Source organism: Metopolophium dirhodum, chromosome 1 (assembly GCF_019925205.1).
Source record: "Metopolophium dirhodum isolate CAU chromosome 1, ASM1992520v1, whole genome shotgun sequence".
NCBI lineage: Eukaryota > Metazoa > Arthropoda > Insecta > Hemiptera > Aphididae > Metopolophium > Metopolophium dirhodum.
Genome location: NC_083560.1, coordinates 113,799,578 through 113,853,186, shown reverse-complemented (window position 1 = coordinate 113,853,186; position 53,609 = coordinate 113,799,578). Strand labels below are relative to the sequence as shown.

General features: G+C 28.8%; 2 protein-coding genes and 1 pseudogene across 3 annotated transcripts in view; 2 read left to right on the top strand and 1 right to left on the bottom strand.

The window, feature by feature from the left end:
- The window catches only part of LOC132937088 (uncharacterized), an 18,017-nt gene extending 3,473 nt beyond the window's left edge, over positions 1–14,544 (bottom strand). Inside the window, exons 1-6 of the mRNA XM_061003916.1 lie at positions 14,276–14,544; positions 14,066–14,200; positions 10,314–10,413; positions 7,109–8,470; positions 4,645–5,531; positions 1–114 (exon numbers count right to left, since the gene is read on the bottom strand). The exon at positions 1–114 is cut by the window's left edge and continues 3,473 nt beyond it. Of these exons, the coding sequence (XP_060859899.1) occupies positions 98–114; positions 4,645–5,531; positions 7,109–8,470; positions 10,314–10,393 (2,346 nt within the window). The 5' untranslated portion in view covers positions 10,394–10,413; positions 14,066–14,200; positions 14,276–14,544 and the 3' untranslated portion in view covers positions 1–97. The remainder of the gene's footprint in view (positions 115–4,644; positions 5,532–7,108; positions 8,471–10,313; positions 10,414–14,065; positions 14,201–14,275) is intronic.
- Positions 14,545–26,080: 11,536 nt separating this feature from the next.
- LOC132951712 (F-BAR domain only protein 2-like) lies at positions 26,081–30,700 on the top strand (annotated as a pseudogene).
- Positions 30,701–40,458: 9,758 nt separating this feature from the next.
- Positions 40,459–52,890, top strand: LOC132936644 (arylsulfatase B-like). 2 transcript variants are annotated; one of them, XM_061003399.1, is made up of 9 exons: positions 40,459–40,935; positions 45,977–46,136; positions 47,997–48,067; positions 48,157–48,309; positions 48,414–48,684; positions 49,179–49,345; positions 49,668–49,803; positions 51,195–51,350; positions 51,762–52,887. In XM_061003399.1, the coding sequence occupies exons 1-9, from the start codon at positions 40,807–40,809 to the stop codon at positions 52,244–52,246; spliced, it is 1,728 nt and encodes a 575-aa protein (XP_060859382.1). In that variant the 5' UTR covers positions 40,459–40,806; the 3' UTR covers positions 52,247–52,887. The 2 variants fall into 2 exon arrangements, with proteins under 2 accessions (XP_060859382.1, XP_060859383.1); XM_061003400.1 differs by lacking the exons at positions 45,977–46,136; positions 47,997–48,067 and having other exon boundaries at positions 51,762–52,890.
- The last annotated feature ends 719 nt before the right edge of the window (positions 52,891–53,609 follow it).

The window sequence follows — 53,609 nt, the reverse complement described above, 5'->3', positions numbered from 1 at the left end:
AATAATATTTAAAGTAATAAAATATATAGTAATAAACCTGATAGATTTTTTCAGTAAGAATCAGAATTATTTCTGGGTAATCTGCAATTGTTACTTACTAGGCATTATTGAATCCTGAAATGTTTGAAATATTTCATTATTTCAATGCATGGTAAACTACTATAACACTATTATAATTGGTTATTCATAATTAATTTATAACAATAAGTCACATTATATAAATAATATAAAATATATTTGTGATAGGCGACAGCAAGTGATATAAAGCTAGCTTAATTTAATAATTTATTTTGAAATTTCTCTTCCCCACCCCAACAAGTAAAAATGTGTAATCGGATAGAAATGTAGTCTGTCTACATGTACTCAGAGTCGGACTCACACAATATGAACAATGATATGCTAGTCAGTGAAATATGATACTTTAAATTTTAATATAATATAGGTACACCTACATTGGTGGACTTAAGGCATGGCAAACAGGCCTTTCTCCTCATATTAGCCTAGTGCTTACAGGTAAATAGGATGAATATAAGTTCATGCATAATACATAGCATGTAAAATAACCCATACGGCCATACGAAAGTTCCATGATGAAACAAAATACACCCATATTTAAATCACTGCAGGAAAAAATACTGCCACAATACATCCTTCTTTTTTATTTTTAGTTATAATTCAACTTACTGCTTAGATTATAGGCTGACTCAGGTATAGGTCAGAATTGTTTTTATAAACAACGATATTATGTCATCAAATTCAAATTTAAAACATCCATTACAGTGACCCCTCTAAAAGACTAGATACCTACTATACAGCAGAGTGGTACCCAATTGCCAGTGGTACCCAATTGCCCACCATTGTTTATGTATTTAGGTAAATAAATAATGTTTTAATACTCAACTTTGAGCCTCGAGGGTGATTTCTGATAGAAAATTGGATCTAGTTGGTACTTTTGAGAGGTAAAAATAGAAAATGTCCAGGACTTTTCAGATGGGTAAGGAAAAATTAAAATTTTTACACAAAGTTTTTTTGGTGTATCTCAAAATCAAATGAAATTTTCACCAACTGATTCATTAGCAATTTCTGTACCTGATTTCAAAATATTTTAATTCTTTTTGAGCTACTTTTAGACATTTGAAGATATCGATGCGGATAAAAATGTTTTCGCTCGATCAAAGAGTTTGAAAATGTAATACAAAGGTTCCTCATATGTTATGTTATTATAGCAATTTAAAAATATTTATGATACATAGGCACAATTTTTATAATAAGTATTTGAAATTCATTTTGAAAAAATCAAGAAAATTTGCAAAATTATTTTGTAGTTAAAAACTTATAAAATATTAAATTTGTATAGGAATAGCTTGACAATTTAATACAAAGTTTCTCATTAAGTCATAACTAGTCCATACAGTAACCAAATCATTCAATATAAAAAAGGTGGACCAGTAGCTAGCACTCTGCTGTAAAGTTATTGTCAAGCATGTTATTGTAATGGATGTATTATATTTTTGAATTCAATGATCCAATTTATTCAATCATTGTATCAGCCTCGCATACATAATAAATAATCAAATTTAATAATTTAAAAACATGTATAAAAATCAATGATATCTTATGGCTGTAAATAGCATAACTTTTTGGAGAACTTTTTCTTTTTGATAGAAGTAGAAAAACTTATTAGGAACCTTCTATTAAAGTTTTTAATGTTAGCTATGAAAAAAAAAAAATTTTTATTCATTTCTTACTGAAAAATTATTTACTAAATAAGAAATATCAATAGCTCAAAAAATAGTTTGAACATTTTACCATATATTGAAAATGCTAATATAAATATTTAGTGAAAAATTCAAGAGTCTACTGTTATTTGTTTTGGAAATACAACAAAAATCAATTAATGAGGATTCGATAATTTACCGGTGAAAATCCAATATCATACAAATATTTTTAAGTTCAAATGCTCATAAAAAATTAATGTTACTTTCCAGTAAACTTTTTATTTTGTTTAATGTAGACAAATTTGTGAGGAATCTTCTATAAAAATGGCTAATGTTAGCTATGGAGAGAAAAACTTTTATAAATTTCTATCTGAAAAATAATTTGAACATTTTTGTTTTGCGTAATGATTACAATTATTTTTTTGTTTTTCCTTACACTTTCTAAAACTATTGAAAATTTTTTATTTTGACCTCTTAAAATTACCGACTAGATTGACAATGCTGATGTTGAAGATAAGAGCATTTTTACTACCTAAAATATTGATGATGGATAGAAGAAAAACACACATCATTGTAAATACAATACATTCATTTGCTTAGCTCAGAATCTAATATATAAACACAGTTATTAATTTTATGGTTATTATAAGTTTAAATTTGGACAAAATTAGGCAAGCCTGGGCATAAACAAGTTAAAAAGTTAAAGTTACGTTAATTTAACTTTTTAACTTAACGTTTTAAAATTTAATTTTCATTAACTTAATTTTTAACTCAACTGATTTTCATTGATATAAACTTAATAAATAACGAGTTACTTTTAATCAAATCCAAGTTACGTTAATTTATAAATAATTAAATAATAAATATAATACAATTATTATTGATGATGCATATTGCATGAACATTTACTTTTTATTATTTTAAACCATATTACTGGCTGTTTATATATTAAAAAAAAAAACTTAACTTAAGTTAAGTTGTAAGTTTCTATATAACATTTAACTTAACTAAGTTAAAAAAGAAATTAGGATAACTGTTAACTGTTAACTTTATAAATGTTTACTTTCAACTTAACTTAACTGGATTAAAAATTATCATTAACTTGACCAGGCTTGAAATTAGGTATTTAAACAATTTTAATTGTTTTGTTGTAATTTAAAAATATTATTTAAGGGTGTTTGAAAATTTGCATATTTTATACACACAAACAAATTTTCTAATGCAATGTTTTCAGCAAAAATTAATTTAACCTACTGTATTACTAATAAAAGAATAAACTACTTTAATAGCAAGAATATCATAAAATATAGGCACTTCGAAGGGTGCCGGTTGCCTGTTGACTGTTATGTGTACGAAAATGTGTGTTCAAAAGTTCATGTCATCATAAAATTGTATCTTCGAAAAGCCATGTGTTCGATAAGTAATGTGTTTGAGAGATTATTTGTTAGAATTTAAAAAGATAACTGCCAAACTAATTGGATCTAGAATGTGGTCCGATATATCTCACACCGAAAACAGGTTTTTCATATTGTATGAGCTATTGATAAGCAATCGATAACTACAGCAATATGCATTTTGTGATTATACTATACATGTTAACATTTTGTCTAAATTACGTTAAAGACTTATAGTCGACAGGAACATAGGCAGTACAGTATGACATACCCAGTTGATTATTGTTGCTGAGAAGTACGTGCTTTTAAAAATGAACATAGAAATTTTAAATAGTATTCATGGTGGTGTAGTTTTAAGTATTAATAATTATTTATACATTAAAAATAAAGACTGCATTACAAAAACAGACGATAAACACATTTTTATTGGACTTGTGTATAACAATGTGGTGCAAAAATTTGGACTTTTTTGTGAAAACAATGTACATTATATTGACAACTATTTATTCTGAAAATCACCATTCTCACGGAGCTAATACAATAAGTGTAGGAGCAAGAAAAATAAAAAAAATACCCGAGAAAATCAAGATAAACCAATATTATTTATATAACATGCTGCAATCGCAGGAACGTCACAAACAATTAATTCTCATGTCAGTAAAGACGCGGCTCGACAAATTATTAAACGTCAAAGACGTAATGATGATAATTATTGAAACATAACTATTCAAACAAATTACCTTTCGAACACATGGCTTTTCGAAGATACAATTTTTCGATGATATGAACTTTCGAACACACATTTTTGAACAAATGATTTTCAGACAGTTGACCCCCACCCATACTTATTAATATAGGCTGTTAGAATTGTATAAATCACTTTTTACAATTAAGGAAAATTAACTAACTTAACCTAAACTTACTCAGACTCATCTCGCAATGAGAAAGAGTTTTAAAGAACATTTGATAACATTTACTTACATCTGAACAAATTACCGGTAACGGATACTAGAGTACACCACACCACCAAACCCCAATAAAATTACTACATTTTTTTGAAGCCTATGTACAAATGCACAGTATTATGTAAATATCTATAGTCAGTATCGGCCATTATCAGTTATTTTGTTATCGGTGAGCCACCGGTAAGTCTGAGCAAGTTGGTCATAAATAGGTAAATAATATTATGTTGAATATATTTTCAATTCGATAAGTGTGAAATTTTAGAAAATCTAATGAGAAATTTTTACCTTATAAAATATTGGGATTTTAGGGTTTTAGAAAATAGCAACTTAAATATAGTGAATTATTCCAATATTTACCAGGAAATAACATTTTTTCAATTTGATTTTTCTTTGTTTATAATTCTCAAGAAAATAATTTTTAATTTTTATAATATTTCAAAAATTCCTAAAAATACGTGAAGTATCTAAATTTGTTTTGTATTTTAATTTGCAATTTTCTTAAATATGTATTGAAACAAAACATGTAATTATATTAATAAGGATAATCAAATATAAGTATCTACACACCGTTATTGTGGCTGCTCGAGCTCTTGGAAATATTTTTAACAGATAGTTCGTTTGGCATTGTGATCATTTGATTTCCATTTAATCCATGTTGTACGTTGACCGTTTTCATAATAGAGTTTCCATTTTTATGTATGCAATTATTCGTTGAAACTTTAGTACAACAATTTCTAACTTGACAAACTTCTTCATGTTTAATAATTGATGTTGTAGATATACTTGTAAGAAGTGGAGAGTTCTTATTAACTCTATTTTGTTCTGAGATACTTGTATAGAATATCTGTGGGATGGATGAATTTTCATTTTTAATTGAGAAGGGTATTTTCAACAAGTCATTAGGTTTTGATGATACTGCAGTTGTGGTATTTTTAGTTTTATGAACTTTAACTTGGTTAGGTGCATGTATTTTTTTTAAAGATTTTTTCGAAGATTCAACACAATTAATATTTAATTTTGAGGATCTTGTAATTCTTGTATTAATAATACTAGGAGTATACATACATTCGCTTTTGATTGATCTTAGTTTTTTGCGTGAGTCTTCAGTTGTTTTAGTTGCAGCAGCTAAAGTATTTCTCGTTTTACGTAATTTCACACGGTCAGCTATTGATAATGAATGTATGTTTGTTAAATGCGTATTAGAATAATCCTCATAAAGCGTATTCAATTCTTTGGATTCAGATTTTTTTTTACGATTAGATTTCTTTTGACATTGAATAGGAATGGGTTTTTTGAACCAGTCTTTAGTTTCTTCAGGAACATTAAAAGTTGAAGTATTTTCAACACCACAGACTTTTGACTTGCAATCAAGTACGGCCGTATTTGGTTCTTCAATTCTTAAAGATCTTGTATGAACAATATGTGGAGTATTTTCACTTTGCATTGACGTGGATCTAAAGAAAAATAAAGTATTTAAGTTACAACCTTTTATTTATATAATTCAACGCCCAAGTGGGCAATGCAGGTATAAGGTATATATATATATATATCATGGAGATACAGTGAAATATAAATTTGTAACATATTTAATAAATTCATTAAAGGTCAAAAGAACAAAAAATAGTTGAAGCTGAGTAATTATTGTAATTCATGAGACACATCATTCGGTGAAGTGGGTGATTTTGCAAATAAAATGTGGAGTGTGTAGAAATTAAGAATAGAGAATGATCTCTGGTACAGTGAGTTGGGACACAAAATTTGATATTTGATATCATATCAGGTGCATCCAAGGTGCCGTCTAGAAGAAAGGTAAGGAAGCAACGATCGACTTTGGTACCACATGAGGACTATAATGGGATATTGATCTTGGATTAGGCTGTAGTCATGTTGAGAGTAATCTATCTTTAGCAAACGTGATAGGTAGGAAAGAAACTTATTTTGGACGCGCTCACGATGCGTAGTTGATCTTGGTCCATTTGTATGTTATAAAAATAATTCATAAAATTCTAAGATATATATTGTTGCAACCAGGTATTAAATTACTCGAATGGGATTTTTTTTCTGAATAACTGCCATAAAAGCATAAAATTTGTTTCATATATCACAGAACATAAATATAAAACTTTTATTTTGAAATAATGAAGGTATCATATGAAACAAAAAAAAAAAATAAAATAAAATAAAAATATGTATTTAAAGTTATAATTTATTCCGATATTATTTCAGAAAAAATTTGGTTTTATTTATTATTGTGATTTCTTAATTTGTTCATATAAACATTTTAAGCAGTCTTAGGCTAAACATAGATCTCAAACAATTGAAATCAGTATTTTATTTATGTTTTGTATTCCAGGAGTCTATTAATTATATTTTTTTGCAAATAAATTGAAAAATTAATATAATTTCAAAACAAAAAAAATTTTGTGAGGGTAGTATATAATGTACACAGCTTTTGTATGGATAAAGCAATTCTCATTATTGTATCCCAACTGTATTCATTCCAACATCTGTTTTTAAAATAATACATTACTTTGTTAATCTTAATACCTTCATATCTGGTTGTATAAACAATACTTAACAAATATTTAATAAATCAAGTGTGCTATTTATTTCTTAAAAAATATTTAGTGTGCTGTGATTGGTTCATTAAATTTTAGTTAACCATTAAATTAATCAAATTTGTATGCAACCGGCAATCTGTATTTTTAATAGGTAGATGGTGAGGCAACGTGACTACTAGCAATTACAATGTTACACGATATTACTGATCCGGGCAGCTGTGATTACCTGCAGGCTTATAGTTAGTAATTTTGTGTAACATTGTAATCGCTAGCAGTCACGTCGCGTCGCCATCTACCTGGGATAAATATCTTGTGCCACTGAAAACCGGCCAGTGAGTAATCTGTAGTATTTATAAGCAATGATAGTACATTTGGTTTAAAATGTGTTTTTTGTTTATAGTTCATCAACAAATTATATTATTGGGACACCCACTTGCAAAAAACTTATTTTACGTTAACTCACTGATTACCTAGTGTTTTCAATTGTAGTAAATCCACTGGTACTCGGTTTGGCCATTTCATGACTGCCATTGATATTTTTTTGATTAGATTTGTTCACCAAGGCGATTAAATTTTCAATTTTAGTATCACTTAATGAAAAAGAATTTTGACGTACTTTATTTGATGCCTCTTCTAATAACCCTTCTAATTTATCGACATCTGTCGCATTTATAATAGCATCAGTTACTGAACTGAAATAAGTAATTTTAAGAACTGACGGTATAAACAATAACTTCCAACACTCAATTATGTTGGGATCTGTATGAGAGCCTTCTCCGATTAATTTTGATATTTTATAATAGCACGAACAAAATGTATCAGATTCCAAAGTTGTTTGGATTTTATTGTGATCAACATTTTGATTTTTTATAACTTTCCATTGTAATTTTTTAAGTTTTGTCAATAAAACATTACTTTTCTGAAATATGTTACTACCTAACATCTTAAGCCCAATGAATAAGCTTAAAATAATCATTAAAAAACCATGTTCAAAATCAGAATCGTCAAAAATAGATGTTAAATCAATAATATTTGTTTGTAGCATTTTGTCAAGTTTTTCAAAATAATTTATGTACAGAACTGCCAGCTTATGAACATTCTGAGCCATAACATGTTTGTCTTTCCTACTTAATATCAAGTTAACTCGTGATATACAATGCATATTTGTTAACATATTCATAAATAGTAGATTGTTATTAATAGCCAAAGTATCTTGTACATTTTTATTGAAGTATTTTTTATGTAATTGTTCAAAACATAGCATTGTAACTTCCTTGGTCCCCAGCGGTGGAAAAACAAAAGGTGAATTACTTTGTGAAACATTTGATTTTTCCGTACCGAAATAGTTATTTTCAGTAAAATTGGCATTTATTGTATTAACGTTACGTATTTTGATTTTACCAATTAATAAGGTGTTATGTGTTACCGATTCCTTAATTTCTTTGATTTTATCTTTCTTGTCATGGTTTATTTTTATGCATTTTTCTTTATTTGAAGGTTTGACCTTATTTATTGTGTTCAATTTATCCGGTAGTTTTTTGAGATGAGAACTTTCTGGCTGTAATTTTGAATATTTAAGTTTCGATTTAAATGTACCCCCATTTTTTGACAGTATCAACTTTGGAATTTCCAACTCAGTTTCTTCAGTTTTTAATTTTTTACGGCTAGGTTCTCCATTTGTGAACTCCTCTGTTTCTTCAGTTTTTAATTTTTTACGGTTAGGTTCTCCATTTGTGAACTCCTCTGTTTCTTCAGTTTTTAATTTCATACGTTTAGGTACTCCATTTGTAAGGCCAACATTGTTCTGTTTATTTTCCATCCATATGGGAATCCTAAAATATGAATAACATTAGTATACATTAATATATTACAAGTTTATTATAAATGATATATTTAAGCAATTATTATTATAATTACATAATGTGCTATAGGTAATAATCTAAATATTATGATAATATGAACCTATCGAATATGATTCAAATTTCAATTATAACCATAAACAAAACTTTAAATTGTGTACTAAAAATTGAGCTTAAGTATTATAATAGTATTAACTGTTATAATTGTATAAATCTATGTATATAAAAATTAATTGCTGTTCGTTAGTCTCGCTAAAACTCGAGAACGGCCGGACCGATTTGAATGAATATTTTTGTATGCGTTTGGGTGACGCCTCGGATGGTTTATATTCTCAAATCATTCCCCTAGGTCCAACCAGAGGATGTGCTCAAACGGGGATTTACAGATTTGCGGTGGAAATTTTTGTTTATAAATGGTTGCCATGGGTTTTAAAACTATTATAATAATTATTATTGGTTGCCGTGAAATCAGTGTATTCATTCAATGCATTTAATTGTTTTGTATGCTGTGTTTTGATATTATATGTATTAGTGGTTAATGCTAACCTAACCGTAGGTGGAATTAAGTAAAAACGACAAACTTGGTATAACTTTGAAATCATACACTTACAGCAGGGGGTCCGCGATCTACCACAGGTTGATTGCCTACCTGATAATATACTGCTGCGAATAAGAATTTTTATTCCGGGCAACAGAAAAGTTAAGATAAATCTAGAACATCATACACCGAATATTAAATAAGGCATTGAACAAAGTTTGAGTCATATACAGTTTGTACATTTAACGGGTAACAAAGTGCACGGGATCAGCTAGTATATATATAAATGAAAGGCAATTCGTTAGTCTGGCTAAAACTCAAAAATGGCTTGATCGATTGAGCTGATTTTTTTTTGTTGTGTTTGTTAATGTCAGGACAAAGTTTGTATGAAAGAACCCGAAAATTAGGAAATCTGGTTGGCAAAAATACAATCTTATAATAATAATAATAATATATTTTTGTTTATTATAAGGTTGCTATTAGCTATGATTGAATATAATTTTAGATCAGTATTTTATTTTTGGTCAAAATCATAGAATGTAGGAAAAATAGTTACCTAATGCTAATTTTTTGACCGTTGTCCTGGGAACCTGCACATGCATATCATAAACACTGTGACATTCAACGTGTTAATAAAACATTTGTAATAATGTACGCACCTCGCAGGATTTACGATCTACCACAGGTGGATGACCTGAAAATATACTGCTCGCATAATCACAACTTACAAGTGTGTCCCATGGGAAATACCTGGCAGTATGGCTATAATATAATATAATATAATCCAACGTGTCCTGACTGACTCACTGACTGATTAACGAAGAGCCTAAATAATGATAAAGCTAGAGGCTTGCAATTTTTACAGTACCTTCACAGTACCATGTAAGTGTGCACTAAGAAAGCATTTCCCAAAATTCACAATTTAAAGTGGTGCTTGTACATGTATTTGAAGATTCAAGATGATCGATGAATATTTTAAAATTTTGAACACCATACACCAAATATTAAATAGCGAATAGAACAAAGGTTGAATCATTATATACTCGGTTCAAAATAAGATGATGACCTAGCAGCCAAGTTGTGCGCATAGGCATGGCTTTGTTCTACGACAGTGCCCAACGCATAGCCATAGTGGTGACGGGGTCTGACCGTCGAGGAATGAAAACTGATCGCCGCCAGGTCATTATCTTATTTTGAACAGAGTATAGAGTTGCATTTTTAAAGAGCAACAAAGTACACGGAATCAGCTAGTAATTAATAAAAATTTATTATACATACGGAATTTTTTCTAATAGGACACATGGTTCATAATATGTAAAGGAGTCCACCATTGATCTCATCGATTGAGCAGACTTCATGTTTATCTTGTTAATATCTCCTGTAAAAAGGAAATGAGTTACATTATATAGATACAATATTAAAAATTATAAAAATTATTAGCAAGACCAAAATAAAATAAAATAAATATGTTTAGTTAATGTAAATTTTTTAGATCTATATAAATTAATAAACAATTTAAAAATAATTTGGAATCACAAATAATAATTTTATAAAATGCCTATTATTTTCTAATATACGTAGGTATTTAAATAAAAACCCTTCCATTCTGAACCAGTTATTACATAATTCCATAGTTCCTTTTGTTGTTCTAATCCACTGCATTAACTATGGAAGGAACAAACCAATTTACAGTAAGATATGCAGTGATATATTCCTAGCAATTATTGATATTGAATATTTTTGATATTTTTATTAATATAAGATAATATTGTAAAATAAAATTATTATTTTAAGTTTTTAAAAATCCTAAATGATAACTATTTGTTTTTTATTGTAAGTATAATAGTATGTGTATTGTGGTAATGGGCGATTCCATGTTTATCAAAATAAATAAATAAATATTTAATTAAACTAAATATGTTTTCACTATTATGAATTATACATAATATACAAAGTGATTCACCAAGCATGCTAACTTCTTTTTTCTTCAACAATCTAGTTATTAAAAATCTGATTTTTGGAATTTTTAAATGTAGTTAAGTACCATATTTTTAAATTATTGAGATTTTTTTGTATTACATAAGGAATATTCTGTGGAGATTCATACTTCTGTTTTTCAGATGAGAATTTCCCTTTTCTATTATAAATTATTTGAAGGATAATATTTTAAAAATTTTTGACAAATCAGAATCAAAATTCAAACGAGTAGTTTTTGGGTTACTTAACTTTATATACTAAAAGGATAGTAGCTTCATAATAATGGGTTTGGAATTTAAATTATATGGAGTCTATGGTGTTTTGAAAATATTATTAATTAATTTTAATCAATCAAAATTTATAATTTGTGAACGTCAAGGATAATAAACACTAGATCCAATATTATATAATATATTTTATATATTTATGCACTTAGTATAAACATTTTAATGACTAAAAAACTACTCATAAGAATTTTGAATATGTACATAAAAAAAAAAAATATTCACTGAATAATTTACAGGACACTTTAAAATAGAATAAAAAATCTCTAGAATTTGAAAATGGTTTTTAAGTATTTTAAAAAATCCAAAAAATCAGGATTTAAATAAATTATTAATTGAAAAAATGGGGGTTGATCGTGCTTGGTGAATCATCTTATATATTATAAATAAAACTAAAATTAATGAACTTTTTACTTCAGTCTTAAAATAAACACCTATTAACTATTCTTGTAGCCTATAAAGATGTAGTTACAACATTGAATGAACCAAATATTTAATATAGATACTCATAACTTGCTTTAAAATTAAAAAAATCCATGTGAAAAAAACACAGATAATGTTCTTACCTTCAAGTTTTATAATGGATCAATTAACTCTATTATTAAAGGTTACTACTCAAAATTAGAGCTGCTGAACACAAATTTGCTATGTCAGACTTTTATTAGAGGAAGATGCACTTGTAGTTGTAGTGTCCTCTTAAGTCTTAACAGTGGAATGCTCAGAATTTTTATCTCAAAAATCATATATAAAAACATATATTTTGATGATTACATAAACATGTCATAATAAAAGAATATTTAAATAATCAAACAAAATAAAAGATTGAAATAAATTATAAATATCTGTACATCAAATTAAATTCAATAAAAATAATTAGATGAAATTAATTATGTTTTCAACACAGTGATCAATACAATTTAAAAATTCTTTCATTGTTATATCATTGTTGCCAATAATTGAAGTCTATATACATTTGGTAATAAGTGCTTTTTTTTAGCAGGTTCTATTCAACTAGAATCTATTACATCTCATGTAGTGCAACTTTTGACCTATCACTTATAATTCATTAGCAAAAATAAATCTTAGTCCAAGCTGTCTTAAAGTTATCATAATAAATAAATAAGTAATATAACTTATTATGGTATTATTTTGTCTGCTGTTATATCTATCATACAGTTTACTGTATTTAATTTGGATAGTCATAAGTCATAACTCTATGTTCTACTTACATTTATAATAATAATGAAATAGAACTTATAATTATAATACATACGATTTATAGTTACAACCACAAAATATAAACAGAAAGGAAAATATATGAACACTACTACATATGTCTATGCTACAATAATATTTACCGCCTATTTACTATCAACTATGGTAAAAAGAATAATATTTTACTCGGCATTTAGATAAACTTATAAATTAAATTGATTCTTGGTTTAACCAAGAATCGTTACAAATTATTAATCCAATTGGAAATATGATGAAAGGTAGATAAAGATAGGTGAAAATTATTTATGCATAGAAATAAAGTTATAAAAAGATATCTCAGATATTCCAAATGGTACTTCAGTTCAAGAAATTCATAAATGGTTAGATTGATTATAAAACAGAATTGGTATTTTTACTAACTTCTCTAAGACTTGACAGTAATTTGTGACAATACTCGTTACAACTTGCAGTTGTGGACGTTATTTCTCAAAATGTAATATTGTTATAAGTAAACTTTGAACAACAATGGCTCAAACCAGGTAAGATTCTCTAAATTTGTTATTTGTTTACAAGAGAAAACCAACACAGTGAAGAGTAATGATGTCATCTAGGAGTAACTATATAACATGATACAACACATCAAATAGTTTAGTTATTTAGTAGCTTCCTATTATTTTCTGTTCAATTTTTAATGTTTAGTTAAGTTAGAAGTATTATTTTTGTATTGAATTGATGTTTTGTTTATGGTTACTAAAATTAAAAGTCCAAGTAGAAAAATGTTATGAAATTTGTATGTGTGTACACATATTTTCATTTTGTATATGCATATAGGAATTGGGTAAGTGAATTAATTATGCTGCAGTTAAAGTTGATTTCCGGAACCACCTATGTAACATGCATACTTTACAACACACAAATACAATTTTCGAAAAAATTTGTTCACTTGAAAATATAATAGAAATTATGGTAATTTACTTCTTGAATATGCTTTTTTCAAATAATCTGTTTCATTAGGGAATTCAAATTTATTGAATTGTACCACAATTATTTGTAAAAATAAAGATACTGTATGTTTAAGCTCTGGTTGCACAATCAATAATTGGTTTATAGAGTTTTAGACATAGTGGATATTGGACAGTATGAAAATAAAATCATCAAACCCAATGCTTTTTCATTCTATCAAATATGATAATAAATTTTAGGTATTACAGGTAGTAAATATGAAGTTACATTTATAATTTATGGATTGTTTAGGAAGTTAACCTTTTGCGTGCATAGTGTGATATAAACACAGAATTTAGTCATAACGGCACAATCGAAAATCAGCAATAAGTAGGTAGTTTGGCAATGAAAATCAAAAACCACTAGCAGACAGATGGACGTTAACACAATAAATATTATTTCATCATAAATCGTGCCTAACTGTTACCATGCAAGTCAACGAAAATATCTAGGTACATGACTACCTAAAAGGTCTAGGTAATGATTAATGAATAAGAATAGTTAGTTGATGGATGGAAGAACCTTTAAATTATAATAATGATATAATATTACCTCTATTGTAAAATGTAAATTATAATCGTGTTGAGATTATGAGACGAATTGTGCATGGACCTTGTTTGACCTTCCTTTCTATAAAATTCCACGTCTGGACTCAGGACGTCTGCTCAAAGGAAAATCGACAATAATCTGTAATAGTTTAACAACGAAAAACAGAAACCATCATTAGATTAATAGACGTAGTCACTGTGATAATATTATTACATCGTTGCCCATCTTGAATACACGGAGACGAAACACGACTTCTGGAAGCCGTTGCCGTGTATCTGTTTTGCGTAGGGCAAAGTGGGCAGACACGAGAATGAACGGCAAAGGCGCATCCGATTAACGTTGGATTACGGCAGACGGAAGTGTAACAACCGAACATCGATAATCGAGTACCGACCATAGACTACTGGCCACCGCTCACGCGCACTCACCTGGGACGCGACGCCATCGGCCAACCAGTGACCGCCGCGCGCCGCCTCCTTCCCGGGGACCCGTCGCGCGGGGACAACATACACAACAGCGGTAGCTGCTGCCTGTGCGCCGTCGCGGTAATTCAGAACATTACGTCATTCAGACGTTGCCAGATCTTGTTATTGAGTTTTTATCTCTCCGCTGTTTGCTTCGGGTAGTCACTCTTCTCCTCTTCAACGGTAATAGTTTTCATCACCCGAGCCGACTAAAATCCGAGCATTATTGATTTTTCTACTGAACTGCCTGCCACCGCGCCGCCGCCTAGTCCGACAACCGACGAGGTGTTCAGAGAGAGTTGCTCGACCGGTCTTAGTATAAATTATTTGTGGAGCGGGTGGTAAAATAGGGGGGGGGGGGCGACGCCAACGATTGACTTACTTTTTACTTTTTTACTGTTACCTATACCGACTAGCTAGTATTTATTATTATTATTTATTATTATCATCGTCAACAGCCGTCCGCTGTAGTCGTTATTAATAATTAATGGTACCTTAAACTGTTTGAACACTTAGTTGATAACACCATATTATATCATGGCCAAAAAGCATGCCACTAGTTACCGCCACTGATCGGTTTAATACATTTCGCGTTTCAAAATAATTTCGACGACCGGACGTAAACAAACGAATACCACGGCGGCGCGACAGGTGGATTTGAACTCAAAATATTAATAATATAATATTATTTATATTTTAAATTATAAATTTTAATTTCTGGCAGTATTTAATATTTGGTGATAGGTATATTTGTTTGTACCTATATCGCGTCGGTACTTATGCATATGGGTACTAGGTAGTAGACAGTATAGTATTTTGTACTTAATTAGTAATTACTAATTACATTACCAACCTTCTCAATAAAATCGAGCACTCGGTCGTGGAACTCGTTTTGCTGCTCGGCCGAGTACCAATATTGACCGAGTTAGCGTCTACAATTCTACACGTATATTATAGATAGTATTAATAATAGTATAGTATAGTTTAGTATTATTTAGTTATTATTATTAGTTTAGTATAGCATTCTATTCGCTGGGGCTAGTGGTAACCCCTACTACCAAGACTTACTGTACAGAGTTCGCTATTCGATGCTCGGCTATGTGCCAAGTACAGTACATCTTACCATCTTGGTAGTGGGAGTACCACTCGCGCCAGTGAACAGAAACGGTTTCTGTTCACTCGTTTATCAACTAGGCAAATGTTTGTACTTTGAGTGGGATTTAAATAAGTATTGCGTATTTGCGTCCAGTAGTTTCGGTTCGTCGCTGGTTCATGATGCACCCAATTAAATAGTTTTAAAAAACAGGTGGTCGTTACTATGGTATTATAATTTATAACAATCTACAAAGTTGTTTTATTTTTCGTTACCAGCCGTTTTTATTAAGGTGGCTCTAAACAATTGGATTTTTCATGCATTTAGACCCATAAGCTGGCGAAGAATAAACATACTTCTAGTAGTCAAATTTTAATTTTGAGTTATTTGTTAGTGTATATTATATAACATGCCTACATGCTGTTTTTATTTGAGCACACTTCAACAGTGAAAGTACCATCATACTCACTATACCAGGTAAAAAGGACATAAGAATTTATTTTCTACCTTTTAGTTTACTAATACGTTAAATTTTAAATTTTACCTTTTTTAGTTTTTTAAAATTACTATTTATTTATAAGGAGTTCAGTATAGGCAATTTTCCATGTACAGTACATGATAGTCCTGTAAATGTGTGCATACTGCATTGTAAGTGATCATTAGTGTGAGTGACTGAGTGTAAAACAAAATCTCCTGGTGCAACAGGTCATGTCAATAACGCACTACATGAATATTAATTATTTTGTTTTTTTTTTTGGTCAAAAGTATCAATCATTTACTTATCTTATTAACTATCCTGTTTATTCGATATAATGTCTAAAAACATATTTTGATTCGTCATAGAATTTACTCAGAAATGACTTCCTCACATTTTTAAATTAATTTTTTCACTTTAATATTACCAAAATTTAAAATTTCTTAATATTCAAAATTAAAAACCTAATTTTGAAGGATTAAGGAATTCAATTTCAAAACATCAGAAAAGCCGTTGCAAATATGTTTTCAAAAGATTTATCCTTTGACTATAGGATGGATGGTACTGTTTCCATAAAATAGGTCTACTTTGATATAAAACATATACAGAATGGTCGGAATCGAACTTCCTTAAAGTATATCATTGATATTGCCTATTAAATTAGTATATTAGTTAGAAGTGTATTTCATTTAAATGTAATTACGGGTGTTAATTTTACAGAACGTATATGTAATCCGTTATAAATGGTAAAAAAAGGTAGGAATATGCGTAATCAGCAGGAAGTCCAAAAATCAATATAGGCAATCTGTTATATTATGTAAGCATACAAATCATAAATCACAACATTGGGAAAACTATGAAAAGTACAAGAGTCAAATATGAGTAAGAACTAGTAATATAAGTATATATACCTACTTTCGGAGAAAATATTGGTTTGGTAAGTAAAAAGGCTAAAAATGAACATGGTGGTCATCTTTATAAATTCTTGAATACTAGATCAGTGGTTCCCAAACTGTTTTTCCACTAGTGCATATAATTACTAGTTATAAGTCGCAGCATACTTTGAATAAAAATTAAAAATGTTCTATTAGTACTTTAGGCATGCGAAACCTATTTATAGTAGTACAGTACCTGAACGCACACACATAGAATATATATATTATGTAAATTGCCTATACTGAACTCCTTAAAAACGGTCGGTACCGAATCCCATATTATATTATATTTTCCATTTTGCCTGTTGGCGAATTTGACTGGGTGCTCAATTCTTTTGCAATCAGAGAACTTATATATGATTAATTGAACTTAAACAACTTTTAAAACTTCAATTTTCTCGCTCATTGAAATTAAAATTTAATGAACTTACACTAATCCATTTTTGGAATATAATTATAACGCGTTAATATCTAGTAACTAGATAATTTATATCACAGTTTTTATGGTATTTAAAAACCACTTTAGTTGGGTAAGTATGGCACAAACTACCATTTTCACGGGTAAGAAATTAAGCTAAATTTAAGTATAATTTTTGTATTGACCTGTATGACGTGGTGTAAATTATCATTGGGACATAACAGTTTTATTGTATTATTAGTTTTAAACACATTTTTTAAATTAAAGATCAATTAAATATTTATGATTATCGAGACATTGATTCACCAAAATATTTTAAAATAGTTTCAATGCTTATCTCGTGTATATATAGACTCAGTGTTCGGAACGTTCACTGAAAAATTCGTTCACGTTCACCTTCTTTGAAAATATGAATGCGTTTATTTCGCCGTTCATTTAATTTATTTTATTTTGTTTTTATGTACCTATCGTTTAATACAAATACAAAATCGTGGAAATCATAATATTATTGTTGTTTTATGAATATTCATCGGTCATGTTTTTGTTAAGGAATTTTTATATACTTGTAGTAATAGGTGAAGACAGTCCCAAGGTACCCAAACCACCAAAATATATAAAGTTTACATTATTGTTCACATGCACAACAACCTATAAAGAATGTAGTTATACACTTATACGACTTATTATAAGGGTCTAAATTTCTCTTATTATAGGTAATATATACATATTATATTGTTAAAACCGGTTTGGGTGAACACTTTGTGCGGGCAGATACCACCTATAGTTAGGTTGTACAAGGAACGAGAATAATGGAATTTCAGTACCAACGGTTCATTTGATCTAAAATAATTAACAGAAAAACAGAAAAAAATGATTATTATTATGCACTAAATATAAAACAAGTTGGTACTACAAGGCTTACAACATTTTATTTTCAACAATATCAAAATGTATCAACATGTATTTGAATTTGTTTGGTACATTTATCATAAATAAGTGAACTAGTTTTTAATCATTCAGTTGTGGTCAAAGGTGGTTAAGGGGTTATATCTCCTATGACCTTTTTTCAATATTTATAATAACTTTTATATAGGTATAAAATGGTAACCATAAATTATTTTTAATGATCAAATAAGGGTCCTAATTTGCAAATTGTTATTATGGCTTTGAAATATATTCATTTTTTTAGTTTTCCTATGCAGAAACATTTATATGAGCATTCGCGATTTCGCTTTACAATAGTTTAACTTGATGATTGTAGCTATAGGTAGGTAGTAAGTACATGCATTAAATTCATATAATCGTACTACAAATTATTTACGTTTTTGTATTGTACCCAAATATAACTCAATATCCCGTATCTATAAATTGTGTAAATAAATTTCAAAGTTATAGGTAGGTACTATTTAATGCGGCAAGAATGCAAGATGTATATCATTTGAATATAAGTAACTACAGTTATCATTTTGAGAACCCCCGCTTAATATTTTGAGGACCAAAACCAAATAAATCCGGCTACTAACAAAAATAAAAATCTACAACTCAACAAATAAAATACAAAGTAGAAACGAAGGTGAACACAAACGCTGTATTATAATATATACCTATATCAATACTCGTGCATTGAATTAATGTGTCATATGCGTTTACCTAAAGTATATAAACCGGTTTATCTACTTAAATATAAACAACGCGCATACCTACATATAATAAAATAAATCACTAATTTAGACACACTGAGAGTTATCAAGATGTGAACTTTACGTAAAACTGTTTTTATCTGCGATTATACAATAGGCACCTATTTAATGTATAAATTATCCACAAAAAAAGTACTTCGGAGAAGTAAAAAAGGCTTTCTGTGCGTAAGTTGAAGCGATTAGGAGAAAAAATAGAATTTCGATGTTAATAAAGAAGTGAAATCAATCTCAAAATTCTGTGCTTAACAGGCCCATGGTTAGGGTTGGACTGGTCCACCGGGTTACCGGGCGAAGCCCGGTGGGCCGATGTTTTAAATTGGTAATATGGCCGAATTCATAAATGAATGTTTACAATTAGATATTAGTAATTACTAATTAGTAAGTACCTACAAAGGCTACAATAAATATAGCCAATATTATTATTATATTTAAAAATAATTTTTAATTTAAGTATTGTATTTGAAAATAGAAAAGAACTTAAAATAAGTACTATATCATAATAATATACAATTTTTATTTAATAATTATTATAGAAATGTATGTCTATAACTATGTATAATAATTTGTAGACATTTAATATTTTATATTAAATAAAGGGTTGATAATTCTTTATTGTTTAACCAATCTTTTAAGTTTTAAATTTTAAATAATGTAATAAATTCAATTTTGAAATAAAAATTGAGATTGGTGTCCTCCAGACCATTTTCTCTATTGTAATATGAATGTAAAATAATTTTACTTTGGTAGGGCCGGTAAAATTTTTCAGCCCGGGCCGATTTAAAGACCCAGTTCAACCCTGTCCATGGTTGAAAAAGTTCCCGAATTTTGAGATTAATAAAGAAGTGAAATCAAACCCAAAATTCTGTGCCTCAACTTGAAAATATATCAATTCACAAAAATGTCAATAATATTATGTTCAACTGTAAAAACATTGAAAAAAAATTAGCACAGAACGACGCGAATTATAGATTGTCAACAAATATTCGATTCAGACACATTAACTCGTAAACAAGTCAATAACTCCGATTTGTGGCCGATTTCATCATTAGTATACGTGTTTTTAATTTGTACGTGTAATTTGTATATCTATGTTCATATAATAATAACAATAGCACTATAGCAGTCGGCTGATAACAGGAAACATATTTTAACGAGTAACGAAGTGAACGAGATCAGCTATAATATATATACAAGTAATGCGTTTTTGAGTCCTTGAACTTATAAGTTATAATATTGGCTATTGCCAACTATTTCACCTGAGGTAACTTTTGGCCGGACAACGCCGGTTGGGACACCTAGTATAATATATTTATCAGTTATAGGTACATTAAAATAAAATGTTTTAAATAAATAGGTATAACACATTTATGATTGCAATAAATTATAATCAAAATACTTCTGGAAAAAACAAAAATTTTATTAATATATCATTTTATTTAATTTTTATTGTTGACAACGATTCAAATTATAAACAGCTATTTCTAAATATCTAGTACCTATAAACCTGTCAATTCAAATTTAAACACGTTATGGGAACTGCAATGCGTGTACGGTGTCCTATACATTATTATATACATAATACTATACATTTATACATCTAGATGTTAAATAAATTTTGTATATTTGTATATGTTAGGCTATATGATCGTAGAAGGTGAATTTTAACAGTCACTAGTGTATGTCGATGTACATCGAAATTCGTAATGAATATTGCTAAAATGTCTATACGCAGTCATAGTGTCATATACACCGGTGATTGTTGATATTTACAGTTTGAAGTGCAATTATGTATACTTACTATAAGATATTTTTGGTAGTAAAGATTATATCGTTCTATCACCATATTTCAGAACTTTTAATCTGTGTTTAAGGTATGACTGTGTTTAACTCTGTGACTTATATGTTTGGCTGTAATTAATGTTATCGCACGAGATAGCTCGATGTGCGAAAAAAGATTTAGTAACGTTTGATTCCTAGATATACATATACGATATCCCTTTCTTAATATCGACGCGTACAGTGTTTTTAACAGTAATAAGTATTTTAAATTTTGAATTTGTTTCAAATTAAACTTAGTAATGGACAATTTGAATCAATTTTTATGAAAAGTTTTGTTCACTTTTAATTAAAAAAGGAAAGATAATTTTTAATTCATGTAGGTAGGTACTAACAAAATAAATCATAAATATAAAAGCTAATGAACAAAACAAACAGCGAACAGATTACAGGAAACTAAATCGATTTGATGTTTTGAGTATTAGGTATGGATAGTCATTAACCAATGACCAATTAAAAAAACCAATTAAATGTAAGAGAAACTAAAATTATTTATTATGTAAAAAATGAAGAATTGTATGCAATTATGTGTACAGCTCATATAAAAAACTAGTCATGGAGGGCGTGAATGATAAGTGCAGTAAATCAGTAAGAACAATTCGAAAATATAATTGTCATTTTATGGTTTATATTCGTATGTCAAATTGTTAACAGTCACTATAAATAACTATCACGTATGTCAACTAACACTGATAAATAGCCTCATTGTCATTGTGAGGAATTTGTAAAAATTGACAACATTCATCAAAATTATTGGTAAATGTCAACAATCACTTGTGACTAACATGTATGAAATAAAAGGATTGTCTTTTCAATGTGGTGAGAATATAGGTACCTACTACGTTTGTAACACCTACGCAGTAGGTGGAAATACTCAGAATGTATAGGGCGTGGTAGCAGACTTTTGTAAAATAATATAATATAACACAGGGCGATAGTGTAAGGCGTAGTAGTAACAATATTACCTGCAGTATATTGCATAGTGCGCACTGTGCGGTGACGTGTTATGTTGAGAGGGTTGGTAACCCTATAACCGACTATCCCGCCAATGCGCGGAAACGCGCCACACAGTTCGGCGGCCGACCGACAGCTGCATCTGTTGTAAAGGGTGGTAGTGATCGTGTGTATGTTGCATACTGTACCTACACCGTTCAAATAATATTATTTAATGTTATTATCTTTGATTATTCTCATAAGAGTGATTAATGTTTATCATTATCACTAAAAAAATTTATCAGATTTTACAGTACCAATAAGGAAAGCTTTTTAATATATATAAACTTTTTAATTCTCATAAAAAAATTTACACAATTCAGATACATAATTAGTACCTATCTAATTAAAATTAAATCATGTTACCTACATATTTTACATATGATATTTTGTGATTCATAATTAAATAACACTTAAAAATTATTATTTTTCTACAAAATGAGAAAAAAAGTAAAAAATGTATGTTTGAAATCAGCGGCTTAGTTAGGTATAACTCCGATCATAGATGGCATTTAGGAGGAGGAACAAGGGTTGAACGAAAAAAGATTTTTAAATGCGTCAGAAAATTGTGATTAATTTTTGCCGAAAAATACTGCTCATAACTAGCACCAAAAGAGTCAAAATATGTCAAAAATATTGCCATTCATTAAAAATTCTAATGCATATAAATATTTGGTGAAAATTTCAAAGGTTATTAGTTTTTGATTTACACCAACAAAATAAAATGTTTGGCCACGAATCACGATTAAAGATAACATACACGTTACTTAACGACCCTATGCATATACATAACAAAAATGGTGCGGAAACATTCGATATAATAAATTAATAGGTATTTTTTCTAATGAAATAATATATCAGTACTCAGTGCTTAAATGTCTAAAGACAATGTGAAATACTATTGTAGTAACGTGGCAGTCTACTTTCATATTTTTATAACATTTAAAGAAATAATGCTACAGCTGTAATTCCATAATATTAAAATTTCATACTACTACTATTGCCTATTAGCATCGATATGTATATATTAAGATATAAGTGAACTTTTTAATAAAGAAACTTGAAGATCGCGAGCAGTGATAATCAAGAAGTTCATTGGTTCAAACCGGTGTAAAAAATACGCATCTGTATAATAAATCATAATAATATACTATTATAAAATCTTGTAGATTCGGTTTACACACAAAAACAACCAGAAAAATTGATCTGTATCGCTAATTATCCAGTTCTTAAAAAGGTAAATGGTCCTTCATAGATTTTTTGGTGTGTGCAATTGGTACAACTTAGTTCGTAGACAATAATTTATATACCATAGCCATCCAAGCGAATTTACTAAAGACGTATGTTACATAATATAATACGATATGGTTATTGGTTATTATTAATTTTTTTTAGCAACAAATAACTTGCAATATTTCCCTATTTACAATAATATAACAGGTATAAAAATATAATGTGTCGATAATCGTCAAAGATAAAAAGTAATAATAAATAAATACAGTTAACATAAATATAAACAATAATAATTTAAATAATTAATACTGTTAAAATTAACAGTAATAGAAAAAATTCATTAATAATTTATCGTAAATAAACGTAAAACCTAACTATTATTATCATATCTGCAGTTCAAAAGTGTCCCAAGTAAACCCAATTTACGGTACGCACTAGGCACCAGGGTCGCAGGACGGTGATAGTCCCTTTTCCTCGTTCGGTTTCGGCGGCGGCGGCGGCGGTAATGAAGTCAGTGCTAGTGGTGTCGACGGCTCGCTCATTTACAATGTTTCAAAAAATCGCGCGCATATTTATCCAGAAAATTGTATTATTTATTTATTATTCATAATTTATTAACTATACAGTTAACCACCCACTTTAAGTACTAATAGAGAATCTAAATTACCAATTAGAATATTGCAGTAGGGCAAACCTAAAACCTTCCTAAATTTTATACCTAAATTTGAAACTTTTGGGCACTATTATAGTCTATAACAAATGTATGATAAGTATTTTATCTTTTTTAATTCAATTTAGATCTTATATAGGCATAACTACGTCATAAGAGCGTCATTCCAAAAATAAAATATTTTATATTAAGGAAATTTTATTTGAATTTACATTCTCACATTAGTTACAATTAGGGTTGAATTACAGTATTTAAGTTTTAATAGTATTTTTTATATTATATCCAAGTAAAGCTTTGGAATTACAGGAAATGTATTTTAATTTTATGTAGCACATAGCTTTTTTTAAACTAATTCACCACTAGTTAATTTTTAATTTTTAATTGCAATTTTTATCATTAAAAGTAATTAAAATATGAATATAATTGTATAAAAATTCAATAAACAATTCATAGTGTTAGGTTTATAAGTGTATAATAATAACTATACTATCATAATATTTTATTTTTACACATTTTACACCAATATATTATTATAATAAGTGAATCAAACATACCTACCCATAATAATGTACCACAGCCCACAGTTAAGAGACCTCGCTACTGCCGTCAATTTTAGCTCAAAAGACCTCACGTTTCAACAAAATTAAAGTTAGTTTACGTTGTCCGATTTTTATTTTTAAAAACCCGAACTTGTCAGAAAATTGTCTATAGATCGTACTGAACCTTTATTACAAATTAAAACTTATATTATTGTAAGCTGTAATTGATTAAAAATTGCATAAATGTTGCCGCTCAAGTAATAGCCGTAGCGAGGCCGCTTAACGAAATTAATAATAATATCATTAGTGACCAAAATAAATGTACCTATTAAGAGACGCGCGGTATTACTGTTCTTTCATCACTGTACCCTATAGGTACTAAAGTTCGACAGACGACGGTTTCTTAGAATAAGTATTTACTATGTTGGGCAATGGGCATAATCAAGGACAAAAATTATAAATTAATAGATAAGGAATTTTTATATTTTATTTCTTATTTGAAAAATCCAAATTGTTAAAATTGTCAGGTGGTGCATTTACACCACCTGGCCCCCCTCCCACTGGGCGTGCCTGGTTATCCTGTGTCGATGTTGCATAACAAGTCGAGGGATATTTTGGGTTTTTTTGTCCGAGCGCAACGCAGCGAGCGAGTGGCAACCATTAAACTATATAATAACTGGAACGCTCACATCTAAGATCATATACTATGTATACGATATACTATGTAGCTACAGCGTATGATTTTGTCGCCGATATAGCGACGAGTCACTGAATTAGGTGATGGATGTGCGCAAGCGCAATGCGACTCCTCGCATAATTATCCATAGGTACAATATAGGTATCTGTGGATAAATATGCGAGAAGCCGCGTTGCGCATGCGTATATCGACCACCACATAATTCGGCGACTCGTCGCTGATATCGGCAACCTTTTTTTTGTATTGAATTAATACGCTGTAGTTCTTTTCATAGCATATGATCTAAGGCTCACATACAACGACCGTATGACTAATGTAAATTGTAAATAAAACCCGGTGAGTGTGTTAGAAAGAGATAACGCATACCTTAGGTATTTCTATCTCTGTCTTTGTTGATAATACGGCGTATCGTCGGTATTCACTTTTCAATGTTTACCGGCATATATTATCGACGACCGTCAATTTCAGCTTTTTGTGCTTTCTGCTTGACAATTGAATATTGTGTTTGGGTTATAATTTATATTCTGTAGGTACGATTAAACAATGGTTAATTTTTTTGCTGTGCTTTTAATTGCTCCAGTACAAGTGATGTCAAAAATGAATTAATATTTCATAAGTTTGTATTAATGTTAATATTGTAGTTGTTGATTATTTCATAATTTTATTTATTGAACCATTAATTTAAATTATAGGTAAGTACCTATAAAATTATATAAATAATTTAACTTTGTATTTTTTGTTGTCCCAGGTTTCCACTAAATAATAGTGAAAGGTTAAAAAATGGGTACATGCTGTCAGACGGATAAATTTCAAACCAAATTGCAGTTCATTTTAATGCAGTCCACATTTTACTGAAAATGATTGTAAGTGGGAAATTAGTTTTAAAAAATGTGCTGTGCCTAATATTTTTGAACTTCCCGATCATTTAATGCCAAAGGTGAAAGAAAGGCGAATTCTGCAACGATATGTGGAATTTCAAGTAAGAATTGTTTTTAATTTACTTAATATGCTAATAATTTATCACGTAATAATTATTTCTTATTGGATAATACATTAATAATAATTATTTAACAATATAAAACAATTTACATCCATATTATAAACTGTCTTTGAACATTTATTATTTTTTCTTCATAAATCATATTATATTACATTTTCACCATATAATTAATAATAATTAATAATTATACAATTATAGTACAATTATTATTATATAATGATTCTAGAGATGATTTAGACAAGTAATAAACACAAAATAATAATATTTAAAATTCCAAATTAAAAAAAAAATAACATATTCTTAAATTTATAAATAATATAATTTAGGTATATTCATTATTAACATATTTACTAAAATTTCTTTTCATAATATATTATATTATATTAGAACATTCCAAATTATTTTCATCCTTAATAAATCCTGTGAAATGGCTTTTATTGTTGCATTTGTTTCAAATGATTTCTTATATTATTTATTTACAATACAATTTTATTTTTATTCTAGTTGCATGTATGTTGTTCACAGCTATTTTATCATTAGTTTTATTTATTGAAATGATTTTAAGTGCCAAATACAAAGAGAATCTAGTGTTTTAAGAAATTAAATTTTTTTTTAGTATACCTTTATTATACTGTTATACTCATCTCTTTGTTTTGTGTGCTCAATGGTTTGTATTTTCCCTGTAATTTGGTTAAGAAATTGAATGTGTTCAGGGTTTTAATGGAGCAGACGAGACAAATGCAAAGAAAAGAAAACTAAAAAGCAAAAGGACTCTAGTGGTGAAACAATTGGCAAGGGAGAAAAATCTGATAAGTAAATAAAAATTGTGATATAACATAAATTTTATTTTATACTAAATTATGGTATGAATTTTAGTGAAGAAAAAGAAGAAGAGACAAAAAATAATGCTCTAAAAATTGAGGATGAAGGATATTGTATTCAGCTATTAGGACAATGGACTGTTGATAAAGAAGAAACATTTGATTCCTCTTTTGATTCAGGTTCTTAATTTGTACTTGTTGTAATAATTCAAAACCAAGTGTACTTATTATGAATGACTTAATAGATGAAGAAAGATATAAAATACTACATGTTGAGATAAAACCATTAAGCAATGGGACAGGCCCAATCAGTGCAAGTATTGATGAATTAAGAGCTACTGTTGAAAACATATCATTATTACCTTTAGGAGCACATACTTTAAAGGGAACCATAAAAAAAAATGTATCAAATTTTACTTAGAATTATAATTTTTAGAATCGACGAGGATCAGTTAATGATGATGGTACTATGAAACGTTCTAAATCTGTTTCTCAACAATTGAATACCGTGTAAGCAATAATTAAATTATATATTAATATTTATATTTGTAAACTACAAAAATACAATTATACATGTTTTAGAAAAATAAGTAATGATCTGATAGGACTAAATTTGTTTCAACACAGCGATCCCACTCCTAACCCAGTTCAGCAGAGTACTTCAACGAATAGTCCTACATTATCATTCACTAATAAATCCATTTCTCCGCCAAATGTTTTTCTTGTGGTTTCAAGATATGCGCAGGTAATGAAATATATTAGATATTTTATCTAATAAAATAATACAAAAAAAGTATATTGTAATACAATTTAAAACTGTTTAGATCTAGATGACTTGTTTTTCGATGTTGGAGATGCTCAACAATCCATTCCAAAACAGGGTCCTCCATCAGCCACTCTTCCGGTGTATTCTATTTCTATTCCTCATCCTTCTTCATGTCGTGAGGTAATTCATTTTGCCAGTCTTGCCATTAAATAATGTGTATAATTCTCCTAAAAACATATTTTACAGTAGGTTTGTTCATTATATTTGAATTAGTCTCACTAGACACTAGTAGTTTATTGGGTATACCAATTTTTTTTAGAGCTATCCACAGTTGCTTTCACTTGTTACTATCATATTATGTTTGTTTGAAGTCCAGAAACAGCATATGATGGAGATCTTTACTGTATTAGTATGCACGATTAAAAATATATAACTACAGTTTAATGTCTATGAGAAATTTTTCACATTTAAATATTTAAATATTTATAAAGCTACTATACTTAATAAATATTTTTAATACTCATTAAATGTATTTATTGTATAAAAATAATACATTTCTAATCGGTTAAAATAAATTTTTGGTTCACAGAACAATGGACCCCGTAATCAACTTAGTCCAGTAAGTATTGGCAGAACAGACAGTGTGTCAAGTCTTGATTTTCAATCTTCCGGGGTCTTAGGACCATCTATAGGTCCATCTCTATTAACTATTGGATCATGTAATTCCATTCCACTGACTGTTGCTTTTCATGAAATAATCTATGCATATTTCAAAGGATCAAATAAATCAAGGTATTATTTTAAATGTTTTGAAACATCAAAAACCCTCTATAATGTTTCATTAAAAAAAAAAAAAGGTTTAATAAAAAATGAAATCTTTTATCGCTATAAAGTTGTGTTATATCATACATATTGTGTTAGTAAACCAAGAATATCAGGTACTCAATACTGTTAATTATTTATTTAATAAGAACATTTTTACAGAAATATAGAATTGTAACCTAATATATTTAAAAATATTCTTTCTAAGTAAATAATTACAAAATTGAATAGGTGTCTTTTTTTTCTGTGTGGTTTTGCAACTGAGGTGTAAACCATGATAATATTACTTCTACCTCAGCTTCATCGTTTATTGTACAATAATTACCAGAAAATTATACAAAAACAAATACACATACGTCAAGGTGTTCTCTGCTGACTTATAGAACACTATATATGATTCTTCAGCCTCTTGCAGAATGTACAAAATTGAGTATCCAATATTTTTCATATGATATCACAACTGTATAATGCTAAAAGATTTTTTTACTTGTGACATCAGGGCATTATGGAGGGTTTTATTGTGATATCAATAATATATATTTTTTTTCCAAGTATTACAAGGCCACACATACCAATGTATAGAGGAGTGGCGTGGACATGGTTATGGAAGAAGGAGGAGGGGGGAACAAAGCCAAAAGAAAAAACCATATTATTATACATATTTATTTATTTTGATAGACCCCCCCCCCAAAAAAATGTTGTCAATGTCAAACAAATTATATAGACCACCTCTATGGCAATTTTTCAACAATTTTAAACTGATTATTTTTAAAAATAATGGCTGTAACACATTTGGGCACAAGGCAATATTTTTACATGGAAATTGAGAGAACAATTAGACACACTTTTATTTACAATTTTTTTCAGTCGTCATCAAAAATGAATACAATGTTTGGGTACATTGTGTTTTTAAAATAATACTATGTTTTTTAAGATGTGTCAATCACATTATTATTAAAATGTTATTTTAGGTGTCAAGTAAAAATATTTGGACATATGATGGTATCGTTTCCTGCAGGTATTGCAAATAATCCGAATCCAGCAAAATTAACGTTTCGATTGAAGAACACTGTACGGGTGGAAAATATTCATCCGAACAAACAATAAGTCTTAACGTAAACAAAAATTGTGACAATAAATATAAAAAATAAAAATGTTTTCAATATTTTTTTTATTTTTTTTCCAGTGATAATTTATTCACATCTACTGATTCAACTGTTTATGAGTTCAATATGCTTGCTCTAACTTCATGATTACGTAAACAATTTGGGCAAAATCCTGTTACATCTTACTTTAATGTTGATATTCTTAAATATCAAGTAAGTTATATTAATATCATGATAATTAATCGAACATTTTCTAATTTTTTATTGGATGTTTTAGGTAAAATTGGACAATACTGCAGCCGCTTCATGTCTGTTTCAATTAGTTTCATTTTACAAATGCAGCAATATCTTAAAATTGGCTACAAGTTTAATAGTTACTACATGAGTGTTCCTTCACCTTTACTGAAAGTTACTGTTTCTGCTAATTTGAATTCAGGTTTACGTAATATGCAGTCTAAGCCAATTGCCCAATGGTAATTTTAATCTACCACAATTTTGTTGAATCAATAATTTTATAGGTTGTTTTAAACATAGGGCATCAGATATGAAAACAGTAAATGGAGGTTTGCAGAACTCGCTCAATATTCTGAAAGTCAAGGTTCCTGTTCTCTAAAAGCAAGATTTGAGGTTGATGGCTTATGCCCAATATCAACTATAGTAACTGAATTCAACTGTGAGGGTATTACATTATCGGGACTAGAAATTGAGCTAACAAGTAGTGGTTATAGAGTATCATTAATCAAATGACGTTTCGTTGCTGGTAAATTTCCATTTTTAATTATTCTATTTATTTTTTTTTATATGCAGTTGAAGTTAAAATTTTGACAAAATTCAACAAAACATCGAACATTTTTCAGTTAGAAATTCATAAATGATTTACTTTTGAAAGCTAACATTATAAATATTGAAAGAAGACTCCTTACAAATTTATCTACCTTAATAAAAAATAAAATTTATTGAAATGCAACATTAATTTTTTATGAGTGTTTGAATTTAAATTTTTACGATATTTGACTTTTATAGGCAAATTAAAGAATTTTCATCAATCAATTTTTGACAATTTGTTGTAACTTAAAAACGAATAAACCAAGATACTTGAAATTTTTACTAAATGTGAAAACGACCATTATCCATACATAGTAATATTTTCAAACAATTTTGAAACTTTTTCAGCTATTAATAGCCGTGAGAAATGTAAGAAATTATTATATAGTTAGAAATTCATAAAAGTTTTCTTTTCAAACCTAAGATTAAAAATGTTAGTATAAGATTTTGCATATTTTTTCCTACCTTTAACAAACAAAAAAAAGTGTACTTTAACGGAACTTAATTTTTTTATGAGATTTTGAACTTTTGAATTTTTATTACAGCGGTAAATTATTAATCCATTTTTTATATTTTGTTGTTTTTTCAAAACGAATAACCGTAGACTCATTAAGAGGATGTCAGCGCACTATTTGTTTTCTGTCTTCTGACCCACGCGCAACATAGTCAAAATGCATTTACGCAGAATCATTTTTTCTATGTTTTTAAGTAATCTTAGAGTAATATAATCAAAGCCCGATTTTGAAAATTATAATTATAGAAGCTGGAATATGCATTTGAATAATGCACAATATTTGTTTTTTTTCAAACGTATTTTTCTACTACTATTTAAAATAAAATAAAAATTCATCAAAACAGTGCTTTCATAATAGTCATCGAAATCAATCACTGACTTGTGCATGCGTGTGCGTAAATATCTTTATCTGCGGGTGTTATAGCTCGCACACTAATATCGATTTACATACTCGCACACATGCACGTTCCGCGCGAGGCCGACACAACATGTGAATTGAATTGCCTAAATTTTACTCCTTAATAAATGACCGGCACCGACACCCTTAACTGGTATTATTAATATATTATTATTGTATGAGAAGATTACTATTTTTTTTAGATTTAATATATTGTATATATATATATTATATTATTTATTACATACACAAATATATCAAATAAATAAACTTATCCATATAAATATTTATTTTATTTATTATATTAGTATCACATAATACTTGAATTTATTAATTTATTATGATATAATGTAAATTGAATAATAAATGTATAGTTATTACTCCTTATTAGGTTTTTCCTTGAATAACGGTTGTGTACACTTATCCTCAACAAATGTTACAAATACTGATATTGATAAACTGGCTTTATTTATTTATTTTATATATATTTATAAATATGCTCTATTATAATATAATTATAGTGATATTTATTCAATAGTTATATATTTATTTCATCAATATAATTTATTATTAGATATTAAGGTTAAATTCAAATTAGGGATGGCATGGTTAATGGGAATAATAATATTATTCAACATTTTCTTTCATAATGAAATGAAACCTCTAAATTGAAGCATGTATTTTTACTTTTTCTAACTAGTGAATTGTATATAACCTTGGACCCCCACCCACCATGAATAAGTTACTGGTGCAAACTTTCCGCCGTGCTCTTTTTTCTCTGCTCGGACGTATCGAGCTTGAGCATATCCTACATTAGATAGGTACCGTAAAATGGGTTTACTTGGGACATTTATGCACTAGCATAGATCAGCTATAAACTAATGGACCGCGCTTTGAGAGAGAGTGGGTGAGAGGTCAGGTAAAAGAGAAAAGAGGACGTGGGGGAAATACAATATTAGATTCATACGTCTACGGTTACCCCATTTATGTTATTTCTCTTTTTTCTCTCTTCATTCTTTCTTCTTTCTTTCTCTTATATGATTCCCGTACATTGAGGGAAAGGCGGAGTGGAATGCGTTGTCCATTAGTTTATAGATCTATGAGCACTAGAGATGTTTTGATCACTTATATTACCGTATAATCACTCATTAATTTATTGTTACTGTTAGGACAATCGTCTTGCTATCCGGACGTGCTCACATTGTTAATACTTATTATTTAAATATAAATACATAAGTAGATTATAATGTGTTAAAACTTAGTGTACACACTACACTTGCTATTAGTTGAATGTAAATATGGGTTCCAACATTAGTTGCAGCAACTACTTGTGAATTATATACAATATTCCATTATTATTAATTATATGTAATTTTTGCTGTTATCATAAAATGTTGGAAAAAAATAGTTTTTATGGTAACATAAAAGTTAAACTATGTGGTATTATAAAGTAATTTAAACTGACTAAGTTGTGTTTTATTTTATTTTTAATCTAATTTCAAATGAAAAAAGTGACCAATTAATATTAAAAAGGAAAAAAAATAATTTCATTGTTAAATCTAAAATAAGTTGATAAACTGTGTGATAAAAATTAAAAATTTTAATGTTTTAAAACCTAATTTTTTAAAACAATACATCCGCCCAAGTTAAAATATGTGTAGTTTAACATGATTTTTTCAAACAATAGTTGTCCCAAGTTTGCAAAAATCGAGGTTAGCTTGGGACAAGCAAATTTTTTTTTTAAATAAATGGGAAGGGGGGAATCAACAAAAAAACAACATATGAGTCTTATAGTCTATCCCAAGACCAGAATTTTTGGTCCTTACCATTATTATCATATTTTTAAAACTTATCGATTCATCTGAGTTCAAAAGTGTCCCAAGTAAATTTTACGGTACGCACTAGGTATCAGGGTCGCAGGACGGTAGTAGTAGTCGCTTCTCCTTGTTCGGTTTCGTCGGCGATGCGGTCCGGACCCCTTGGACCTCCTAACCCATTGTTCTCAACCCTAGGGGTACGTGGCATGATCTCAAGGGGTACGCGAAAAAAAATTGAGTAATGGCGGAAAAAGTGAAATTTAATGTAACTGAAATAGTTTGCTATCAACGAAATATTTAATAATTGTGTACTGATTACAATGTAGAGTCTGTTATTTAATGTTATTAATGCGATAACATTTTATCGTATAATATAAACACTGTAGAAGTGTAGAATGTAGATAATTTAAGTAGATCAATATTGTAGATTATTTTTAGACAATTGTAGAGACTCGTTATATCGCTGTATTACAGATAAGCCATAATATAAGGTACCTTACACATGTACGGCTAATAATCGTCAACTATTCTGTTGTTATATGATATTTGTCAGTGGTACATGTACATATATTTTAACTATTAGTCAGTCACTTTATTTCGCGAATATTACATATATTATTTATATTCAAAATTGATATTTGGGGTACGTGAAATAGTGGTGAGTGGTAAAGGGGTACGTGAATGAAAAAACGTTGAGAATTACTGTCCTAACCTAACCGTTACTAGTGCAAACATCCCACCTTTTTTCCGCGTCGATCCATCGGAGGGTTGATCATATCCATCGGACGCACTCGGTACCAGGGTCGCAGGACGGTGGTAGTCGCTTCTCCTTGCTCGGTTTCATCGGCGATGCGGTCCGTACCCTTTGTACCCACCGTAAATACGTTACTGGGGAGTCTCATGACGAAATGAACGATCAAACGTATACGTTATTACTCGTAAACTAACGTTACTAACGTTATCTTTGCTCGTCTACGTTCATTATTTTGTATTCTTGAACAGCATACGAGTAACGTAGGTAAACGACCGATTCGTATACGAATAACTCAAACGTACGAAATATTAAAAATAAAATTAAAAAGTTGTACATTTGTTTTCACTTACCCGCATTAGCTATAATGTATTTATTACTGATAGTGGTACGCATACTTTTTTGTGAAATTGACTCAAAAAAAGGCAGAAAACCAAACTCTACAGACGGACAAAAAAAATGTTGATGGATTTTATAGTCTTTCATTCCGAGCTTGTGTCAGAGAAAAACACTATAAAATCACAGTAAAACAGCGTCGAAAACTATAGGAAAACATTGCAAATATGTTGAATAGCGAGGTTGGACAAAAAATCGTGGAACGGCTGGAGAAAGGTAAATATTTATAATATAAAAAAATATATAATTTTAATTTATTATTATTGGAGATTGGATTTAAAAGTACCTAATATAAATAATAAAAAAAGCACTTTAAATTTTAAACTACTGAGAAATTTTAATATTTACTTCTCAAATGCATCAACTGGATTCATTTCTCTATCAAAAAATCAGAGCATTTATACTCTCCCAAAAAAATGACGACTGACAGGAAAAAACGCATATCACTGTTAATTGTATTTTAACAATAATTATCGATTTGTACCGTAAATATAAAAAAAATAGTTGTGATAAATTGATAAATCAATAAAAATATAAAAGATCAAAAATAATGTTAACCCAATAACATAGAATTACTTTAAAATGCAAACCCTACTTACTAACCATAAATTGTATTGTTATACTTATACATATTACATATTATGTACCTATGTTTTAATCTGATATATATTTTTCAGACATGGTGTGATTTAAAAACTAATACGAAAGGGAAAGCTGGTATTAAAAGAAAAGAACAGAATAAGACAGTTGGAGAAAAAAATGTTTGATGTTTTGGGTCCTACTGTTGTGGAAAAATTTTATTTTATTTTCATTTTATAATTAAGATAGTGTTTAAAAGTATAGAGCATACCAAATTTGCATTCAGCAGAACGAATTGTGTGTTAATATTAGAGTGAATGGATCTATTATCTATTAATATTATATCTAAATTAGAACTTTTATTAGGAGCAATTCAAGAAAGAATTTTGGTAAAAGAAAAATACGCTTTCCCATACAGTGGAAGCATTGTGTTCCTTAGTTTCAAATTTTAATTAGTTCAGAAAAAACAAAACTGAAAGATAATTATTATAAATAAAAAAATACTGCTTTTGGAAAGACAGACTGTGGCCAAAGAAAATTATCATTTAATTTTTTAACTATAAAGACAATAGGTTGAAAACTTTTGTGTTTACTAATGCTTATTACATATTTAACATACTGGTGAATGTATATTATTTTAAATTATTAACTGCCTGGATTCTAAAACTAATAACAATTAACACAATATAACTATAAATGCTTTAGACTTCAATGTTGGTTTGTTGTAACAATGTTAATTTTTTTATATATTAATAACAAAATTAAGATTGAAAAAAAAAGAATTTTCTATCAAGTAAAATATGATCTAATTAAAAGTTGTTGTACTTTTCGACCTACAGCAAGTTGAGGATTAACTGTAGGATTTAATTCAGGAACAAGGACACAATATATACCAAATCAATGTCTAGAGGAGCATCTGGTTCTCTCTCAAAAACGGGCAAGTTTGCATTGATACAGATAGTTTGAAAAATACATTAAGACAATATTATGATTTTTGAAGCTCGTTCGGGAATATAGAGCAAAACTCTGTGTTTTAATAAATGTCTAATAAAACAGGTTAATATTTTTAATATTTAACAATTCTAATACATTTTTTATTTTATTTTAATTTTGAATACCCAAATCTTATTTTTGAGATCACATTACATCTTTCAATGATCGACCGTATACTAGTCAACCACTTATTAAATGAAGAATCAGGTGTATCAGAATTCAGGAATAGGATCACTTAATGGTGTTAGGAGCCAAGATCTAAGTGGGTATCCTGAATGACTTAATAACAAGAATAATATGATTAAAAGATCCAAAATTATTTTCTGTCTACAAAATATTTAATAACTACAGTTATTATTTAAGATTTATACTTTGTAAACATAAAAATTATCATTCCTACCTAATCAAAAATATGAAGTATGTCAATTTTATTGTCATGCAAGTTTTTCATGTAAGTGGTTATCATACTTTGCCGCCATATAAATAACTCATCAGTGCTACCAGGATATTTAGCATTAACATTAATTATTCTTGCATCAGAGTCACAAATCTTTAGTCAATAACAGATCAATGATGTAATGTATTAAACTTTAAATAAACAATAGCTTTTTTTTTTTTGATCAATAGGTAATATTGAATATAATATAATATAATCTATTAGTAATCTTATCAATTAAACTAAATTTTAAAGTTCTAGGTACCACTATGGTTCTACACTTCTACTTATAATCAATAAAAATTATAGTACCTGTGGAAGTATGGAATGCTCTTTAATAACTTACTAATTGTGTATTAATACTGTGGTAACCCTCGTGTTTCACATAAATGTGTTCAGGGTTTTGAAGGAGGTGGAAATATGGCAACATGTGTACAGTCTATAGTCCCTATGACTCCTGGCACTCCTTTTTTATTAAGAAATCTGTTCATGTATATAACAAATATAACAATTTGAAATTCATAATAAGTTCAATTTGTGTAAAAATATATATTATTTTTTAGTACACATAGTATAGGTACCATAAGTACCATAGTTAGGTATGAGTAAAAAAATATGTTTACCCTCTACGTACTGCATTAAATTTTTTAAAACTATCGGGGAAGCTTATATAACGTTTTATAATATCCGGCTGATTCAGTGCATTAGATACTTCAGCAATACTTCTGCTCGCAGATGTCTGACTTAATGCTGATGATCTATTGTCACCAATATCAAGTTGATACGAGCCACTAGCAAATAACTGCAAAGCTGTCAAAACCTAATAATTATTAATAACATATATAACATTTTATTATAATTCATTATTATTAATAAATAAAATAATAAATTGTAATATCGTATATTAAATTATTTAAGAACTGTTTAATAGAGAGCGGCAGAATTCGGTTCCCGCTGTCTTGTAATCGAAAAACTGCTATTGTTAAATTGAGGAACCGACTATGTTTCAATTTAAATATTCATAAACGCAAATTAACACAAAAATGATAATATAAATAAATAAGATAACAAATGGTATGAAAATTAATGCGAAACGTTACGTACAGAGGTTGAAATGAACGTTGATACGAATAATACGTATTACGTATTACAAATATTACGTATTACGTAATATCTTTTTCCGCGTCAGTACATCGGACGTATTGGACGCACTAGGTACCAGGGTCGCAGGACGGTGATAGTCACTTTTCCTTCTTCGGTATCGACGGCTACTCGTTTGATGGTCATCGTTCAGTCGACACGATCACAGCATACGCTCCTATATTCTGATAGTTGGCGTTTAATATTTTTACAATGTTTCCACAATGTTTCTACAATTTTTCTACAATGTTTCAAAACATCGTGCGCATATTTGTCCAGAAAATTGTATCGTTTATTTATTATTCATCATTAATCATCCGTTTTAGGTACTAATAGAGAACCTAAATTACCATTTTAAATATGGTTACAATATTGGGCAGTTTATCCCTAAATTTGAATCTTTTGGGCATAGTTTATAATGTATACATAGGAATAATTATATGTACGTTAAGTATTTTATCTTTTTTATTCAATTTAGATCTTATAAATAAGGCATAACTACACACAATTATAAGTTAGACATCATATTAAGAACATGAAACTATAATTTAATATTTAATTTAATATTTACAACTATCAAGCCGTAAAAATACGTCATAAGTGCGTCATTTTAAAAATAAAATAATGGTAATTTTATATTAAGGAAATTAAATTTGAATTTACATTTTAGTTTCTCAGAAGTGAAGAATTGATTTTACACTAATGTGTGGTTTTTTTGTGTGTCTGTGTACACTACAGGATAAGTATCAAAATAATGTTTTCTTCAACCTCACTAAATTATCTGGTGAAAAGGTGAATTAAGTTGGTGCGTCTGAAAGGAAAAAATTATAAATTTCCAGTAGTAATCAAAAGCGTCTAGAAAAACAAAAAAAAATTTTCACGCAAAACCAGTTTTTAATAAAATCGATATTGTTTTTTTGGTGTAACTCAAAAACAAACAATTGAAGATACTTGACATTGTCACCAAAAGTTTAGTTCTCTGTACATGATAAAATTATGATAAATATTTTAATTTAAGCTATTTATAGGAATAAGAAACTAAGAATAAATACTATGTGCAATTTTTAATTTATTCAACACTAACCATATTACTATATTAGGTAATCATTTGTATTACAAACACTTACTTTAAAAATACCCGAAGAAAAGAATTGCATTGCAGAGACAAAATCTTAATTATGTATAATAACTATAATTATTTTAAGCTAGGTATATAATTATAGGATTAATTGTTAATTATAAGAGTTTTACAGTGTTTACAAATTACTATTACTTGTCACTGCTTTTTTCAATATAATTCATAAAATATACTCAAAAAGGGCTTCCCCCCTGTCTACATATCTCCCTAAAAATGTTTTTACATGTCGGCAAAATTGTTTAATGTGCAAAAACAGGTAAATCTATCGAATTCCCAATACTTTTTTTATATTTTTTCAAGTAGTTTTCTTAAACTTAAAGGATAATGAAGTAATAATGTCATATTGTCATAATCAAATATCAAAACTATTAACTATATAATCTACATAAAATGAATACCTATAGTTACTTATACATTATTATGTGACATTTTTCGTCTATCTATAATTTCAATCAATACATTTCATATATATTTTAACAAAATAAAACATGACGTACATTTTCGGTAAATTGCTGTAGCTTTCTATCATACATATTTTAATTTTTTTCAACATTTTTCAAATTATTTTGTATTTTTTCAATAAACTAAATGTTTATCAAACGTATGACGTATAAAAGTATAACTTAACTTTATAAGCAAATACCATAATAAGACAATACGAATACGTATTATGTATTTATGTTCAATAACGCAGGTATTATTGTATTTTATTCTAAGGCATGTATATGATAATATTCTTAGTATCAACATTATTTTGTTGGCTCAAAAATTATAAATAGGTAAGGTAAGTAGGTACATTAAATTATATTAATTTATTTTCATAATGCGTTAATGCCTAAATTAATAATACTTTAAATAACATTTATAGATACGCTTTCGTTAATTAATTGTGATTTTTAAAAAATATGATTTTGTCGACATTATATCAGACATAAACTTAGTACATACGTAAAACATAAAATACGGCTTCATCTAAGATTTCGTATCATATTCATTAATTACCTATAGCGGTGCCTACCCATAGGCGTAAATAGTGTTTAAAATTTGGGGGGAGCTGTAGATCAAGTCTATAATTGATACTCTTATGATACTTTTAAATTATAGTAGTTAAATCATTAGTTTTTTGTTCGGGGGGCTATAGAAATTCTAGGGGGACTAAGGACCCCAGCCCCACTATTTGCGCCTACGTGCCTACCCATTATTGCAATACATTAAACGAAATCCATGTTAATCAAAAAATCAACGTTTATTTAAAGTTTAGATGAGCGGAGTAGTAGCCAAACATTTCGCAGAGTAACCCATTACCACTCCACTCCGCTCATAAAACTTTAAATACTTATAACTTATAAATTACTCACCCTAAATTCGATTTTTCGATGTTTTGAAATACTTAGACAAATATTCTGCTGTGGAATATGAAATTAAAACTCTGTTTTCATTCAAAAAAGTAAAAAAACTTAAAAATGTAACGCTAACGATAAAAAATATATAAAACATAATTTTTTAATAAAAACTTTGTTTTTTAAACGACTCGAAACTATGGAAAATAAAATTTTTAAAAACATTTACACTTCTTGAAATAATGAGTGTTTAACGATAAAAGAATTACTCTGTATATATATATATATATATATATATATATAGTTTATAATATTTGTATAATGATTTTTGATTAAACATTTATATGTGAAAACGTAGTATGTACTCTTAAAGGTGATAATAAGCTATAGCCGTCACTTATCAATTATTACCATATTGACTTTTGACCATGGACTAATCTATACATAATCTATATAGGTACATTATACGTCCGTGCTTTTGGTTAATCGGAATTTGCTGAAATAAGTTAATAATGATAATATAATATAATATTGTAACATTGCAGTATTCAATTGTATAATATAATAAAATAAATATTTTCAATAAAACAATAATTATGTAGGTCCGATAAATTCAAATCACGTTACATCCGAGCTGACACTTGTGCGTACCTACAGTTTTAACTCGACAATTCGCGGTCGTTAACCAATCGTCTTATCTAACAACGCAATATTATGTAATTATTAAAATTTACGCCAGATCAACGAAATCGGTCTATTTTATTTTCTCTCGATCCGTCTCCAAACTGTATAATATAGCTACTCGCGTACAGATCATTAAAATATATCACTCGTCGGACCACGGATCATCATGGACTTGTCCAATAGCCGTATAACTGGTATATTGATATTAATCGTAAACTTACAGCTAACCGATAACGTTTTGCTACGAGAACTCAAAAAACGACCTCATATTGTTGTCATCATTGCCGATGATTTGGTTAGTATCCTAATATTATGTTTATTGTATAGACAGATTAAACTGCTATATTAGTGTAATGTGAAATATAATACCAAAGTTAAATCTAAACTACGTGTTGAAAAAATATTTGTCATGTACAGTTAAAAAAAGGTGTACCTACCTAGGTTGCAATAGATGTATTTCAAAAAGGGGAAAGTAGGTGACCGCTCAGCTGCTCAGTAGTCAAAGGTAGGCATTAACTTAACTAGTTAGTTAATTTTCTAATCAACTTATGAACTTAACTAGTTTAATTGTTTGTTAAAATAACTTAATTTCGGCTCAAATTATTTAAAAAAGAATCCATCAAGTTAAATTTTTTAAAATTTTTGTTTGTGTGGTTATTTTATACGTAAATATTAATACTAAAATAAAAATAAAAATAATTAAATACTATAATAATACAAACATTTTTGTTATATTTCTTGATAAAATAATTTTGCAAATAATTATATTTGAGTAGATTAGATAGGAACAAAAACTGTTAATTATTACGAGAAAGTTCAATAACATTGTTTATTATCATTTTGGAAATTAGATATAACGCAGTCACTCTTTATGTAATCAACATACTAATTAAAAAATTTAGATTAACTTTTAGATTCTGAGCGAAGCGATGAATGTATTGATTTTACAATGATGTGTGTTTTTTGTTTTATTTTTTTTTTATTTTTGTGTCTGTCATCACCTTTTAGGACAGTAAAAGTGCTTGGATTTTCTTCAATAGTAACTTTTCTGATAGGAAAGTGAATCTAGTTGGTACTTTGTAAAAATTTCCCAGTAGTTTTGAAAAGCGACGTGAAAAACAAAAGAAAAATTAAGGAAAAACGGGAATTTTTACGCAAAATCTGTTTTCGAGAAAATCGATTTTGGTTTTTGGTGTGACTCTAAAACAAATGACCGTAGGGACATGAAATTTTGACTGAATGTTTATATTAGCATTTTCTATGCACCATAACATTTTCCAAATATTTTGACTTATTTTGAGCTGTTTACGGACATTTTCAACAAAGCTGAAAAACATTGTTTTGATTATTTATCGTGTACACAGACACGATAAAAGGCGGCTCTAAGCGTCAAACGATTGGATTTTAGATTCTGAGCGAAGCGATGTATTGATTTAAAATGATGTGTGTTTTTTTTTATTTTTTTTTTTATTTCATTTTATTTTTTATTTTTTTATTTATTTATTTATTTTTGTGTCTGTCATCACCTTTTAGGACACTAAAAATGCTTGGATTTTATTCAACAGTAACTTTTCTGATAGGAAAGTGAATCTAGTTGGTACTTTGGGGGGTCAAAAGTAAAAATTTCCCAGTAGTTTTCAAAAGCAACGTGAAAAACAAAAGAAAAATTAAGGAAAAACGGGAATTTTTACGCAAAATCTGTTTTCGAGAAAATCGATTTTGGTTTTTGGTGTAACTCTTAAACAAATGACCATAGATATGAAATTTTGACTGAATGTTGATATTAGCATTTTCTATACACCATAAATTTTTGAAAATATTTTGACTCTTTTTGAGCTGTTTACGGCCATTGTCAGTTATCAATTTTTTTAATTTTTTTTTCTATAAATATCAATAAAATTTTATCTGTTGAGTAAAAAAGCTTGAAAATTTAATAGAAGGCTCCTAGGTTATTGTTTCAAAGGCAGATGAAAAAAATTAAAAATCCTTAGTCACGGTTTTTATTTATAAGTATTTAAAGTTCAAATTTTGACAAAATACAGAAAAATCAAGAAAATAGCAAATTATTTTGAGTTGAGAATTCATAAAAATTTTTCTTTTTAAATCTAAGATTTGAAAATGTAATATAAGATTACTCATAAGTTTGTCTACCCTTATCAAAAAAAAAATGTCTAGAAGAAACTTAAATTAAATTTGTATGAGCGTCTGAAATTTATATTTTTACAACATTTGATATTTACTCGATTTCTCATGTAACAATTTTCTTATTTTATTGTAATTAAAAAACGAATGACTGTAGATACTTGAAAATTTCACTGAATGTTTATATTAGCATTTTCTATACACCATAAAATGTTGAAAATATTTTGACTCTTTTTGAGCTGTTTACGGACATTGTCAGTTTTCAATATTTTTAGTTTTTTTTTTCTATTAATATCAATAAATTTTTATTTGTTGGGTAAAAAAGCGTGAAAATTTAATATAAGGCTCCTGATATATCGTTCTAATAGCAGTTGAAAAATATTAAAAATACATAGTCACAATTTTTTTTTATAAGCATTTAAATTTCAAATTTTGACAACATTTATCAAATTTATAATTTATTAATTATTTTGTGGTTAAAAATGTATAAAATTTTTAACTTTTATGGCTAAGGATTGAAAATTTAAAACAAGGCTCCACGTAAATAGGTTATATATAAATTACTTTATTCACAATAATATCATCAAATATACTTGGTAAAAATCATAGGCTGACTGACCGTTTTCGCTCAGAATCGTTTTTCTTATACAATGATATTATATCATTGAATTCAAATTTAACACCATCCATTACAGTGACCCACTTGTAACCTACTGTACAGCAGAGCGACATACACTTATCCACCTTTTTTTTAATCTGAGTTAAGTTAAAATTGAACTTAGGTACTTATCAAGTTAAATTTATTATTTGGTAAACTGGGTAACTTGTTACTTTACCGGACACCCTTTTTTAAATTTTTTTTTGTTAGACCCTTATAGTTAACAACTATACTGAATACTATGGTGAAGTCAGAATTTGGCTTCGGACTTAGTTTCGAAGTTATGGCCTATAAAGTTCCCTATTTTGCGATTTTTACACATTCACGCATCACTCTAGTTTACTGTGCCTTTAACGAATGTATATATATATATATATATATATTTTGAAACTTATGTACTTCAACGAGTTAAGAACGATGGTGCAATCAAAATTAGATAGTCGGACTTCATTTTGCAATTATAGCCTAAGGCAGTTTCGAATTCTGCGTTTTTACGCATTCGCAGAACGCTCTTGATTTTACTACGTTTAGTTTTTGATTTTGCTCTTAGGTTAGGTTAAACCATAAGCGTGTTTACGGGAGGGGCCGGGTGGGCACTGCCCCCCCTCCCGCAGACTGTGCCACCAACAAAATCATGCTAGGATAAAAAAAAAGTCGTGCGGTGTGTACCCTGCAGCGTACCTATAATAGATTTTGATTGATTGTAATTTTTTTAGTTACGCATTTATTAATTAATGATTATATTATCATATGGTTTCATCGGCTGAAAATATACAATTATACCGATTATCATTTCAAAAATGTTTTTAGATATTTTACGACTTATTTAAATAATTAAAATTTTGTCAGAAACTCAAAATATTTATTACTGATTAGTTAATAGTTTTACAATTTGTATGATGTTTACCTTGTATAATGGATGGAAAAAAAGTATTTTTGTTGTTTTGACAATGGTTATGCTTTTTGATCATAATTAAAAAATATTCCTACCATTGTGAATTTTGTAATATAAAAAATGAATATTTTTTCATGCCTAAAAAAATAGGTCTCACAATTTAAAAATGTGTTATGCCCCCTCGGCCACCAAAGTCTGAACTCGCTTATGGGTTGAATAAAATATTTTGTCGCAGTTCAAACGATATCAATCGATCAACAATTATTCTAGTATAGACTATACTGAATAGTAATAGGAGGTTTAGTACATAAGTTAATTAGTATAATTATATTAATATAAATTATAATTAATAAGTATAATTAACATAAGTTAATTGGTCACAATATAATTTATCAATCGGAACATATGAACGAGAATGACTTATCAGTTATAGATATGACAGTATATGACTGATAATATGAGCTGTTCGTCTGTATCACGGTTTTCTGTTTCAACTCATTTTATTTGCGTTTCGCACAGAATAATGGTACTATAACCAAGGTTGCTTACTATACTATACTTTTTTAAATGGCATTGTTACGACTTACGAGAGGTCCACGGAACCTCGAGTATTGTGACCCGGTCACCCCTCGCCGTTATATACCTACTTATGTTACCTTAACTGCAGGCCACCGAGTCTGGCGACCGGTGCCGGTAGGCGACGGGAGTCGCTATACTTGTGTTACTTTAACTAAGGTTAAGTTTACTTATTGTTAGGTACCTAATTCGTCTGCCTGCAGTGCAGGTATACTCTCCCCAGTCACCCCCTCCCGCGACCACGATTAACTTTTTAACAAGTTAATGCTCACCTAAATACCTAAATACAATATTGTAAATAATAGAGGTTCAATTGCAATACCATATTTATTTTTTAAATTGTAATATTTACGATAGTCCATAATACTCAAAACTATTTCGTTGCTATGCCATGTCGACGCATGGTTGTGGTTAGGTATTTTTAATACTGAAATAAAACATAAAACTACAAACTGTAGTTATTAGTTCTATATCATTTCCTCTATCGTCTTCAGAATTATTGTAAATTATAAATGTATATTTTATATGCTTGACTGTATTCCAATAAATAAACATAAATTATTATCATTATGAACTCAATACTCAACATTGTATATTATATGATATAAATATAGAATTATATAATTATTATTGCTTTAATTTTTAAATAATAATTCATACTCAATAGTTAATACGAAAATACAATAGTGTATAAAAAAAAATTTAAAAAGAAAATTGGTATCAATGAATATTCACTCCCCACCTCACTACCATTTAAAGTACATGTCATTGATCAGGAAATGTAGTCTGATAAAAATGTCTAGTTTTATAGGGTAGAGGCCAGATTATATGTTGATGCGGTTGGGGCATTTGGTTTTAGCTGCAGTGTAAGCCGAAAATCCTAAATTATATTTTTATAAGATTCAATTTTAAATTAACAAAAAATCAAAAATAATTTCAATAAATTGTAAATAAATCCTTATAAACCGTGTACCGTGGGGTCCCTGAAAACTGCTTGAAGTGCCCTTAGAGACCAGTTTGTATAGTGCACAGTTTGGGATCTGCTGACTTAATGTATTTAAACAGGGTTGGAATGATGTTGGATTTCACGGATCTATACAGATACCCACGCCGAATATCGATGCACTTGCTTATAATGGTGCGATATTGAATCGGCATTATGTCCAGCCAACTTGTACTCCATCGAGGGCTGCTTTGCTTACCGGAAAATACCCGATTCGCTATGGTAGGTTCACTTGGTCTCTAATAAGTAATAATAGGTAAACGTAATTATGTAATTATGTCACAGCCATGTTGATTGCTTAGGTACATACAGAGTGTAAAGAAAGACCTAGAAAAAACAAAATTTATATTTATTAAACGTATGACAATATCTAAATAATTTCAGAAATATATTTGTTAGGAAATTCCCTAAAAGAATATTTTGAAATACATTATTACGTTTCAAATTAATTTACTCCAAAAATATATTGATTTTAAATAAATTGTAAAAATAAAATACTTATTGATTTACAATCAATTAGTAATTAAACGTCTTTACAATCAATCTTTGTCTAAAAATTTAGAATTTGCAAATTGGCTATTATGAATTTCCATAAAAAGAATTTAATTTAATTCAATTTTTTATTTTTGATACTAAAAAGAAAAAATTGTATACTATAATACATTTTACATATAACGTAAGTGTTTATAAACTATTAAAAAAAATATATTTTTAAATATTGATTAAATAAAAGTTATTTCATTTGTTAGGTATTTCTGTTACACTCTATATTCCGGGTATTGGGGCTTGGACTAGTTGCGCCTAAAACTAAATTTGTATTTTAGGGTCAGTATACCAATTGCGCGGCTTATATTTTAAGTCAGTATAGCATATGTACATGTGTTCGATATTTTTCGTACGAATTCACATATATTAGGCTTAAGAATATTTATATGCATTTTTATAGATTTAACAAAAAACAAATTTTTTTTTAGAAACTCATAGTTCGACAAAAAAATATTAGATACAGGTATGACACTAATTAATTCATCAACGGATATTTTTGTAATGCTATCGGATGCGGTGCCTTATATGGTTAAGTATGGAAAATCACTTAGTCCTTTATACTGGAAAATGATTTACGTGACATGCGCTGCTACGGTTTCCATAGGACTTCTGAAGAGGTTCACGGACAATTTAACACTATTAATAATATTGTATCGAATGTCAAAATTTTTTTTAAAAAAGTACCTTCACGTATTACATACCTACATTATATTTTCTTTAGTAAATTGCATATTTTTGCATATTTTCCAAATTTTTACTGCATATTAAATCACATATAGTGAAGTTTATTACGCATATGTATACACATATTTGAGTACTTTTTAGTGCTTAAAGTTCCGAGCCTTGTTAATAGCTTTGTATAATATTTATTTACTATAGTAAATTATAACATTTAGTTAATAGAATTCAAGGGGTATTTTCAGAATTTATTTTTCGTCAGCCGCTGCAAACGGATCCGGACTCATTAAGAAGTACTTACATATTATTTGTATTAACAACGTTAAATATAGTTAGGCAACGTGTAGTTAGTAAAAACAATTAATTTTATCATAATATAAGTTCCTATTGTATTGAAGAAAAATATGTTTAATAACGTTCAATAAATTGCGTTTTGTCCCGTGTTAAAGAAATGTATTTATTTTTTTAAATCTATACATATAACAGAAGCTGATGTCTGACTGACTGACTAATAAACTTTGCGTAATTACCTGTTGGATTTAATTCTACAGAGAAATTATAATTACATATTTTTGGCCATAGCTCTCTAAATCTTAAACGCTATCCACGCATGCTTTTCATAGTATTAACGTATTTATAGTATTCATAGGCTGTTATTTAGCGCAATTAGTCTATTGACCCTGAAAATGACCGAGCGCAGTATAATTATTAATTGGTATATGAAAAAGTTTTAGCGCAATTTATGAACTCCCTAAACACTATATTCCAAATATATTGAATAACGATTCAAAATATTAAGTACTTAACTATGACTATTATATTGGGTACATATCAAATCACTAATTTATACGTTGTTAGGCCTTCAAGGTCCACCCATTGCTTCTGGCAAAGCTTCAGCACTTCCAACAAATGAAACAATTTTACCGCAAGTAAACATGACTGAATTCATTTGTTATTAAATCATTTGTTATAGTACAGTCATCGCTACTTTAAATGTTTTTTTTAAATTAATTTAAAGTATCTGAAAGAGTTGGGCTATTCAACACACTTGGTTGGAAAATGGCACTTGGGCTGTCACCAAAAACGTTTCACTCCCACAAAAAGAGGATTCGACAGTCATTTCGGTTACTGGAACGGGTTTATTAGTTATAGAAACAGCACACACGCTACGGTAAACAATATTTTTCTACGGTTTATAAGTTTATCTGGAAGTACCTATTTAATTCGCTTACGTTCGATCATATTATACATCTGTTATTGATAATTAAATTATAGCAAACAATGAGTGGTATCGATGCCAGGCGTGGGTTCGAAAGGGCGGGAAATGAGATGGACCGCGATCGGTATGCAACTGATGTTTTTACAGAAGAAGCTCGTAAAATCATAGAAGCAAGTAAACGGGAAAACACTAAAATGTTTTTAATGGTAAGTCATTTGGCCGTTCATTCAGGAAATAGTGGACCAAATCACTTGGAAGTCTTGAATAAAACCTACAATGACGAGGCATTCGGTTATATTGAAAACGAAAACAGAAGACTTTATGCAGGTGAGAATAATATTGTTATATTAAGCAACAGGACTATTTTTAATTTCCAATTTTCTTTCTTGTTCAATTTTATTTACTTATTTATACAGTCAGGTAAGTAACAACAGATTCTTTTCTATCAATTTTATAACGTTTTTTTATTTGTGTACCAGATCTAAAACAATGAGCGCGCAAAAAACGTTTATTAATGAGAAAACAATGTTTCGCTTCGGTTGTATGGCTTACTGCATTATTTTGAGAACGAATGCCGTCCAATTTTAGGATACCAAACCCAATGACCTGACACCATCTTGATGGCAAAATCATGAAAAAAAATTGTCGATAAATTTGTTATTTGGGATCTGCAATATTTGACCATGCGTCTCCTTTCTATCAATCAATTATGCATAATGCGCCGGCCCTATCTTGTTGTTGATGAAATAATTTTGCATATTTTCTCGATGGAAATACCCACGCACAATATTATAGTGACATTTATGGTGCACGAATTTCAGGTATGGTGACTTCTTTGGACGACTCTGTTGGAAAAATAATCAAATCACTACACGAAAATGAAATGCTAGAAAATTCTATTGTGGTGTTTATGTCAGACAACGGTGCGCCAACGGACGATCCGTTATGGGGTCATGATAACTTTGGATCAAATTGGCCTTTGAGAGGGGTATGATTTATTTTATGACATTTATTAAAATATTATTAACTACATGTGTCGTGGTTTGAGTGTTTTTTTTGTCGTGTAAAGCAGCGTCTCGGAAATTGTAATTGGATCAAGAAAATAACTGGTGATTGCAAATAGGTGGAGGTACAAAATTACCAATTACTGTACCAATAATTGGTAAAGTCATAATATTTCGCCATTTGAGATAGATCATAATAAAAAAAATATGAAATTTTTTCTTAGTTTTAGAAGCTAAACAAAATTACAAAATAATATTCAGTCAATAAATTCATTATAAAAAGGTTTGACATTTTATTAAATTTAGAAAAAAGCATCAGTACTTGAAGGCGGAGTTCGTGGGGTTGCTGCGATATGGAGTCCATGGTTGAAAGAAAAAAACATTGTTTCTAACAATTTATTTCATATTACTGATTGGTTGCCCACTTTATATACAGCAGCAGGTAAATAAATTTAACAATTTTCATCGATTATTATTCGAGTATAAAGTTTACAAGGGCACCTAAATAATGACATAATGTTTAGGACTAGCTTTACCGTTTATATGCGTTTATATTCTAATTAAATAAATCAATGTCATGACTCATGGATATTGTAAATATGACAGTAGATGAAATAAGTAGATATATAGGTAATATAATCATCATATTAAATAGGTACCTACCTAATATGCAATTGATTAGCCAGTTACTTTTTATTGTAAATAGGAAGTTACATTTAGTTAAATCACAGTTTCCAATGGTTCCATTTTCAATTTATCACTGTATGTCTTTAGATCTATACATATTTATTTATAGTTAGGCACACAAAATAGGTACCTACTTTGATAAAATTATTTACAAGTATACAACCCGTTACCTAAGAGGTTGAGTACTTTTCATATAACAAAATATACCTACCTACTTATTACAAGCATGTATGACATTTAAACAACACTACATATATTATTTATATTTGTTGCAATTTTAAATACATATATTTACAAATGTTAACAACATTTTTGACGATGTTTTTTTATAATTTATCGAGGTACAAACAAGAGGAACCTTAATATATTAGTTAACATATTTTTCATGCTTTTTTACTCGTGAACAAAAAGTATACTTTTAAATAACTTATAACTATTATAACTTATAACTTCTTAAATCAATAAAAAAAAATAAAAGTTATGAATTGACCTGTATATATTTTGATAATTATGTCAAGTCTAGTAAATGCTATTATGAATATTTGGTAAAAATGTTAAGTCTCTCTAGTCTTAAAAATAAAATAAAATAGATTTGCGTAAAAGTTCCGGGTTTTCAGTCATTTTTTTTTGTTCAGATTATTTTGATGAGTTCTGAGAATATTCAATTTTGATCTCCCGACTAGATCCTAGTTCTTACAGCTATCTACCCTCAAAGTTGAGCTACTCGTGTAAACAGAAAGAAAATGTTTTTTGTAAATTGATTGAAAGTAAATGAAAAGACTATATTATTATGTAAAATTGACTAGTTGGTAATTGAAAACTTAATTATATAGTTAAATTAGAAATAGCCAATTGGTACATATAGGCTTAGGTAAGGATAGTATAGTTAGGTAAATATTTATTTTTATTTTTTTGATAGGTTATTTATTATATAGAAGTTAATTGGTTTGAAGATACGATTGTTATTTAAACAGAGTACCTATAATATACATCCGGGACTTAGGACAATTAAACGCCATAATATTTAAAATATTTAAAAATAAAATTGAGAGTGCCGGTTTGGGGGCCCTGTCTCCAAAGTTTTTTTTATTTAATCAGCTTTTTAGTGTTAGCTCCAATTTTTATTAACAAATGATTTATTTTTAGGCGGAAATATTGAAGACTTAGGTAAAATTGATGGTGTCGATCAGTGGAAAAGCTTAACTGATACTTTAAAACAAGTAAGATCAAAGATTTTAATCAATATAGACGAGACAAGAGGAGAGGAAGCCTTAATTTTCAACCAATGGAAAGTTGTGAAAAGTAAAATTTTTTTATACTAAATCTAGTTGATATGAAACGATAAGTACCTACCGTTAAAGTGTTAAATCTATAGACTATAACTACAAAACCACAAATAGTTCTATTTATAATATACCATAATTAATGAATTAATGAATTTGTTCTTTTCTATTACATTAACCCATAAATTCTAAAAATAATATTGCTATGTTTCGATGTGAAGTGCAATGTGATTGAAAATGTCTTTCTATGTATATGTTCCTATGTAAATGTTTTGCACTTTTAACCACTAAACTCAACTTCTTTCTCGCTTCTAACTTGCACAGTTACACTCATAGCCCACAGACCCAAGTGCTGTGATTATATTTTACACAAACATAACCGGCTACCTTTATTAAATATTAACAATGAGCAAACCACGTGTTTTGACAGGTAACCGTACAAATAACATGGTCTTCAACCTCAAGTACGCCGGGGACCCTGGTAATGCAGGACCCAAATATAATATGTCCGGTGTGGTGGCAAGTGCCGTCGGTAAATGTCTATCAGAAATTAATTGTTTGACCCAAGACGGTTGCATGAACGCGTCGACGGCGCGAGACGTGTTTTACGTTGCCCGTTCACTGGCTAAAGTCGACGGCCAAATTTGCCCAGAGCGCGTATCCAACTCAAATCCCGACCAACAGTATGAATGTTTTGACGGGTACTGTCTTTTCGATATCCTCCAAGACCCCTGCGAGTATCGAAATGTGGCCAAGCAGAACCCCCAAACGCTGAACGCGACAATCCACATGCTGGAACGGTTCAAAAAGGAAATTACGATGCAAACCCCGTTTCCGATAGTTGATCCCGACGCGGATCCTCGTCGATTTGCCGGTTATTGGGAGCCTTGGCTGGAACCCTTCGACAAAGCTTAGAGAGAATTTCCATAATCATTTGTTATTAATTTAATATTGTGCCGTGTTTGTATGAATATTATAAATGTGTAATTATAACATACATAATATTTTAATAATTATTATTTATAATAATATGAACATGTAGTACTTGTACCTAATAATATTGATAACAATGTATGTTTATTGTAACATAATTAAAATATTATAATTATACTAATGTTAGAATGTAATAATAATTGATAAACGTTCGGAAGAAAATAATTTAATTATGTTAGGTAGCAAAATAATATTGTGTAATAGCTAGGTGACTACTATTAATATAATTTAAATTTAAATGTTATAAAATTATTATGGCAATGTGTTAATAATAATACAACTATTTGAAAAATTGAGTTTTAATAAGATTAGGTACATATATGTTTAAATAGTGTTTTTACGTTAAAAATCTTCTAGATTATTTGTACATTGTAATATAGATACCTATGTGATGTACCTACAATATATAAAACTAATAACAAATATACGTACGCAATTGTCGCAAATGTATAAAATCACAGACACGAATTATTTAATATAAAGATTTAAAACTAGATATCCAAACTGTATCTGTCTATTAAAACGATTTATTAAAAAAAAATTTCTGTTTGGAAATATACGTATTATAATATTATAATATTAGGTGGGTTTTGGTGTAATTTTTAAGCGAGGGGCACTACTACAATTTAGCCCCATTTTAGCATTGAGTGCTAAATTCAATCACCAGTCAAAAAATTAGAAAATCATTAATATTTAATACCTAGTTCTTGTTTTTAACGATTCTATTGATATTTGGCTTTGTTTATTATTATTGTTATTAGGTACTTACTATAGTAAAAATCAAAATATAGAAATATCTGACTATATGAGTGTGGAAATCATCACACATGGAACGTCGTAGTGTACTTACATCAGGGGCGTCTTCAGGTCAATTCCAATTTCCAGGGGAAAAATTAGTCTTGAATACCGCTTTTAACAATTAACAAAGTGTATATTAATAAAATGTATTTATCTATTATCAAAAACAGAACATCTCACAACTTAATGGGGGGGGGGAGGGCGACCCCTTGAGGGTCGCGCCTGATTTACACTACGCACTCAATGACTTACTAGCATATTATGTACGTTTCACAAGCAGCGTATGTATACTAATCATAATCTTTTTAGACTGTTAATAGAGCTCTTAGTTTTGTGCATACAAAACATTTTGCGGCCGGCCACTGTGCGGCACCATGTGCAATTTATAAAAGCGACTAGCGAGCCACTCCCTAGAGTGTTTATTGTAATTATGATCACTTACCTAATATTATAATATTATCATGGGATATGATTATGTGTGATATAT

Coding starts and splice junctions, on each gene's coding strand:
- LOC132936644 (XM_061003399.1), top strand. CDS start 40,807: ATGGACTTGTCCAATAGCCGTATAACTGGTATATTGATATTAATCGTA. Junction 46,137..47,996: donor AAAATACCCGATTCGCTATG/GTAGGTTCACTT, acceptor ATACGTTGTTAG/GCCTTCAAGGTCCACCCATT. Junction 49,346..49,667: donor CAAATTGGCCTTTGAGAGGG/GTATGATTTATT, acceptor TATTAAATTTAG/AAAAAAGCATCAGTACTTGA.